A 66985-nucleotide genomic window follows, 5' to 3' on the forward strand; every position below is an offset into this window, starting at 1 on the left:
CCTGTATCAATATGAACAGGCGTAGCAATTTACAGTCTCTTGACCAGACAATTATTGAATAGATAAAACGTTTCATCCCTGACTGAAAATGATAATTAACTAACCAACCGAGATTACAGACAGCTTCGGGTGCGTCAAATAATCGAGTGGCTGAGTTTCCATAATAATCCATGACATGGACAGAGTATATAACATATAACTGAAGCACATTCACATTAGCATGGAAATATACAAACTTTGAACTGCGTCCTGTGCAAAATACAGTAACTCGACATACCCACCGTTTAGAACAATTTGAAATAACACTAAAAGGTCGGCTATCAAGTAGAATACCTGCTTCACCTTCAAGTGGTTCAGTCTGCCTGTCCCTGATATATATGAAGAAGGCCATGGGTGATGCACATCACCTGCTATCAGCAATGGACAACGTTCGTGTTTCATTTGCAACATATACATATCTATTATAAATAATATGAACAAAGCTAGATACAGACTAGTCAATGTATATGGGATGAAGATTCATCTACATGTAGCTGTGTACAGGTGATGGGATTATTGTTTCGTTGTATGAACCTTTTTTTCGTTTATAAACTAACGTGCTCTTCATACTTCATCCCTCATGCTTCCCTTTCCCAGTACCCTAAAATCCCATTTTTACCCTTATAAATGATAAAAAGAATATGTGGGTCTTATCTGAAATGTAAGATGTTATGTACATTTTTGCACTTGTGTCCTGTGTTGGAACGATAATATGTAACTTTCTTTATTTTAATAGACCCGGGCATATGTGCAGTCAACGAAGACGAGGTACTTCCATCGCACACACAAGTGTGTTTTCACGACACGGGTGTGAATACGCCAGTCAGCAAGTCGAAGTGCAGCCAAAGTGGCAGCGTCATCAACATCACTGCTGTTTATGTTGGTGTTGACAAGGACATTTCCTGTGTTAATAAGCCAGGGCGAATTTCCCATACGGACGCATATTGCTGTCCCCCAGACACAGCAAAAGACGTTTCACTCAAAGCTGATTGTGTACAAGGTTTAAAAACAATCAACGACAAGAGCATGAAAACAAGAGAATGTACAATTAAAGAACCGTGGGTTCTTCATGTGCGAAAATCCACTGGAGCTCCCACCAAACTGTTCTCGAGTTACGTAATAGTTGAATACAGTTGTGCACAGATTCCGTCTCCTGGTGCGACGAGTACAACCAACAAAAAGGATGCGTCTGTTTGTATAGATGTATGCAGTTCAAAGACTGTTAGAGGACCTATAGTTGTCATCATTCACGCCCGAGATGAAGCACACTCTGGCACATGTACATGTAGTATTATGTCGAGGAACTGCGTCACAATGAAACTGTTAACCAGCTTCCAATGTAATAGTTGTGTCAATGGCAGTCTGGAGGAGGGACACTGCTGCTATACGGACAGTGAGAAATCAGAGTGTACACAGAATATGACCATCACAATTAATACTGATTTCATGGGGAAAGGACAACTCCTAAACTTTAGTGGTAAGTTGATCACTCCAATTTACAGTCTAGACCCCGTGTGGACTCTGGGGTAGAATTGGTCCCCAGCAACGGATCGAGTACTTTACTGTAACAGGCTCGGTATCTTGGGTGATGGTGTGTAATAGTTCCAAACAGCGTGGATTGTTCCTCAACGTATCAGTCACTGGAATGTCTGGTCCTGCCTCGATTATTTACAGGCCGTCGTCATATAGCTTTAATGTAGTGCTGAGCTCGGCGCCAGACAACAAATAAACAAAAAACACGTAGGTTTCAGTGAGTGTGTAGGGTTCATGCTGTTTTTTAAGCAATAGTCCAGACACATTACGGCCGATTTCACACAGTGTACCCGTATGGGGATTCAAACCATATACTTAAGTGTCACGAACGAGCGCTTTAACCACTTGGCTATCACACTACCTTTGGTTTGAATGGTCAGATAAAATATTGAACAAATTGTTAATATATTTTGAATGTTTACCAGTTTCAAACTATGGACAACATTGTCTCCGGCTAAATTTTGAGGTAGAAATTAAAAGGTCTCTAACGGGATCGGGTGGTCAGTGTCACTGACTTGGTTGATGCAGGTCATTTGCGTGGGTCGATGCTCATGATATTAATTACTGGATTGCCTGGTCCAGATTCGATTATTTACAGACCGCCGGCATATAGTTGGAATATTACTGAGTGTAACGTTAAACAACAAACAAACAAACAAATTAAATTTTCAAAAACACATAAATTATGTGCTTGTTGACAGGCAGGTAGTAGATGGTATCGGGAAATGGCCTTGAGTTGCTGTTTGTTGTGTATTTTCATGTCGAGGCAACTGATGCTGTTACAGGCCACGGTGGAGCCAAAACGGATGAGGGCAGTGCAGAGTTAGTGGTCAGCTGTAATCAAAGATCACCAACCAATCCAACCAATCCAACCAATCCAACTAATATTGATGGTAAACTCCTTCACGTATGACAAAAGAGACACAGACAGGGGAGGGGGAGAGAGAGTAAGAGAGAGAGGGGGACAGGGAAGAGAGAGAAAGGAGAGAGAGATTGAGAGAGAGAGGAAGGAGAGAGAGAGAGCGGGAGAGAAAAGGAAGGAGAGAGAGAAAGAGAGAAGATTGAGAGCGGGAGGAGAGAGATTGAGAGAAAGATGGGAGAGAGATTGAGAGAAAGATGGGAGAGAGAGAGAGAGAGAAAGGAGAGAGAGAGGAAGGAGAGAGAGAGAGAGAAAGAGAGAAGATTGAGAGAGGGAGGAGAGAGATTGAGAGATAGATGGGAGAGAGAGGAAGGAGAGAGAGAGCGGGGGAGAAAGGGTGGAGAGAGGAGAGAGGGGGAGAGAGATTGAGAGAAAGATGGAGGGGAGAGAGAAAGGGAGAGATTAGAAAGGAACACCGAGGAAGAAAGTTTCATCAGCGACATTATAGTCCCCGAGTTAATAAAATCACATGCGTTTCTCACAGAATACTCTTAAAAATATGTTGATAAAAAATATACATATACTAGAATGTTTTATATATGTTTGAATATATTTCATGCACGAAACTCAAATTGGGAGTTTAGACATTACAATCGAGTTACCTTGAAACTTCCCCAGACAAAGACAGCAGTCACGTCCGCACGGCAACAGTTGCAGCAACAGTAACATCGGTGACGCTCCTCATCGTGGTCATAACCCTGGTTGTTGTAGTAGCAGTTAGAAGGTAAATACAAACGACCACGCGTTTCAATAAATTGACAAGTATTTATTCAAAATGCATTGTATTGGTCTCCATTGCCATGTACCAAAACTACGGACAATTATTGAGTACCAACAGTGTTCAACATAAAGCAAATTATAGACTGATTTTCTTATTAACCTTTTGTTCTAAATATGTAATACCGAATAATGGAAGTATTATTCCAAATACACACATGATTCCATCCCTTCATTACTACATCAGGGGCAGTCGGGTAGCCTAGTGGTTAAAGCGTCCGCTCGTCACGCCGAAGACCCGGGTTCGAATCCCGACATGGGTACAATGTGTGAAGCCCATTTATTGTGTCCCCCGCCGTGATATTGCTGGAATACTGCTGCTAAAAGCGGCGTTAAACCATACTCACTCACTCACTCACTCACTCACTCACTCATTACTTCATCTATACAGAAGAAATTATGTCATGAATCATACTATGTCAATTGACACGTGTTTAGGAGAAGGAGAACAGCGAGAAAACCTCCTATCTACATGACGGGAGAAGAGTCAGGGCAGAGACAAAGTGGGGAAACAGGACCTTCTGGCTCCAGTCCTAGCAGAGGTCAGAGTTTGCATGGAATGGCATCGGCATCAGTTCACCATCCGAACGAGGGTGTTGCTGGGGGCATGGATGATCAGGCAGCCGGCGTGAGAGCTGAAGCTGCTGATGCGACTCCAAACCAAGATGCTGTTGACGAGGGCATGTATGACAGTGCTAGAGGCCCTAGCCAAGGGCCAGGAGGAGGAGGAGGAGGAGGAGGAGGGGGAGGGGGAGGGGTGTACGGGAAGCTGACCCGGGAGTCTGGAGAAGAGGATGTGTATGACCATGCAAATAGCGGTAAGGTCAGGAAGGTGCAACAGGTGACGGGCATCTACGGGAGACTCAGCCACCATGCGGATGACGATGTGTATGACCAAGCCAGAAGATTAGAAGTAACGCCGTCTGTGGCGGATGGTAACACATACGGGCGTTTGGAGGATGTCGCTGAGGAGGATGTCTACAACCACACTAACTCCACGAAATCTAAAGTGGGAGCACAAGACAACGAGGACTATTCGACGCTTAAGCAAGATGTGTAAGTGGCGGAAAAACGCTTTATTTATTTTTTTCAGATTGCTATATATTTCTCCATGCGCCAGGTTGGGGTTCGCCCATTTGATACCGTAGCTCCTCCTTTCACAGAACAGATAGTTTGTCGTTAAGTAGTAGCCGATAAAAAAATCTCATTGTTAGCCTAGTGGTTAAAGCGTTCGCTCGTCACGCTGAAGATCCGGGTTCGATTCCCCACATGGGTACAATGTGTGAAGCCCATTTCTGGTATCCCTTGCTGTGATATTGCTGGAATATTGGTAAACGCGGCTTAAACAACACTCACGCACTCCAAATTGAAACACAAGGCTTAACCCACAAATCGGTTCGTACAAAACTAAATTGTGAAATCAGGAAATGACAACACAAGATCACTATTTAATCAACACATTACATTGAAACACAGGTTAAGGTGCACCGTCACAAAAGGCAGTACAATAGGTCAAATAAGTGGCGACAGAAATAAGTAACAGACCCTATAACTAATGTCAGTGCAGTAACGAATGCATCTACCCGTGGCAAGGGTGTTAACTGATTACAAAAGAACAGTTTCCACCCTTGCCGAACTAGGCTGGAATTTCTGGGCTTGGTCGTAGCGCCAGTGGCTTTTGCGAGTTATGTCCCTTCTATGTCTCTCCTATAGACCAACCAGATTCCACCTCTCATATCACTTGCAATTACTTCAAACAAAATGGCAGCGCCCAGCCAAGACCATCTGATCGATAATCAAGATCTATATTGTAATATAACGAACCTTACCTCCTGAAGTGCATCAGATCACTTGAGCACCATGTGGTGTTATGCCCCTTGTATATGTCAAGACGTGTGTTGATGCGCTCCGTCAAAAAATCATCTTAATGTCGTATTATGACCGAAATTGACAGAATTGAAGCTGAAGTAAGTGATTGACATAATACCAGAGACCGAAGCAAGAAAATAAATGGCGGCGATCGAGGTCTATAGAGCAAGAATTGGACTTTTCACTCAACCAAAAGGTTTGAGCTATGCTGTGAAACGCATAAGAAAATGTTGATCTGTATTCATATTTACCAAAAGAGCATGTTTGTGAACTTGTTTACATCAGTGACGTCACGTCATTCAAAATTGAATGGTCAGCTTGGCCACCTCAACCTTCAGGTGCTCCAGACGCGTGCCTATCAGATGGTAATCCGCTGCCCGCTGAAGTAATAACACATAGAATCCTGTGTGCAAACCACATCGAAATGAATCCCGGACAAATTACCTCAGCAGAAGTCAACGATACCATTTTGAAGGAAATCAAATGCGTGAAATGTGACCTCGGAAGACAGATAACCACACTCTCAAATGAGGTTCGAGATTTGAGTACCAGATTTAATAACATTGAATCCAAGATGACCAATCTTCAGAGTGACATGGAAACTGTACAACACAATCAGAGTATAATGTCCGAGGACGTTGGTTTGATCTCCGGCAAGAGAGAAACTAGCACAGTTCGACGGCGAGATCGACATGCTAGATGCATTTAGCTGGCGTGAAAACGTTATCCTCCATAACGTGACAGAGGAAACAGGGGAGACGCACACTGATTGCAAGGTCAAGGTACTAGATATCTTGAACAGCCATGTTCAGACCAAGACATGGCCGGAATTCCAGCCAAGTTCGGCAAGAGTGAAAACTGAACTTTTATAGTCAGTTAACTCCCTTGTCTCGGGAAGATGTGACGAATTTTAAGAATCTGTCACTGTCGAATGTCTTGAATGAGGAATGTGTCCATGGATCCGGAGCAGTGTCGGAGGGTAATTCAGTGTTTTCCGATAGGGATCCAGTCAGCAGTTGGCAAGTAGACACGACCCAAGTCAGGACGTAGATAGCCTCGATTCGGCCCCGTGTCGCTCTCATATAGGTACAGTGAGCCCTTTAGAAACTGTCACAAAACCTCTCGAACGATCAAGACTGTTTTGTTTGTTCACAACAACGAAGGGAGGCAACTTATAGTAACACTTCCGGGAAAGATTTGCCACTACAGCAATGGCTATTTTACTAGCGCAACTGTCATCACCGACAATCACCGGCTGACAATCACCGGAAATAAACCCGCAACATTCTCTACTTAAGAAATAACGAATCGTGGTCGTTGTTTATCGTACAATAAAACACTGCAGGGAGAATAAACCATAAGGGGCGAGTGGTATATTTTCCCTGCAGTGTTTTATTGTACGATAAACAACGACCCCGATTCGTTTAGTTCTTATATGACGTATCAACATTACGTACATCCCCTTTTAATAAGGATGTTAATAAAAAGTACACCTTTGAAAATATTTACCCGTTTTTGAATAATGATTACTCCCTGAATAGATTCCGCCCGGGGCAATGTCGGGCAAGTCCATTTTATTGACAGGTGGGTATTTCCCGTTATATCGTCACAATTCTGACGTCGATAACCTGAGCCTTTTCTCCCAATACCGATTGTCATATCTCCCTCGCTTTTGGGCGTGCTCGTTCGGCCATCTGAATTGCCCAGCTACATCTACAGGGAACAACTCACTAGACTCCCCTCTAAAAAATAACGTTGTCCAATATACGACGTCATCAATTTGCGAGCGCATGTTCGACTCTCCTGAAATGACGTCATGATACAACAATGTTTTATTTGGAAATAAACCATTGTTCTTTGCGATTTATCGCGTAGCTATCTTATATTGCCACATAATATCATACATAAGATGTATATATACCTGTCCATATTTCTTTTACAAACTTTGTAAACTCTGTAGTATATATTTAGTCACGTTGTACAAAGACGTCGAAATATATGTGGTCAAATATAACACTCTGTATATACATATGTGATGGCTGTATTTATGTTAGACACATACATGTAGCTGTGTGTCTGTATGTATATTGTAGCTGCAAGTGTGTGTCTGATGTAAATACTAGTATGTCATGGCTGTCGTTTTAATATCTGATGTTTATGTAGCTGTTTCAGCCCACCTACATTGTTGTACATTTTTTATTTGATGTACATCTATTATAAAATTAGGTTTTCAATGTTTAAATATTCATTCACCATGCAATAAACCATTTATAAGCGTTTATGTGCTCTATCGTCAGAGTAATATCGATTATGTAGTTTGGCAATCGCAAATATCGTGCTCACCTTGCCTTTGATACGCAAGGATACGCTCACCTTGCAACGAACGCCTTTTGTCGTCACTGTTTGATGGTGATTCATAAACACATGCTCATGAATGGTCGGAATCATACAATGTAGTTTGCTTTAAGTAGAGATTCCTTATGCTTATGGAAATGTTTTTTGTTGCTTTTATGTACATTTTTGTTGTTGTTGGCTTTTTAGACATGTTTATGTAACCTGGAATACATTTATGTTTTGTTATGACTTACTTTCAGTAAACCCATTGTCAAAAGCAGGTTTCTTGATTTGTTTGTTTCATTTGTTTACAAATACAATGATTGAATGAGTAACGCCAGGTTGAACACCATACAAGGACTCTACAAAACAACGTATGAGCGATTACTTTATTCACAGAAAACATGGAAATGTAGTTGAAGGCAATAGTTATAATTTAACATTTACATTATTTAATGTCAAAGTTCGTGTAGATCAGAAAAAACACACTATATAAATGTATACTATATATGTCTATAACGGCGAGGGGCGGTCGGGTAGTCTGGTGGTTAAAGCGTTCGCTCGTCACGCTGAAGACCCGGGTTCGATTCCCGACATGGGTACAGTGGGTGGAGCCCACTTCTGGTGTCCCCTGCCATGATATTGCTGGAATATTGCTAAAAGCGGTGTAAAATCAAACTCACTCACGCACGCACGCACGCACGCACGCACGCACGCACGCACGCACTCACTCACTCACTCACCCACTCACCCACTCACCCACCTCACTCACTCACTCACTATAACGGCGAACGTGGAACTTCATGTTTCCTATCCGAATAATAATATCCTAAAACCTAACTTAATATGACTAGTATGATAATCCTTCCTCTGATTATTCCTTCCAGTGATTGATGTCACGAGCATCGATCCACGCAACTAGGATACGATGACATGCATCAACCAAGTCATCGATTCTGACAACCCGATTCCGCTAGTCGCCTCTTACGACAAGCACAGTCGCCTTTTACGGCAAGCATGGGTTGCTGAAGACCTATTCTAAATCGGATCTTCACGGGTATCTTGATATCAGTTCGCTGGTTTTACTTACAGTGAGTGAGTATGGTTTTACGCCGCTTTTAGCAATATTCCAGCAATATCACGGCGGGGGACACCAGAAATGGGCTTCACACATTGTACCCATGTCGGGAATCGAACCCGGGTCTTCGGCGTGACGAGCGAACGCTTTAACTACTAGGCTACCCGCCCGCCAGCCCGCCAGCCCGCCAGCCCGCCAGCCCGCCCCGTTTTACTTATGGAGTATTACTACATTATATACATAAACGAAACGGAACATCCACTGTGTATATTTGTTTGTTAAAAAATGTATAGTATACAGTTATTAAATAATGTTAGTCGTATGTATGGTACTTTAGCCAGAAGCTTTAAATTAATTGATTTCACTTGTCGACGACACAAGGGAGACAACTCGGTAATAACACGATGTTTCAAATATCACATATGGACATCAGCTGTTCTTGAAAGAACACGTAAATGTATGTATTTTATATCTGTAAGTATGGCGAACGCTTTAACCACTCGGCTACCCGACCGCCCCTTAACCCGTTTAGAGAACACTTGGTGTCATCATTGACTTTCAGTGATTCATTCATATAATCTTCACCGCTATTTTGCTAATTTTCGCGCAATGAAATCTGTTCAGGCGAAAAATCGAAGTAGTTATCCTATGGCGTTTACATTATATATTTATTCAACTAGAGCGTTTATTCAGGTGTATACGGTATGGATGTAGCTACTTGGGTGGTGATGAGTGCGTGCAGCCTGCCAGTTCACACACTATATGTTATCTAAGGTCTGGCTAAATCAGGAAAGGTGTAATATCCGTTGTTCAAACATGTAGTGAACTCAAGTTTTCATAAAATATTGTATTCTCTGTTACATGACTCGATCTATATGGAAAACTATCATTGTAGTCTAAATATTGTTGCATTTCCAATCCAGTCTTGACGCATCGCAGATGTGAAAGTCTATTACTAAATATAGGTTTGTGAAGATATTCGTCGAAGGCCAGGGCGCCAGGGCGCCAGAGAATGTTAGCCACTGGGTGCCAGAGAATGTTAGCCACTGGGCGGCAGAGATTGTTAGCCACTGGGTGCCAGAGAATGTTAGCCACTGGGCGGCAGAGATTGTTAGCCACTGGGCGGCAGAGATTGTTAGCCACTGGGCGGCAGAGAGTGTTAGCCACTGGGTGCCAGAGATTGTTAGCCACTGGGTGCCAGAGATTGTTAGCCACTGGGCGGCAGAGATTGTTAGCCACTGGGTGCCAGAGAATGTTAGCCACTGGGAGGCAGAGATTGTTAGCCACTGGGCGGCAGAGATTGTTAGCCACTGGGCGGCAGAGAATGTTAGCCACTGGGTGCCAGAGAATGTTAGCCACTGGGTGCCAGAGAATGTTAGCCACTGGGTGCCAGAGAATGTTAGCCACTGGGTGGCAGAGAGTGTTAGCCACTGGGCGGCAGAGATTGTTAGCCACTGGGCGGCAGAGAATGTTAGCCACTGGGTGGCAGAGAGTGTTACCCACTTGGCGCCAGAGAATGTTAGCCACTGGGCGGCAGAGAATGTTAGCCACTGGGTGGCAGAGAATGTTAGCCACTGGGTGCCAGAGAATGTTAGCCACTGGGCGGCAGAGAATGTTAGCCACTGGGTGCCAGAGAATGTTAGCCACTGGGTGGCAGAGAGTGTTAGCCACTGGGTGGCAGAGAGTGTTAGCCACTGGGTGGCAGAGAATGTTAGCCACTGGGCGGCAGAGAATGTTAGCCGCTGGGTGGCAGAGAGTGTTAGCCACTGAGCGGCAGAGAATGTTAGCCACTGGGTGGCAGAGATTGTTAGCCACTGGGCGCCAGAGAATGTTAGCCACTGGGTGGCAGAGATTGTTAGCCACTGGGCGGCAGAGAATGTTAGCCACTGGGCGCCAGAGAATGTTAGCCACTGGGTGCCAGAGAATGTTAGCCACTGGGTGGCAGAGAGTGTTAGCCACTGGGTGGCAGAGAATGTTAGCCACTGGGCGGCAGAGAATGTTAGCCACTGGGTGGCAGAGAGTGTTAGCCACTGAGCGGCAGAGAATGTTAGCCACTGGGCGGCAGAGAATGTTAGCCACTGGGCGGCAGAGAATGTTAGCCACTGGGCGGCAGGGAATGTTAGCCACTGGGTGGCAGAGAATGTTAGCCACTGGGCGGCAGGGAATGTTAGCCACTTGGCGCCAGAGAATGTTAGCCACTGGGCGGCAGAGAATGTTAGCCACTGGGTGGCAGAGAGTGTTAGCCACTGGGTGGCAGAGAATGTTAGCCACTGGGTGCCAGAGAATGTTAGCCACTGGGCGGCAGAGAGTGTTAGCCACTGGGCGGCAGAGAATGTTAGCCAATGGGCGCCAGAGAATGTTAGCCACTGGGTGCCAGAGAATGTTAGCCACTGGGTGCCAGAGAATGTTAGCCCCTGGGTGGCAGAGAGTGTTAGCCACTGGGCGGCAGAGAATGTTAGCCACTGTGCGGCAGAGAGTGTTAGTCACTGGGCGGCAGAGAATGTTAGCCACTGGGTGCCAGAGAATGTTAGCCACTGGGTGCCAGAGAATGTTAGCCACTGGGCGGCAGAGAGTGTTAGCCACTGGGTGCCAGAGAATGTTAGCCACTGGGTGCCAGAGAATGTTAGTCACTGGGCGGCAGAGATTGTTAGCCACTGGGCGGCAGAGAATGTTAGCCACTGGGTGGCAGAGAGTGTTACCCACTTGGCGCCAGAGAATGTTAGCCACTGGGCGGCAGAGAATGTTAGCCACTGGGTGGCAGGGAATGTTAGCCACTGGGCGGCAGGGAATGTTAGCCACTTGGCGGCAGAGAATGTTAGCCACTGGGCGGCAGAGAATGTTAGCCACTATGCGGCAGAGAATGTTAGCCACTGGGCGGCAGGGAATGTTAGCCACTGGGTGGCAGAGAATGTTAGCCACTGGGCGCCAGAGAATGTTAGCCACTTGGCGGCAGGGAATGTTAGCCACTGGGCGCCAGAGAATGTTAGCCACTGGGTGGCAGAGAATGTTAGCCACTGGGCGGCAGAGAGTGTTAGCCACTGGGTGGCAGAGAATGTTAGCCACTGGGCGGAAGAGAATGTTAGCCACTGGGTGGCAGAGAATGTTAGCCACTGGGCGGCAGAGAATGTTAGCCACTGGGCGGGGGAGAATGTTAGCCACTGGGCGCCAGAGAATGTTAGCCACTGGGCGGAAGAGAATGTTAGCCACTGGGTGGCAGAGAATGTTAGCCACTGGGTGGCAGAGAATGTTAGCCACTGGGTGGCAGAGAATGTTAGCCACTGGGCGGGGGAGAATGTTAGCCACTGGGCGGCAGAGAATGTTAGCCAATGGGTGGCAGAGAATGTTAGCCACTGGGCGGCAGAGAATGTTAGCTACTGGACGGCAGAGAATGTTAGCCACTGGGCTCCAGAGAATGTTAGCCACTGGGTGCCAGAGAATGTTAGCCACTGGGCGCCAGAGAATGTTAGCCACTGGGCGCCAGAGAATGTTAGCTACTGGACGGCAGAGAATGTTAGCCACTGGGCTCCAGAGAATGTTAGCCACTGGGTGCCAGAGAATGTTAGCCACTGGGCGCCAGAGAATGTTAGCTACTGGACGGCAGAGAATGTTAGCCAATGGGCGGGGGAGAATGTTAGCCACTGGACGGCAGAGAATGTTAGCCACTGGGCGGCAGAGAATGTTAGCCACTGGGCGGCAGAGAATGTTAGCCACTGGGCAGCAGGGAATGTTAGCCACTGGGCGGGGGAGAATGTTAGCCACTGGACGGCAGAGAATGTTAGCCACTGGGTGGCAGAGAATGTTAGCCTCTGGGCGGCAGAGAATGTTAGCCACTGGGCGCCAGAGAATGTTAGCCACTGGGCGGCAGAGAATGTTAGCCACTGGGCGGCAGAGAATGTTAGCTACTGGACGGCAGAGAATGTTAGCCACTGGGCGGCAGAGAATGTCAGCCACTGGGCGGCAGGGAATGTTAGCCACTGGGCGGCAGAGAATGTTAGCCACTGGGCGGCAGAGAATGTTAGCCACTGGGTGCCAGAGAATGTTAGCCACTGGGCGGCAGAGAATGTTAGCCACTGAGCGGCAGAGAATGTTAGCCACTGGGCGGCAGAGAATGTTAGCCACTGAGCGGCAGAGAATGTTAGCCACTGGGCGGCAGAGAATGTTAGCCACTGGGTGGCAGAGAATGTTAGCCACTGGGTGGCAGAGAATGTTAGCCACTGGGTGGCAGAGAATGTTAGCCACTGGGCGGCAGAGAGTGTTAGCCACTGGGTGCCAGAGAATGTTAGCCACTGGGTGCCAGAGAATGTTAGCCACTGGGCGGCAGAGAATGTTAGCCACTGGGCGGCAGAGAATGTTAGCCACTGGGTGGCAGAGAATGTTAGCCACTGGGAGCCAGAGAATGTTAGCCACTGGGCGGCAGAGAATGTTAGCCACTGGGTGGCAGAGAATGTTAGCCACTGGGCGCCAGAGAATGTTAGCCACTGGGTGCCAGAGAATGTTAGCCACTGGGCGGCAGAGAATGTTAGCCACTGGGTGGCAGAGAATGTTAGCCACTGGGTGGCAGAGAATGTTAGCCACTGGGTTGCAGAGAGTGTTAGCCACTGGGTTGCAGAGAGTGTTAGCCACTGGGCGCCAGAGAATGTTAGCCACTGGGTGGCAGAGAGTGTTAGTCACTGGGCGGCAGAGAATGTTAGCCAATGGGCGGCAGAGTATGTTAGCCACTGGGCGACAGGGAATGTTAGCCACTGGGCGCCAGAGAATGTTAGCCACTGGGCGCCAGAGAATGTTAGCCACTGGGCGGCAGAGAATGTTAGCCAATGGGCGGCAGGGAATGTTAGCCACTGGGCGCCAGAGAATGTTAGCCACTGGGCGCCAGAGAATGTTAGCCACTGGGCGGCAGAGAATGTTAGCCAATGGGCGGCAGGGAATGTTAGCCACTGGGCGGCAGAGAATGTTCGCCAATGGGCGGCAGGGAATGTTAGCCACTGGGCGGCAGAGAATGTTAGCCACTGGGTGCCAGAGAATGTTAGCCACTGGGCGCCAGAGAATGTTAGCCACTGGGCGCCAGAGAATGTTAGCCACTGGGCGGCAGAGAATGTTAGCCACTGGGCGGTAGAGAATGTTAGCTACTGGACGGCAGAGAATGTTAGCCACTGGGCGGCAGAGAATGTTAGCCACTGGGCGGCAGAGAATGTTAGCCACTGGGCGGCAGAGAATGTTAGCTACTGGACGGCAGAGAATGTTAGCCACTGGGCGCCAGAGAATGTTAGCCACTGGGCGGCAGAGAATGTTAGCCAATGGGCGGCAGGGAATGTTAGCCACTTGGCGGCAGGGAATGTTAGCCACTGGGCGGCAGGGAATGTTAGCCACTGGGCGGCAGGGAATGTTAGCCACTGGGCGCCAGAGAATGTTAGCCACTGGGCGGCAGGGAATGTTAGCCACTGGGCGGCAGACGGTTAGCATTAGGTAAACATTATGTAAATTGGTACCAATCAAGTTTGGTGAATTTCCGTCAATTAGCTGTGAGTTTCAGTTTCAGATCTGGTTTACTTCGTGAGGTAGGTTACATCTGGAATTCTTCAGGCGTGGAGTTCTCTACCCCTGCAGTGCTGGGGGCATGGACATCATGTCAGGTTGATCTACGGAGATGCAAGTTATCACTCTGTGGTGTCCTGGAGTCTCGAACAGCCATCCTAGCCTACACATACTATCCAGTGCAGTTTGCCCTGTCAAGTACTTCCTACCTTCGATGGCTATTACCACGGTGACACTACTGTACATCCGAGACTCACATAAACCCGTCGCCTGTAGGTTGCGGTAGACGCCACCCTGTGAAGTATTGTGTTGTCGATAAATCTTTTATGTTCGTTTGAGTTAGACGAATTAGAACATAACAAGTCGTAAGCCGTTTAGTCAAGAAACATGCTCAGACTGGTGATGTAGACATTTGGGATTCCATTTATGCACACGAAGATGTTTCATACATCAAAATATGCCTGTGTTTGTTTGAAGGAAACATGTTCTTCACCGACTTTGCTGCAGGCTTCAATGCAGGGTTGGAGCACACAAAGACTATTCTGCTACCAGTGCAAATAAAGAATGTTTATTATAACATGTTAATGTCATTGTGTGTATATACTTCACATAAATAAAGTATAAGTTTACTTTTCTACAGTCTTATATACATTAAGTACAAGATTACTTTTCTATTTTTCTTGGATCACTCCATTCTAATACTTAGGTAACATAGGGTAGACCAGTCAGTGCCTTCCGCCATGACCTACATTGTTTTAAGGTGTGTGACAAATGGGACGCGAAACTAATGGAAGACCGATTACACTGGCCCAGACTGACCCAAGCGGGATTCTCTCTACTGGTCAGTTCTCCATGCGATACTCACAGCGTTGTGTGTCTCCCAGATTTTTCATCATGTCCAAATGTCGCATTCTTGCGTTGTCGACTTTTAATGCGAGATCGCGAGATTGCCAGAATGTCCCTTACAGTATTCCATACCTTACGGAGCTATTTCGACGTCGACTTGACCTCGGTTATTTCAAAGAGTTCACCCACATTATCTGTCTGCAGACTTGATGACTCAAGCCTTTTTCTTCAACGCTAAATCCTGAGCTAATTTCAGTTGTAATCTCTTCCTAAAGCATGTCGCCTTACTGCTGTGTCCGCCACAATTCATTGTTTATGTCCGTCAGCTCATCTCAGCGTTATGATTTTAAATTGTTTACAAATATAGAGGATATTAATACATAACGCCGAGTGGTTAAAGCATTCGTTCGTCACGCCGAAGGTCTAGGCTCGATTCCCCACATGGGTACAATTTGTGAAGCCTATATCTGGTGTCCCCTGCCACTGCATTGCTGTAATATTGAATCAGGCTCGCTGACTTGGTTGATGCATGTTTCCCAATTGCGTGAATCGATGCTCATGATGTCAATCACTGGATTGTCTGGTCCAGTCTCGATTATTTACAGACCGCCGTCATATAGCTGGAATATTGCTGAGTGCGGCGTTAAGCAACAAACAAACAAACAAACCATACGCTGTGGGGATAAGGCTTACATAGAATGTGTCTGTTTGCAATTGCTCGCCACCCTGTAAATATATAACTTCAACGCTTGAGAATAACAGTATCGATTATCCGCGAAACAGATTTCATTGGACGTAAAAGACAAAATCGTGGTGACAGTTATGCGATTTGATCACTGAAAATCAGTGATGACACCAGGTGTTCGCGAAAGGGTAAGCATGTTCTGTTCCACCGGTAACACCAGCCACTCACAGAATTTTGCATAAAAAATAAATGTTTCTTTGTTGCCTGACGCCGCACAGTACTCCTGCCATGCGACGCCAGCCTCTGAGCAAACCAGACAATCAAATAATCAACGAACCAGAAAATTCAGTGACACGAGAGTACCATAAATGATTTTGCTGAAAGCTAATAGAAACGGTTTGAAAATACGTGTGCTGTGACAAGAGCAGCGAGTTTGCTGCTTCTAAGTAAAGAAAAACGTTAAGAAAAATATTCTTTTTCCGACACAGTGGGGCGCAGTTTTAAACAAATGGTAACAGTTCACAGATCAGCAAAAGTATATACCAGTTAACCCCATTGGCAATGTCTTTACACAAGCCAGGGATGCTTGTGTTTGTTTGTTAGCAAACGCCGCACATCAGTAATCCTGCATACGGACAATCGAGTCCCGACCAGACAATTCCAGCGAAGGAACAGGAATTCCAGTGACACGACAGCGCATTTACTAATTCTAATTCTGTTTTTGGGGCTGTAACGGAAAACGATAGAACACGGAAACGTGATCTCTCTAAATCTCATACCGAGAGATAGGCGTGTGATATCCTTGACTTTGAAACTTTATAACGGTAAGCGTGTCTAATCTTCGCTCACCGCAGTACAAACATGTTGTCTCGTTCGTTATCAAATACACCAATTTGTACCTGCCATGCGAGTAACGCGAGTAGTACAGACCCTCTCTGCATCCAAGACTATTACAATAGCTTACTGAGGGTTTACAGAGACCAAGAGTTGACAGATGGGTTGGCATGTCACGTGGCTTGGCTTGGCGTTGTGCACCGCTGTGTGACATGCTGTCGATAAAAACTGTTATATTTGAATTCCCTCATCTGTTTTACGTACATACAGGTATTAATCATGGACATTAAAAGCAAGGCCTTCGTATACGTCTGTGTGACAGTTTGGTGTGGATTATCGGTGATATACATGAACACAGATTCGTTCAAGCAGCCATTGTAAGTATATCTTTGTCCATGATAAGGGCGGTGGGTAAAGCGTTCGATCGTCGCACCGAAGGCGGGTTCGATCCCACACATGGGTACACTGTATGAAACGTTTTTGGTGTAACCCCCCGGATGTTGCTTGAATATTGCTGAAAGCGGCGTAAAACTATATTCATTCACTAATGGCGTATTCAGCAAATAATCTTATTTTCTTAACATATGCGTATTAGTTTACATGAATATGCACTTGTTGTCCTAAAAAATATTTACAAGTATATCTAAAGCAAGAACAGGAAGCTAATGTACATCATTTATGTAACGACCAAACAGTGGCAGCATTGTAATGACACAATCAGCGGAGTAAAACATATACCCCCCCCCCCCCTCTCTCTCTCTCTCTCTCTCTCTCTCTCTCTCCCCCTCTCTCTCTCCCACCCCCTCTCCTCTCGTTCCCCTCTTTCTCTCTCTCCCCTCTCTCTCTCTCTCCTCTCTCTCTCCCTCTCTCTCCACTCTTTCTCTCTCCCTCTCTCTCTTTCTCCCATCCCCTCTCCTCTCGTTCCCCTCTTTCTCTCTCTCATCCTCTCTCCTCTCTCTCCACTCTTTCTCTCATCCTCTCTCCTCTCTCTCTCTCTTTCTCCCATCCCCTCTCCTCTCGTTCCCCTCTTTCTCTCTCTCCCATCCCCTCTCCTCTCGTTCCCCTCTTTCTCTCTCTCATCCTCACTCCTCTCTCTCCACTCTCTCTCTCTCCCTCTATCTCCCCTCTTTCTCTCTCTCCCATCCCCTCTCCTCTCGTTCCCCTCTTTCTCTCTCTCATCCTCACTCCTCTCTCTCCACTCTCTCCCTCTCTCTCTCCCATCCCCTCTCCTCTATCTCCCCTCTTTCTCTCTCTCCACTCTCTCTCTCTCCCTCTCTCTCTCCCATCCCCTCTCCTCTCGTTCCCATCTTTCTCTCTCCCCCTCTCTCCCTCTCTCTCCCCTCTTTCTCTCTCCACTTTCTCTCTCTCCCTCTCTCTCTCCCATCCCCTCTCCTCTCGTTCCCATCTCTCTCTCTCCCTCTCTCTCCCCTCTTTCTCTCTCCCTCTCACTCTTTCTCCCATCCCCTCTCCTCTATCTCCCCTTTTTCTCTCTCCCTCTCTCCCCTCTTTCTCTCTCATCCTCTCTCCTCTCTCTCCACTCCTTCTCTCTCCCTCTCTCTCTTTCTCCCATCCCCTCTCCTCTCGTTCCCATCTCTCTCTCTCTCCCTCTCTCTCTCCCATCCCCTCTCCTCTCGTTCCCATCTCTCTCTCTCTCCCTCTCTCTCCCCTCTTTCTCCCTCCCTCTCACTCTTTCTCCCATCCCCTCTCCTCTATCTCCCCTTTTTCTCTCTCCCTCTCTCCCCTCTTTCTCTCTCATCCTCTCTCCTCTCTCTCCACTCCTTCTCTCTCCCTCTCTCTCTTTCTCCCATCCCCTCTCCTCTCGTTCCCCTCTTTCTCTCTCCCTCTCTCTCTTTCTCCCCTCTTTCTCTCATCCTCTCACCCTCTCTCTCCACTCCTTCTCTCTCCCTCTCTCTCTTTCTCCCATCCCCTCTCTTCTCGTTCCCCTCTTTCTGTCTCCCTCTCTCTCTTCCTCCAATCCCCTCTCCTCTATCTCCCCTCTTTCTCTCTCCCTCTCTCTCTTTCTCCCTCTCTTCCCTCTCATCCTCTCACCCTCTCTCTCCACTCCTTCTCTCTCCCTCTCTCTCTTTCTCCCATCCCCTTTCTCCTCGTTCCCCTCTTTCTCTCTCCCTCTCTCTCTTCCTCCAATCCCCTCTCCTCTATCTCCACTCTTTCTCTCTCATCCTCTCTCCCTCTCTCTCCACTCCTTCTCTCTCCCTCTCTCTCTTTCTCCCATCCCCTCTCCTCTCGTTCCCCTCTTTCTCTCTCCCTCTCTATCTTTCTCCCATCCCCTCTCTCCTCTCTCCTCACTCTCTCCCTCTGTTCTCTCTCCTCACTCTCCCCCTCTGTTCTCTCTCCTCACTCTCTCCTCTCTCCCTCCCTCTTCTCTCTCTACTCACTCTCCCTCTCTCCTCACTCTTCTCTCTCTATACTCACTCTCTCCCTCTCTTCTCTCTCTTCTCACTCTCCCTCTCTTCTCGCTCTCCTCACTCTCTCCCTCTCTTCTCTCTCTCCTCACTCTCTCCTCTCTCTACTCACTATCTCCCTCTCTTCTCTCTCTCCTCACTCTCTCCCTCTCTTCTCTCTCCTCCTTCGCCCCTCTCTTCTCTCTCTCCTCCTTCGCCCCTCTCTCCTCTCTCCTCACTCTCTCCCTCTGTTCTCCCTCCTCACTCTCTCCCCTCTTCTCACTCTCCCTCTGTTCTCTCTCCTCACTCTCTCCCTCTCTTCTCTCTCTACTCACTCTCTCCCTCTCTTCTCTCTCTCCTCACTCTCTCCCTCTCTTCTCTCTCCTCCTTCGCCCCTCTCTTCTCTCTCTCCTCCTTCGCCCCTCTCCTCTCTCCTCACTCTCTCCCTCTGTTCTCTCTCCTCACTCTCTCCCTCTGTTCCCTCTCTTCACTCTCCCTCTCTTCTCTCTCTTCTCACTCTCCCTCTCTTCTCTCTCTCCTCACTCTCTCCCTCTCTTCTCTCTCCTCCTTCGCCCCTCTCTTCTCTCTCTCCTCCTTCGCCCCTCTCTCCTCACTCTCTCCCTCTGTTCTCTCTCCTCACTCTCTCCCTCTGTTCCCTCTCTTCACTCTCCCTCTCTTCTCTCTCTTCTCACTCTCCCTCTCTTCTCTCTCTCAACACTCTCTCCCTCTCTTCTCTCTCCTCCTTCGCCCCTCTCTTCTCTCTCTCCTCCTTCGCCCCTCTCTCCTCTCTCCTCACTCTCTCCCTCTGTTCTCTCTCCTCACTCTCTCCCTCTCTTCTCTCTCTACTCACTTTCCCTCTCTTCTCTCTCCTCACTCTCTCCCTCTCTTCTCTCACCTCACTCACTCCCTCTCTCTCTCAGCCTATATAGTGATCTCAGTCTAATCATTGTCCAATTGTAACGGCAATTGCAGCGCTATGCTTGTCATAGGTGTCAGTTAATCTGTGAGTGTAGCGGCAGTCGTAGCGATACGATCGCTTTGTGGAGCGGGACCTGGCAGGAATATTTCTCTCCTGCATGTCAAAGCTAGGCTTACAGATATCAGAGGTGCAGATAATTTGATTAACAATTATGAGTTCACGTTACGATAGAGTTAGCCACGAGACTTCTAAACTATCACAGTTCTTTGTGGATCCATGTCTAAAATGGCGATCCTCGATCTCCAGTACTTCTTGTGATAAGAAACTTGATGGTCTCCTGATTCGACTTTTAAAACGTCCAGGCCGTTATGGCTGTATAAAAACTCCTGAACACACTTGTGTCGAATTCCCGGCTTTGTCGAAGTGATAAATCGGCACCGATGAATCTTTCACTGCTTATCGTTATTTGACCTCTGATAAATGGAATGTATCGAATTTTCGGTTGTCTCGAATCTATTTCGACTAATGCAACAACAAAATTCCCCGATTCGTGGAACTGCAAGCTCAACATGAACTGTCATATACTGTAATATACTGGAATTCACATGACGTACATGCAGTTCATGATTTCGAGAATCTGCTTCTGGATGTGACAAGTCGAACTTGTAGCAGAGATTTCATATGATTATGAACCTGTGAAGATCCGAGCAACCCTTTCAAGAACAGCTGATGTCCATATGTGATATTTCAAACATCGTGTTATTAACGAGTTGTCTTCCCTTGTGTCGTCGACTTGTGAAATCAATTAATTTAAAGCTTCTGGCTAAAGTACCATACATACGACTAACATTATTTTTATAAGTGTATATATTTTTTAACAAACATATGCACACAGTAGATGTTCCGTTTCGTTTATGTATATAATGTAGTAATACTCTATAAGTAAAACCAGATACTCGTGAAGATCCGGGTTAGAATAGGTCTTCAGCAACCCATGCTTACCGTAAAAGGCGACTATGCTTGTCGTTAGAGGCGAGTAACAGAATCGGGTGGGGAGGCTCGCTGACTTGGTTGATGCATGTCATCGTATTCCAATTGCGTGAACCGATGCTCATGCATGATCTCTGGATTATTTGGTACAGACTCGATTATTTACAGACCGCCGTCATAAAGATTGAATATAACAACGAAAACAACGAACAAACAAACAAACAAATCTTATTAGTATGGAAATAGTTTTGCCATTAATATTTACTTGTATTTTGATTTAATTTTAGCGTGAAGATCTCCCAGTCTCGTTTATTCACATTTTTACATCGATGGCCAAACACTACAAACAGCGATGCAACAAGTGGACCTTTATATTTGAAAGAAGAGATTTTACGAAAAGGGGCAAAATACAATGTTTCCACCTTTGCTGATGCAAATACATCATACATCTATTTAAAACAAAATGCAACCTGTCATCAAGGTGACCTCATCCTAGTCCAAATAGATCTGTATGATGCACAAGGCACAATAAAGAAAACTGGAGGTGATTTTTTGAGAGTGTGGATGGAAGACCCCAAGAATGCAACTTCCGTTTCCGGTCAGGTTTCCGATCACAACAACGGAAGTTACTCTGCTGCCATCATCGCTGTGTGGGCAGGGCACGGCACGATAAGAGCGTTCATTGCTACAAGGCGGGAGGAGATTGTTTACTATTATAAAATATACGAACAGTATACCAGTCTCTGGCCCGCATATGCTGATTTCCGAAAGAAGGGGTCGAATCTTACAGGACAAAGCACTTGTTCAATAACAGTGCCAGGTGATGAAACAGCAGGAAATTGGTGCAATTTTACCCTGGAGAACAATGGCTTCCCTTGGTACTGCTTGAAACCCCCAAACAAACAACTGGCATGTCACATGTGGACTTATTCATTCTCTGGTCTCAGTTTCATATTCAAGCTAAACAGCAGTGAAGACAGTGTTACACGCTGGTATGTATATTCCCCCGCGAAGATCCGGTTTAGAATTGATCTTCAGCAACCCATGCTTGTCGTAAGAGGCGACTAACGGGATCAGGTGATCAGGCTCGCTGGGTTGATGCATGTCATCGTATTCTAATTGCGTACAGCAATGTTCTTGATCTTAAACACTGGATTGTCTGGTCAAGACTCGATTATATACAGGCAACCATCATCTAGCTGGAACATTACTGAGTACGGCGTTCCACAGCAAATAAACAAAGAAATTGTATGTATGTTGCGAAGTAGACTTGCTCCAAGGTTGTACTGAATGGTGAGTCCATTGGTGTATAGTAATTCCATCTATAATTAGGCAAATAGGCAAATCTAGATAAGTGGACACTATGACCATTCTCTTACAGGGATAATTTGTTCTTATTATTTATATAATCAATAAATTATGATTTAAACTTATAAGTATTGCCAGAGAGACTTGTGCAAGTTTAAGCGGGACGTGAATCGTAAAAAAATAGTTCAGGTGGGAATTTTAAGCACTATTTCAGTATTCTAACCATAACTTCAGCAGGTAGGGGTCACGAATAGGCTTACTACAGTGTACCTATTGAATCGAACCGGGATCTTTGCGTGACGAGCTCATCTTCCCGAGGCAAGTGAGTTAACTGACTATAAATTTTAAAAGTCCAGTTTCCACCCTTGCCGAACTAGGCTGGTATTATGGAGTTACATTTTGGCTGGAATAACGAGTCTATGCATAGTCCAATCTAAATCGCGCACTGAAATCGAAATCCGGTCCGTAGAGTGTCATGCAGATTTCGGTCGACTGCAGGATTTGCAAAGCATGTGCACCGCTTACTCGTTGTTAACAGATATTTTCTAAACCTTTTCATGCTTTTTATCAAGGTGCTCACGTGATTTGATGCACTTCGCGATGTAAGACTCGTTTTATCACAATATAGATCTTGATTATCAATCAGATCGTCTTGACTGGGCGCCACCGTTTTGTTTGAAGCAAATGCAAGTGATACGAGAAGTTGAATCTGATTGGTCAATAGGAGAGGCATAGAAAGGACATAACTCGTAATAGCCACTGGCGGCGCTACGATCGAGCCCAGGAATTCCAGCCTAGTTCGGCAAGGGTGGAAACTGGACTTTAAAGTCAGTTAACTCTCTTGCCTCGGGAGGATGTGACGAGCTAGGCTGTACTAGCACCCCTAACGAGGGTAGTCACACGGCAGTCATGTTGAAAGCGAGAACTTCGGTAGAGGTCGTCTCATTGTCCTAATGGTGAAACCGATGATATTTTTTCTGATAGGGTTCCAACATACGGGCCTCCAACGGTGTATCTTCCCGAGGCAAGGGCGTTAACTGACTATAAAAGTCCATTTTCCACCTTTGCCGAACTAGGCTGAAATTTCGTTAGTCCATTTTGGCTGGATTAACGAGTCTATGCATAGTGCAATCAAAATCGCGTAATGAACTAGATTTCGGTCGACTGCAGGATGTGCAAAGGATGCGAACCGTAAACAGGGTGTCGACAGATATTTTGCTAATCATTTCAACGTTTAAATCAAGGTGCTCAAGTGATCTGGTGCACTTCGTGGGATGAGACCCGTTTTATTAAAATATATATCTTTATTATCGATCATATCGTCTTGACTGGACGCCGTTATTATGTTAAAAGCATAGGCAAGTAATTTGAGAGATGGAATCTGATTGGTCAATTGGAGGGACATAGAAGGGACATAATTCATAATAGCCACTGTTGGCGCTACAATCGAGCCTGGAAAATCTAGCGTAGTTCGGCAAGGGTGGAAACTGGACTTTTAGAGTCAATAAACACCCTAGCGTCGGTAAGATGAAAACGATTCAAAAATCATGTTTTTCAGTTTAGTGATTGACTCATATGATTACAAAATATGTATTTCCATAACTTGATAATTAAGGAAGCTGCAGCCGTTTATGTCACACGTGTCTAACGTTGGGTGGGATGCCCACAAGAAGCAAAACTATTTTCGAATTATTTGTTCCTACTCATTGGTTAAAAAGTGTCTAATAGACTAAACACAGGAGTGTAAAAATACATTGAATGCCCAAAGATGAATTGAAGCAGCCAGTGGGATTGATAACATTTCAGTCCACGCTCAATGGCTAAAGAGAGTTTCTGTGTATTGTGTCAAAAAAGCTGAATATCCTGATGAAAGGCCATTTGATTTACGTAAGAACAACAAACAAACGAGCAAACCTAATATATCTTGATTAACCATTTAATACATCTCCAAAAACTTACCAAGACGCAAAGACACACACAAATACCAAATTTGACCGCATTTACCGTACAGAGTTCCGCCCTTTCCTTAGTATAATGTTGTAGACATCCTAGATACTTTTTTCTTGTTTTTATTCACACCCCAATATAACTGAAATAATGTGGCGGCGTCAAACCCAAATCACTCGTTCATTCGCTTGTTCGTCAGAATTTGACCGCCACAACCGCTGACGATGTTTTTAATGCTTACTGTGCAAAAATCATTGAAATAAACGCTTTTGTCATTAAACTTAGTAAATACCTCCACTGGATGAAGCTCTGCTTTCAAAAATTGTTTTGGTAACGGGCCATGGTTGTATCGTTGTCAGTTTCTGAGGTATGGTTACCTCATCTAGTTTTTAAAAAACCGTGATTCTCCAAACAAATCCGACAAGGCTCATCCTTGAGACCATCGTGAAATGTTGTTGTATCAATCATTGCCAGTTACTTTTGCAACCACTGCTTGAGTAAGCGTGTTGGATTTAACGCTGCCTTGAACAGTTTTCCAGTTATATCACGGCCTGTCAGCTTAATGTGGGAGGAAAGTGACGCAGGTCTTAGGCATTGATCACTTTGGTAAAACCCACGAGCATGGGTATGGTGCTGACAATAATCGGGGAGAATCGGGATTTGAACCCACGATCATAAGTTTATGTCGTGCCGAAGGGGGAGGCAACTCTGCACCACGAATTGCGGCCCCTTAGAAAACTTGGCATGCGGCCACCACTGCTTGAAAACTCGCGAGAGTTGGTAGCTACAACACCCTTACAGGTGGCAAAACAAGATGCAGACACTGAAAAACAAAGATGCAGACACTGAAAAACAAGGATGCAGACACTGTACCTACATATGAATGTTTCTCACGCAGTAGTTACTATCCCCTCCCACGAAGTGGGGAGGGTGATATAGGAACGAAGTTCGTCCCTCCGTCAGTCCGCTTCTCAATGTAGACAGATTTTCTCAAAAACTATTCATGTTAGAGAAATGAAATTTTACACACTGATGTTGGTGTCGTGCATTCATTTTTACAGAGTTACAGCCCTTGATCCATGTTATTTTAATTGGTGCATAGTGTGTACAATTGGGACAAGGTTTTTTTCTCAGAAACTACTGAAGTTGCACGAATGAAAGTTTGCGTGTTTATCTAAGAGATACTTGTCAAGACTGAGGTCGGAAATTGGTCCCGTCAATTGTTTGTTTACAGAGCCACGGACCTTAATCCATGTTATTTTACTTGGTGCATAGTGTCAGCATTGGGGACAAGTTTTCGCAGAAACTGTCGAAGTTAGCTAATCTAAGAGATGCTTATCAAGACTTGCTTCCAGAGAAGGGGCCTTTTGTGTGTATTAATTTCACTTTTATTCATTTTTTTCGGGTGACACGAAGCGGCCCAAGTGCCTATCTCTTCTGAAGGCTTTTAGGACTTTGTTTTTAATAGTTTTTATTCACTACTATATGGACAAACAAAATTCTAATTGTGCCCCATGGCGGGCGATAGTGGTGACGCTGTTTTCTTGTTTTGGGTGATATGTGGAATATATGTAATTGATAACAACAACGGTCATTCCAGTATTGACTCATTCCATGAGTTACACATTGTTCTTGAACGGGAGAATGACAACAGACCCTGTAGTGCATACACTTTCCTCATGAATAAAATAGAAGCATGGAAGTATCTGCTTTGAAGTGCGACTGCACTAACGGTATTTCCCCAAACCGGAAGTAACGTCATCAGACCGGAAATGCATATATTCTTTTTTTGTATTAAGCTAGGTCGAGACATTGCACTTTCCGAATTAAAGCTGATCTTGATTGACATTGTGTTTCCACAGATCTAAATTAATGTCAATAGGTTGGAAGTTGTTTTGTAAGAGACAGAATTTCGTTTTTACCCCTGAATTTCAGATGGTCGGCCTCTCATCGATCACTGTGAAACGAAGGTCGGATAATTGCATAGTTTTCAGATCATTTTATAAGCCTTTCACAATCAGAAGACTCAGTTGCGGAGGTTATTATTTCATGTGTGGAATTATAATAAATGTAGATTGAATCATTTATTTTAAAACTTTTTACTTTATAAAGGTCTTCCAAAGATCCGCAACCAGATATCCTAAAGCGGTTTGTAGACGTATCCATAGCAACCGGTAAGTTTGTTTGTTTGTTTGTTTGTTGTTGAACGCCGCACTCAGCAATATTCCAGCTATATGACGGCGGTCTGTTAATTATCGAGTCTGGACCAGACAAGTCAGTGATTGACTTCATGAGCATCGATCCACCCAATTGGAATACGATGACATGCATCAACCAAGTCAGCGAGCCTGACCAACCGATCCTGTTAGTCGCCTCTTACGACAAGCATAGTCGCTTTTTACGGCAAGAATGGGTTGCTGAAGACCTATTCTAACCCGGATCTTCACGGGTCGTTAAGTAATGTCTCCACTCAAGTCTTTTCTAGCTTAGCATCTTGAAATTTCAACATAGCATCTGGAAATTTCAAGATAATAAGTTGAAATGTTAAGATTATCACATTTCAACTTAGTATGTGTCCGGAAATCTCAACAAAAAACAAATGGACCTAACAAACAGAGGCCTTTCAGCATGTTTCAGGGACATTTGTTTTTGTTGGGTTTTTTTTCCTTTTGACAAAGCTGCCACTAACAACAGAACTATTAACACTGATTACCATAATGGTTTCTCTCAACTTTCAGCTGACACAGCCTCCACATTGCCCTTAAATCAAGTGGCGTGTAACAAGCTCCCGCCATATATAACGTGGCAACGGAAGTCTCCCAATGGTTTCTTCCACCAGGACAAGTGGCATTCGTTACTGTGCCATGACACGCTGCCTCGCACCATTGATGCCTACAGACAATGCTTGAAAGGAAGAACGCTCTGGCTTCATGGGGATTCGACAAGTGATCAATTCAAAAAAAGTCTTCACTCCATCTTGCGCTTCCAGTCACATGCAAATGGACATATGCCTGTCACTGACACAGACTGGGTATATGAGTTTTCCGTTTCTTTTCAAGCTCACGAATTTCCGTTCTATCATGGCAAGTCGCACTATCCAAGATCATCAAACCAAGCACAGCACATCATGCTGGACCGTCTCCCGAACGCAACCAAGGATATAGTTGTCCTATATATGTACGTTCATTTCACGCTTGTCCACCCGGATGTGTTCAGGCGACATGTTCGAAAACTTGTTCCTTCTGCAAAGAACCTTTTGGCGCGAGCTCCTAATGTTACACTTGCAGTTCGTGGGCCACACGCATTTTTCAGATCGAGCAAAGGTTTGCTATCCTACTGGGGACTTCATTATGCTGATATTTGGCATCAGGAATTCGCTTCGCTACGTGACAAAATCGTGTATCTAGATTTCTGGGATTTGACCATAGCAAAGACGCATTACGATTTTCACCCACTCATGAAAACGGTGCATGAAATGGTTCACCATATGATGTCTTTGTTGTGTCATAGAAAGTAACACGTACTATTTTATTCTAAAATATTCAATTTTATCTTGGAGATCTAGTGTATTAATGTAATACCTAATGATTCTGTTGTATGTTTACGTAACATATAGCGGCAACCAAATATACCGCCGAGCAAGAGAAAGTATGTACTTGAAAACTGGATGCCCCCCAAATTTCAAACATCGAAACGTTACTAGGGTGAAAACAGTCGCGGAAACACTGCAAGCCCGAGGTCCAACACACAACTGTGATACCCATGTCAAATACATCTTTATGGATTAACAATTTCTTCTGTGCTTCATTTTTAACCACCATCAAACGTGTGTGTATGCTTTCTTTAGCCCGGCAGTTTGTGTGAGTGAGTGGGTGTGGGAGTTGGACACCGCTTTGGACAATAGTTCAGTCATATTGCGTCAGTTCAGTGTTGGGTAGTGTGGGAGGTGAGGTGAAATGGGGCTTACCGTCGCGTCCAAGATTATTGCCCGTATATAGTGTTTGTGTGTGGCTGCTGGTAGTAGTCCGGTTCAGCCGATTTTATAGTGCTAACCCTCTGAGATACCATGCCGCAGTTTAACATGAATACCCCACTCAGACACACACTGACTCCAAGCCGACCAGTCTTTGTTTTTGCCGTGCCAAGCGCCATCAACAAGTACACTTTCTGAACGTCTTTTGGTATGACGCGGTAGGGGATCGAACCCTGGACCTTCCACTCTCCGGGTGGACGCTCTACCACTAGACCACGGAGGCAGTGAATAGTGTTGGAGTGATGCCGGTCTTAGGCAATACTCACGTCGTTTATACTGGGATAATATTCAGATCATATACACAAAATTTCAGCTTCACAAACAAATGTCCTTTGAGATAAAACTAGATGGAGAAAAGTGAAGGTCTATTGTCATAGCTGGGTCACAATTCAATCAATCAATACTTTATTCATATTATGCATATTTACATTAGTTATACATGTATTTGGTAGATATTTACTTCTAATAGCATCAAAAGTAGCACATAAAGGACAGTTTCTCATGCAATTTCTCGATTTTGTTGCCACCTACTTTCATTATTTCTCAACCGTAAAACTCTCCCTCTAAACTACACTAAAATATTGCGAAACGTTAATTCGCTAATTGCATAGATTCCTAGAGATACTTTTCTGGTTCCAACAAACTCTAATATTCTCTATTAAGCTTATATTATTAATAGTTGATATCCAATTTTAATGAAACACATTAATAGCACAATCCTCCAACGTACTTATTAAACTTTTTTTTTTATCTCCAACTGCTTGTGACAGCCAAAAAACATATAAAACCATGACAAAAAGGTAGATATCTTATATTTGAAGCCCAATTTTTATACCAAACATTATCCAAATAATGTAACATGCTTCCATATAAGGCAAACCAAATAATGCCACGACAGTGAAGCCCCTGGACATATAGTCATCTGTTAGGGCCATTTTGTTTTCTTATTTTTTTCCTGAACTTTCAAGAAATTTCCTGAAATTTCCTAAGTTGAAATTTAAAATATAAAGAACAAATTGCCCTAAAAGGCTTCCGTACTTCAGTCTTCTAACATGTTAGTGATTGAGTGGAGAGTGAAACTATTGAGTGTGAGTGAGTTGGGTTTAACACCGCTTTTAACAGTATTCCAGTTATATCACGGCGTGTCAGCTTAATGTGGGAGGAAAGCCCGAAGTGATGCAGGTCACAGACGTTTACCACTTCGGTGAAACCCACGAGCACGGGTATGGTGCTGACAAACCTAGAAACATAATCGGGGAGAACCGGGATTCGAACCCACGATCATAGGTTTCTGGCGTGCCCAAGGGACGCAACTATGCACAGCGAATCGCTGCGCCTTAGACGACTGGGCCACCCGTGACCCCGAGAGTGAAACTAAGCGAGTCCATGTTACAACTTATTTCCGACAGTGAGTTTGTCGCTAAGGGTTTGACCAGATACATTTGAAAGCTAAATACTCCATTCAGACGTCAAAGTTAAAATGTTCAAATGACTAATCAAAATGATGTCATTGTGGTTCTAAATGGCTTCATGGTATCCCGACATTACCGTGATTCGGCACAGCAACTCGTTATTGGTCAGTTTGTGTGATATACGATCCTGGTAAGTGTAAATAAAGAGAGGTCTCTAATTCTGTACCGGAACCGTATATTACACATCTGACAAATAACGAGTTCCTGTCAGCAGTGTCGGTGAAAAGATGATACACAAGGACAATGAAAACCTTCACCCGTCATCCCTGAACTCTCTTATAAAAAAAATGTATCTGTCGGGGCGGGGATGATAGCGTAAACAGGTTCAGCGCGAAAATATATTTTGGTTGAAAAGTCTGTGATAATCCGTACCCAATCTCCCCAAAAAGCTGTATCCGCCCGCCCCTGCAATGTCATTACATTTTGAAAGAAAATGACTGAATTATGGCCATAATATATTTTTTTCAGCTTTCGTTTGTCTATTTATTGTTTAACGCTGCACTCAGCAATATTCCAGCTTCATGACTGTGGTCTGTAAATAATCGTGCTGGACCAGACAATCCAGTGATTGACATCATGAGCATGGATCCACCTAAAGGGGATACGCTGACATGCATCAACCAAGTCAGCGAGCCTGACCACCCGATTCCGCTGGTCTCCTCTTAAGACAAGAATAGTCGCCTTTTACAGCAAGCATGGGTGTTTTGAAGGCCAATTCTAAAACCCGGATCTTCAGCTTTCCGTATGGCTAAAGTGCATATGTCAAATCAAGGTCAAAATTTAGAATATCACCAAAAAAATGAAATACTCATGTTGAACTCAACAACTAGCTACATATGAACCTAAGCTCATTACATTTTGAACCAAAATGGCTGAGTAATGCCAAAAAAATAGATTTTACAATATGACTGACTCATTGGCCATACTAAACCACTTGAACAAATTGGGGGGGGGGTCATCATCGGTAGGACCAAACATGCGAGTTTGTGGTTCACTGGTCCGGTGGTTTCTGAGGGAAATATGTTTAGGACGGTAGACAGACAAACAGGCCATGACATTAGCTTACTTGACTTTCAGTCAGTTGAGCTAAAACCAGGGGTTGCATGGAGGTCAAATGGTGGTAGCTGAATCAAATGTCATGAACAAATGCTCATGATATCTACTTAAGCTTATGGATACCTGTGGCCATATTGGTAATGCTGAGAGACTAATCAATGAGCTACAAGAAGGTAGGGATTATTCATCTATAGGGCTGGGACGGGTAACTCGGTACTCAGGTCGGGTGGGTACTGAGATGGGTTCGGGTACCCGAAGGACTACCTGGACCAGGTACCTAACCAGGCAGTAAAGTTGGACTCATCCAGCCCTATCCTGTTACACAATGGCAGCCTGTAAATGATCCAATCTGGCAAGCTGAGAATTCAAAGCACGAAGCACGCAATTGGGATACAATGACATGTATCAACCAAGTCAGCGAGCCTGACCATCAGATCCCGCTTCTTACGACAAGCATAGTTGCCTATGTGGTTACACTACAAGTCACTGATGTTCGCATTTCTTTCTGACTTGGCACCCTATCCCTCCGACTTAAATAAAGATAAAACTTCAGGGTATGCATGGCCTGATTGTTTTATATGTGCATGTCATAGTTTTTGCCAGCGCTGCGGTAAAACAGTTCTCAATCGGAGATTATGTACCCAACTCTTGAGGCCTACAGTGGGTGCCCGGACAGGGTCGGGTAATAAAGGGGTGGGTACCCGGGGCAACGTCGGGTAATAAAGGTTTGGGTACCCGGGCAGGGTCGGGTAATAAAGGGGTGGGTACCTGAATACTAAATTTGGACTCGTCCCAACCCTACAATCAAGACAAATATTTAACAAATTGACACACAAGTACAAGTGAGAGAGAGGTTTTTGGTGCTTTTATCAATATTCCAGCAATATCACAGTCAGAGACAACAGGGCTCCACATATTGTACACGTGTGGGGAATCAAACCCAGGATAAAATGCGATCACCTTATCCACTAGGCTACCCCAGTACCATCAGTGATCCTGAAACATTTCTTTCAGTACTCTGCGATATCACTTATTGTTATATTGGTCAACATCATATAATCTGTGAGACCCACCAGGAGAAAAGGGACCTTATGGGTGCTTGGATACAATTATGCTGTGACCTCTTATGACGTTTGACATCCACTTACTTCAGTGAAGATCGCCATGTGTGATGTCATGTATCTCAGTATTAAATATGAATTGAAGCTTGTGAATTATACTTTTGTTTTCCGAAGATGCTGTTGTGTTAACATATAATGAAAAGTCAAAATGTGATTTTTCACCCATAATGTCCCTTATCTCATGGTTGGTCACATATGCTAAGGGATGTTAGCAAGACTTGACTTTCTCAGAATGTAACTTGACCCATCTCACCAGTTGTTCCTCTCAATGACTGATGCATCCTAACATTGTCCGAGAATATTTGCCACAAATCACCACCCATGGATACATATTAAGGGTTCAAGTGACAGCTTTTTCACAAAATGAATTATAATGCAATTTAAACAATATTGTATTGAACAAATTATTCATTTGTGGCTTTAGTTGTTTCTTGTGTTAGTTGGGTGAGTGAGTGAGCTGGGTTTAATGCTGCTATGAGCAGTATTCCAGTCATATCATGGCATGTCAGCTTGATGTGGGAGTAACGCCTGAAATGATGCAGTCTTACACGTTAACCGCTTCGGTGAATCCTACAAGCACCTGTATGCTGCAGACACGAACCCAGAAACACTGAGGGCGAACCAGGATTCGACCACATGATCATAGGTTTCTGGTGTGCCCAAGGGAAGCAACTCTGAACAAATAATTGTGGCGGCGTAGATGGATGGGCTACACGTGCCCCTTGTCGTTTCCTGGCTGCTGATGCTGGTGGTTGATGCAGCTGAATATAGCAGTGCCATCAATATAGTCACAGTGGTCATTGGTTGTGGTTGTTTTGATTGAGCAGAATCTACACAGTGGTGTTATGTGGCACAAACTGACCATGCAGCATGGGAAACAAATAAAAGCTTTTCCCACCTTTTCTGCAGTGAAGCAAGACATCAGGTAAGGGTAAGTTGGTTCTGGGTTTGAGGAAACCCTGTTCTGTATCACTTCCGAGGCTATAAAAGTCCAGTTTCCACCCTTGCCGAACTGGGCTAGAATTATGTAGGGTTTTGGGGGGCTGGACTAACGAGTCCAATAAAAGTCGCGTTACGAAATCGACATCCTCGTAAACTGCTGTGCAGATTTCGTTTGATTGCAGGATTTGCAAAACATGTGTAGCACCAACTCGGGGGTCAACAAATATTTTCCAAATCTTTTCATGTTTTTAATCAAGGTGCTCACATGATTTGATACACTTCACGAAGAAAGATATGTTTTATCACAATATATATTTCGATTATCAATCAGATCGTCTCTACGTGGCGCCGCAATTTGGTTTGAAGCAAATACAAATGATATGAGAGGTGGAATCTGATTGGTCAATAGGAGGGACATAGAAGGGACTAAACTCGTAATAACCACTGGTATCGCTAGTCCAGAACTTCCAGTCTAGTTCGGTAAGGGTAGAAACTGGACTCTTACAGTCAGTTAACTCCCTTGCCTCGGGAAGATGGCTCTGTGTTTGTTTCAGAAATCATTGATGATTTTTTACAATCATTTAAGATATGAATTATGTTCTTAGTCATAAACGTTTCACACATGTCAGAGATAGACACTATTGGTCATATCCAACTAGTCCGCAGTTCATTCAGACTAGCGATTATGTACAATAAATAGATTTCGGTTAAAACAACTAGTATGTCTAGTATTGTTACTGGTCTAGGATTAACAGACTAGTGGCCGTGTCTATCCCCACTAGACTAAAACGTATAGGTAGTCTAGTTGTGTTCTGATCTACTAAAACCCTTAACTCCTTGTATACTGTACCATTTGGAGTGAGTGATTGAGTTTGGCTGCTTTGCAAGTATCTCAGCACTATTGCAGCATGACAGCTCACTGTGGAAGAGAACACCACAGGCACAAGTGTGGTGCTTACAAACCAAGGATCATAATCAGGATTCAAACTTGATCAGCAGATCCAGGCTAAACTAAGGGATGCAACTCTGCTGAGTGAATCCTGGTGGCTTTAGTTTACTTCAAGGCTACCCATGCCAACAGTAATCTATAAATTCATTAACTACAAATGTAACATATCATAACCACCAGTACATCAACATAAACAAAAACATAACTCGATGATTTCTACAAACCAAGAGAAGAGAAATCTGTTGTCGCCAATTTCAACTTATCATCAATGATATGCTACATCATTATAACAGTAACATGCAAAGCATCAGGTACCCGTACTTCATATTAACAAACAGTTGTGTTATACTCTCCATAATGCACTACAAACACTATCCGCTAAACACCCACACATCTTTATCACAGTGATGCATGGCCTATTCATTATTTCTACAGCATGGATTTGACAGGTCGGTGGTTACAGGGATGGTTACCTGTGTCTTTCAGACATCAGCATACTCACCGAGGTCTACAGCAAACATTCATAAAACAGACTTAAAACTTTTCAATTCAGGCTATCGTATTCATAACTAAAATGATACAATGAAATGTATAAATGTATTTTCATTAACCTGACAGATCTGTCTCTCATGTATTCGAAATGTTAAAAGTAACAACAATAAAAGTCACTTTTCAAATTATAATTGATCAAGTGCATTGTACGTATCAGTACTCTCTGGCCATTGATAACCTCAGAAGAACAAAGTCTTCTTACAAGAAAATATATAGCATGGTAAGCTATAGTATAGCATTAGTTACGTTATAATGGATCGTAATGGTGAATTCTTACTAACCTATTAAATATTTCATGCACAAAATGTTTCTTGTTCTCTGTTCAACTTTTATGACATATCAATTAGGATTGATCGACGCTTATATTCTTGACTATAAGCAAGGTACCTGTCGTTAGCACCTAAAGGGCAGGCAACTCTATATTATCACGGTATCACTATTTTGTAGTGTGATACGTCTGGAGAATGTGGTTTACATCACTTCCTGTTTTGGATTATACATAATCAGTATGCATATGACCTAGGTTAGGTCAAGGGACTTCATTTAATCAAATGGGTTCTTTTCTAACCAATTTCTAAAGGAGGTAGGGGTAATTCCACTTCAAAAACATTCCAGAAACTTATCATGAAATAGTAAACACGTACACTTACGAGTAGCCGTGACATATCACAATGAGTCCTATTTTCAATCAAGCGTTGAAATATCATGCTTAGATTTGTAGAAGTAAGCAGTTGACACAGGGTGTGGATTATGAGATTTATCGATACCGCGGTGATATAGTGACTGTGATAATTATGAGTTGTACTAAACATAACCTTCAATATTTGTTTTTAGGGGATAAACTCACTGTATCTTCAATGTATCGTGATACATATGATACACTACATTACAAGTTATTTTGGTGTAAAATTAGGTGACTAATAACAGATGTTTAAAATTGTTTAAAATGCTAAACAAACCTGTTCAACAGCCAGCTTACACTGATTCTCTAGTATTTCCTGGTTGGCTATAACTAACATAACAGTCAGACTGCCTTCTCACCTATATGTTTTTGCCCCACAATATCCCATCTTTGATCTCTGAAATTCCAAATTCAAAAGCAAATAATTCAGGGTTGTCATTCACCTGCAAAAAATAAAGTATATCAACCTATGTAATATAAGTACTGTATCAGGATCACACCCATCGTATCAGAATACATATTAACTACGACCTATGCTTATCATTGCACCTCATACTGTCATGGGCACTTAGATTAAATTCCTTGATAAATTCCTGCAGTAATGTAACTACAAAAACAGTAGCCCCTATGTACAAACTTCTTAGTAAGTTTCATACAAATCATAAACCTCACTAAGATAACTTATTGTAGATCTCTTCTCATTAAAAGCATTCAAATCTAAACACATATTAACATGTATTAAAAGCTCTCTTTATCACACATATACACCTTTCACACAAACTAGGCTTAACGTTTTTAATTATGTGTATCCGTTTTTGTAAAACAATCCTTAACTAAAACCAACAATCATCATAAACTGTGAATGCCTTCTTTCCCAGCATTCTCTGTGAATGTCCGAGTTTTCCCACGTTCCTGTGTGAGCGCCCTGTCGTGGTTCCAGTACTCCTCGGTCTGCATCTCGGTCAGCCTGGACACTGTCCGGTCAAACGCAAACAGTTCCTCTTCCCCTGTGAAGATGCTGGACTTGGCCTTGTCCGAAGTCTGGGAGGAAAACAGAAAGAAGTCATTCAGGCCAAAGTAGCAGAGCAGTGTACGGCTGAGACAGCTCGCATGACTTACATACACAGGGGTACTAGGCTATATCACTGTCCTCAGACTTCAGGATCAACAGTGTGTGACGGCTGAGACAGCTCGCATGACTTACATACACAGTGGTACTATGCTATATCACTGTCCTCAGACTTCAGGATCAACAGTGTGTGACGGCTGAGACAGCTCGCATGACTTACATACACAGTGGTACTATGCTATATCACTGTCCTCAGACTTCAGGATCAACAGTGTGTGACGGCTGAGACAGCTCGCATGACTTACATACACAGTGGTACTACGCTATATCACTGTCCTCAGACTTCAGGATCAACAGTCTGTGATGGCTACAATGACGCATTGACACATGATGCTCAAAGAGTATTTGGCCCTGCTCTGCACTGGAACATTCACCATTTCCACAGGGTGAAGGTCAAGGCACCCTGGTATCCTGTAGCAAGGCATCCTGAGGTCCTTGAGATTTGCTGCTTAAGAATTTTAATCTAAGGACCCTGCACTCTCAAACATTCAATATTAGGTAAAACTCAAGGCACCCTAGGGTCCCAGAGGTTTGCTGATAAAGAATTTGAATCAAGGACCCCTCAGTCTCAAACACTGAGCATTAGGCACAACTCAAGACATCCTGGGGTGCAGAGGTTTCCTGATAAAGAATTTGAATCAAGGACCCCTCAATCTCAAACACTGAGCATTGGGCACAACTGAAGACATCCTGGGGTCCTAGAGGTTTCCTGCTAAAGAACTTGAATCTAAGTACCCCTTAATCTGTCAATCTAAAATATACCCCGCCAGTATGTGCAGGTGCTACTCACTGCCTGGATGCCGAGATCGTCCATGAGAGCCATGTTTGCCAGCTCATCCCGCTGACTGAGAGTCCCAGCGGAGAACAGGTGCCTGGCCTCAGCTTCAGCAGAACAAACCACCTTCACCTGTAGACATACACAGCACACTGTTTGATTGGCATTCTAGAAGTTGGCAAACACCTCTCTTACTACTGCAGACACATCACATAGCAACTCTTCAAACTCAATTTGAAACTATTTACAACATACTACTCAAATGAAGTGAAAGATTAATGATAATAATATGAAAGAAGGTGTGTTCCTCAATTTCTATTGAGTAGTACATAATTCTATTCATTATGACTTAATAAGCTTAACAGAACAAACAATGGTTGCCTGCACCCCTTGAAATGATCAGGAAACAGGAAAAGGAAGTTCTATTGAGGGAGACAATTTGTACCCATTAGTTGATTACACTGCACAGCGTGAGGTTTCAAATGTTTCATGTCAAACCCACGGGCTATCTAGCTCCACAATAAAAAACTCAGAACATGTATTTCGATTCTACGAAGACACAATACATGGCCATTTAAGCCCCTGTTTCTCAAAATCAGCTGTTTCAATAAACAGGGATCATTGTGATTTGAAACCTCAGTTTGACTGATAAAGTCATAGTAGTATTAAGGAAGAGAAATTATGAGGAACACAGCGTAAGAACAACAAAGAAATAAGATAACAAAGGCGGAAACTTAACAAGGGAAGCCAACAGATAACTGGCGGGGATAGGTGATTAGCAATGGACAAATGGAAGCCAACACTTAACAGTAAATTGGTGCTGATAGTTGATTGCGGTAGACAAATGGAAGCCAGGACTTAAATTACCACTGATTGGTAATAGGCAATGGACATATATGTTTTCTCTGCCTCATAGCATATATTCACCTGACGAAGGAGTAAGTTTTTTACTCCGAAATGTTGTGTTCCTCGTAATAAAGAAGTTGACATCCATGAATCCTCTTCCTTGTGTGTATCACTTCTAGAAGCCTTTCAAAGACCTGGACGTATTAACCTTTCAGTAATGGTTCCAGTGTGCAGTCTGTCACATACCTTATTATCATAGAAAGTGTCTATGAGCGTGATGAACCTCCTGCCCTCAGTCTTGTTCTGCAGGGTCATTGTGGGGATGTCTCGGATGATGACGATGTCAAACTCCTGGCTGATGCGGAGGTAGTCTACAGCCCCTAGTGCCTGGCAACACAGCAACAACCAAACATTTCAAATGGAAAAAAAGCCTTGCTCATCATGCTTATGCACTGAAAAGAGTGAGTGAGTTGGGTTTAACGCCGCTTTTAACAGTATTCCAATTATATTGCGGCGTGTCAGCTTAATGTGGGAGGAAAGCCCGAAGCAAAGCAGGTCTGAGATATTTACCACTTTGGTGAAACCCCCAAGCACGAGTATGGTGCTGACAAACCTAGAAACATAATTAGGGCGAACCAGGATCCGAACCCACAATCATAGGTTTCTGGCGTGCCCAAGGGATGCAACTCTGCACAACGAATCATGGTACCTTAGACGACTGGGCCACCCGTGCCCCGCTTAGATGACTGGGCCACCAGTGCCCCCCTTAGACGACTGGGCCACCAGTGCCCCCACACTGAAAGGAATTGTTATCTTTCCCTCAAGTAAATGATGTACAGTAAATCTGGAAAGTTTTACAAGCAGGAACGTACTGCAAAAACTGTGAGTGACAGAGTCGCAACAGTTTCATGACGCAGTTATCTTTGCAGACCAACAACAAACAAAAGACATGAGGCGGCATATCTTTTTTTTATTCACTTCCACACATTGACAAACCAGCCAGCACTGATTAAAGAAACAATTCCTCGCATCCTGTGTTTCCCTAATTACACATTGTCACTTAGTATCATTAGTCTAATTAGTCTAAGTTCACTGACGTGCTACATCTCATCAAATTGTTGACATAACACCAAGCAATCCAGATATACACCTGTCTATTCTGCTAGATAAACACGCCACACCCCACTCCAACCTTCCTAGTCAACAACAAAACATGCATCTATACTTTAAAAATCACTGACAGACACTGAGTACCGTGTGTGAAATACCCATAATGTCGGAAAGCGCATGTTAATTCTCCAATAGTAAGTAATTAAGTAACACTGAGTTACCATTTCATAATGCCGTTTCCTACATATCAAATATAACACCTGTAATAGTACCTTTCATATTTAATAATGTTAACGAGTGGCGCAAAACTTTCCAGATGCACTTACGGCTATTGTTAGCCGCTTGCAGTAATTTCACGGCGCAAAACTTTCCAGATTTACAGCATAAATTTTAGTAGGCATTTAGTGATTTTGTCAGGGGTATTTTCACTGACCAACATCTTCATTGCCCCAAATAACAAGGTCTTAGTCAGGTGAGTTGGGTTAAATGCCCCTGTGAGCAGTATTTCAGTTATATGAATGTGTGTCATGAAGAAGAAAAGTCTTAGTGTTTACAATTTGGGCTTAAAAATATAAATGAATTTGTTCTCAGGTAATGACTTTTGAAAATATATTTTGAGCAGGCAGTTGTTTAATTTTGGGGGGCTTTTTACCAAATAAACAGTTGTGTACCATCGACCTGGTTAAGGCCTCCCTACATAAACAATCACTTCTTTTGCCTCCATGACCATAACACAAGATGTGCAGTAAAGCGATGCGCATGTAAAGGGAAGTAACTGCGTGTTATATTGGATCGCATTGTTATAAAGTATTAGGATTTTATCATTTTTTTAAAAAATGGAATAAAAATGAAACATGCATATGATGATGTGCCTGAGAACCAAGGCTACTATTTTTTTTAGCTTTAGTGAAACCCATGTATCAGGGGTACATTTATGTACTAACTCATACGACACAGACCCCTCCAGCATTACTGAGTTATAATGTCTGCTGAAGTTGCAGGTAGCTAGAGAGTACGTACAGTCTTGCATAAATGGCTGAATGATGCGTAACTCATACGACACAGACCCCTCCAGCATTACTGAGTTATAATGTCTGCTGAAGGTGCAGGTAGCTAGAGAGTACGTACAGTCTGGCATAAATGGCTGAATGATGAGTCCAGAACTCGACCACACGTCACCGGCAGCTTCAGGTCCCGGCCCAGGATTCTCAGAGTTCGAGGACGTATAACTGAAATCAGCATAAACACATTTATTACCTACGTGGGCAAACATATCGGGGTTCATAAAATCATATATGCCCTTGGGTCATATCACGTCACAAGACAACAGTTTATTATTTCCGTCATCCGGACACTCATATAATATCCTCTATGTTCTCTGCTTAATCAATTTGTCTTTAAACTGAATTTATTTAAGAAAACCTGCTGTTTACTAAATTTCATGTTAGAGAGGGACTGTGCTCCAAAAAACCTGCTGTTGACTAAATTTCATGTTAGAGAGGGACTGTGCTCCAAAAAACCTGCTGTTTACTAAATTTCATGTTAGAGAGGAACTGTGCTCCAAAAAACCTGCTGTTGACTCAATCATATGTTAGAAAGGGACTGTGCTAAAAAAAAACATGCTGTTGACTCAATTTCATGTTAGAGAGGGACTGTGCTCAATGGTCAGGTGCCTATTTCAATACTTGATGTTACTCAGTGTCCTGTGGGAAACTGAGACATCGTCTCTGCGTAACTAAGGTGCTCATTTACCATTAGGCTCATATACAGTCTCAGCGTCAGTCATCAGGCAATCATAGTGGGATTTTAATGCTTTGACCCAAGCTTGCCAAGTCCCCCTATAAACAAGCATACCATACTCAATAACTTTCTCATAGTATAGCAACACAGCCCACTAAAATAATAGCCGTTCTGCTACATTACTTGATGGTAGTGAGTGATACGAGTTTGGTTTATTGCTACTTCGAACAGTATTCCAGTCATATCACAGAGTGTCAGCTTGATTTGGAACGAAAGCCCTGAGGCATAGACATTTACCACATTGGTTGCTGAATTGAAGGGCTTTTGAAGAATGTTTTATTGCAAATTCAAGGCCTTTACAAGCCTGCGTGAGCCATGTCAAGGTTAGACTGTCAAACACAGCAATAGGATGTTGTGACATGATCAGTCAGAACAATGTTGTAGTAGAGGGGAGACAACTCACTGGCATTCTGGCTCTTGCGTAGATCTTCAAACACTCTGTCAACTTCAAACTGGCTATCACACATTGACTTTCTAAAATATTAAAACAAAACCTTTGAAACAATCAAAAATACTTTAGAAATAACAATCACAATGTTTTCCACAGTTTTTCATAATACTACAACAAGATCACACTGGGAGGTACCACGTAAGACACCAATCGTACCTAGTTAACAACAGTGCTATCCAACCACTACCCACCACCATGTTAAGTAACACTAGAAGCTTACATGAAATACGTCCTTCCTTCAGCCGGAAGCGTCATCATACGATAGTCAACACCAGAGTCCAGACACACCACGCTGCTGTAGTTCTGAAACAGTATCTCAGGATCACAGATGTTCCAGCACATACTTCACATAGACACAAAATCATTTCTCCTCCCCCGATGGTGTCAACATGGTCCATGGTCACTGCCCCACAGATTTGGGTACACTACATTTAGGGCTGGGATGGGTCACTCGGGTACTCGGGTTGAGTGGGTCCTGGGTAGGACCCGGGTACCCACAAGACTACCTGGACCCATGGTAAGTCATGTGATATATTGTTTAATGACAAAAACTCACTATAGCTCAGTAGTTACACTACAAGTTGCTAATGTTCGCATTTCTTTCTGACGATGCACACATTCCTTTTGACTTGTATATGTTTGAGTAATGATATAGCTTCAGTCTACTTCAGTTTACGCATGATCTGATCGTTTGATCCACATATCTAAATAGATTTAGCCAGGGCTGCGGTAAAACAATTACTAATAAGACATTTTGTTCCAAACTCTTGAGACTTGCAGTGGGTACCCAGATAGGGTCGGGTAATAGGGGGGCTCTCAGATTACATTGCACAAATGATAATGATTCTCGCTTGACTATGTATGCAACGAGTGCCTAAGCCTTGTGTCCATCAGCTCTGTCTGTGCCAAAAATGTTTTGAAATTACTAGCCTGAATACGGATCTTAGCATTACTTTCAATATATTGTAGCATTAGTATGTGGACTTTTATTAGCTGAGCTTACAAGACTGAACAGACTTTAACATAACTCGGGCTTCAGACAAGTGGCTGAAGACACAGATTGTACAGCTTCAGTGTCAGACGGTAGGGTTGTGGAGTAGGGTACATTTGACATCCATGAGTGACTGACCTCATTTCATTAGCTTACTTGAACGCTGTGTCTCTACTTGTGTCTCTACTGGGCAATTTTGGGAATTCAAACTCTGCATAGTGAGTTTCAGTTCTTTACCACGCTCAGTAACCCATGTTCCCCATTCCAAGGTAAAGATGACGATATACATGATCTAAGGCATAGTTTTATCATGTTTATTGAACAAAAGTATGCGTGTGCTCTTAAGAATTGCTAGTGCAGTGGTAGTATTAATATCCAGCAGTCAGGGGGGCCTCTTGTGGATGTGGATTTACAATTCCTACAACAGAACCCGTCTTTTCGCATGCTTGGGTAAAGTCACTGAATCATGCGTAAAAGGACTTTGAGTGAGTGAGTGAGCACGGTTTTACATCGATTTTAGCAATATTCCAACAATATCACGGCGGGGGACACCAGAAATGGGCTTCACACAGTTTACCCATGTCAGGAATCGAACCCAGGTCGACGGCGTGTCGAGCGAACGCTTTAACCACTAGGCCACCCGACCACCCCAAAAGGACTTTGATGTCACCACACCATAAGCACTTGATTAATTCCCAGCCTTCCTTTCCGCCAGGATACTTGTAGGGATACAATTTGCTTTCAAGTGTACCACTCAAATAAATGTTAGATATGCCCTTTAAATTTCAGTTTTCAAACAAGACAAACTAATATTGATCCATTTTCAAACTTGAATATCATTCATTAGGAATCAGATTAATTAGAAGAGTTGAGCAAATGATAGTGATACCTTCAATATCCCTATGAAAGGCACAAAGTTTGCACGCTGTAGGCCGTTCTTGTAGAGATCTGAACAAAAAGAAAACAAATCCATGAATACAATATCGAACTTGTTAACTTAAAAAAAAAAGGCAGGAGCTATGCACCCAATATAAAGATTTATTCATATTTGATTTAGGTACTACCAGCTGATTACACAGTAGCTCCGACGGAATTCAGAGGCAGAATAGGTCTCCCGGGTCATGCTTATCATATACTTATCACATACTTATCATATACTTATCTTATACTTATCACATACTTATCATATACTTATCTTATACTTATCACATTGACATACTTATCATATACTTATCATTAGAGCTTCCTACTGGCAAGCCAGGATAAGTTGAGTTGTGACCTGACAATCAACCCATTATGATTATGTATGAGGTTCACCCACTGGCACATACCATTGTGAAGAAAAGGGTAGTGGGTGGTCCACAACAAGTAGTACGATAGATATGTGCATCTTGGCTAACCACAAGTTCTAGTGGCGAGTTCAATAGCACATAATAGTTGGTGCTCATGTGAGGTACCCGATGACTTTGAAAACGGTGACCGCATAGATAACAACAATTATGTATTTTTTAGGGTAAAAATATGATTTATACTTATCCTGACTTATTCTTATTGCTTATCTCTACTAATTTCCAAAAGGTAGTGGAAACTTCCTGAACTGTGTTTCCGGAGAACAGAGAAAACATATCACCCAAACACACCCCTGGACTGCACATGCACACCGGAAGCACGTGACCAAGACCGGTTACTCATGAGCTTTGCTCATGTTATCAACCCTTGGTGTGCCCAGTCCGGGCCTGATTGTTTACAGGTCTCTGTGACATACTTACAAATAGACAGCTTTCAAATCACGGATTTCTTCAAGTGGAGCAAAGTCCCCTTATAAACACTGATAAGTCACATATACATATTTCACAAAAGAATACATAAATACCATTTGGATGTCTGTTTGAAGTTGCTACAACAACAACGCCATTTTCAAACAGTTCTGTGAACAGTCGTTTCAGAATCATGGCATCAGCAATGTCCGTCACTTGGAACTCATCAAAACACAACAGCCAGGTGTCTTCACTGATCTCATCGGCCACAGGAGCTATAGGGTCGAAGGCATGGGACCTCTTTACGTTCCTGTGTTTCGGCTGGCTGTGTTTCAGCTCATGGATTCCTGGAAACAACATAATTACATGTCCATATCAGTCGGCGCCAAATACCCTGGAGACGACAAGCCTGAACTAGGCTCTTAGCACTTTTCAGGAGTGAGTATGGTTTTACTGTGCTTTTGGAAGTATTCCAGCAATATCATGGCAGGGGACACCAGAAACAGGCTCCACACATTGTAACCATTTCGGGAATTGAACCCAGGCCTTTGGAGAGATGAGTGAATGCCCTAACCACTAAGCTACCCCACTGACCCAAGGTTCATAGCCAACAGTAGATGAGCCAAATATTTTACATACCAGCACTACGTAGTTTAAATGAATAAAAGGCTAACATGTAAGTTACATGGGCAGATATAACGACGACACAACACAGGAGTGGAGGCCTCGCTATAGAGTTATAAACTATGTAGACAAGGAACTTACGTCTGTGTACATCCAGCATGAACTTGTGGAAGTGGACGCGTTGTTTCCTCCTCACTGAGCACGTATGGTAGAACATGTCCATCAGCATTGTCTTCCCGCATCCTGCACACCATGAGTGAGTGAGTGAGTGAGTGAGTGAGTGAGTGAGTGAGTGAGTGAGTGAGTGAGTGAGTGAGTGAGTGAGTGAGTGAAGTGTTTGTTTTTGTTTCTTCGTTTGTCTGTAAATAATCAAGTCTGGGCCAGACAATCAAGTGATTGACATCATGAGCAACTGGGATACAATGACATGCATCAACCAAGTCAGTGAGCCTGACCACCCGATTCCGTTAGTCGCCTCTTACGACAAGCATAGTCGCCTATGAGTGAGCGAGCGAGTAAGTTGTGTTATACACCGCTTTTAGCAATGATCCAACAACATCATGTAGGGGACACCAGAAATGGGTTTCAGACATTGTACTCATGTGGGGAATCAAACTTGGGTCTTTGAGAGTGAATGAGTATTGTTTTATGCCGCTTTTAGCAATAATCATGGCTAGGAACACCAGAAATGGGCATCACACATCATACCCATGTGGAGAATCAAACCTGAGCCTTTGACGTGACCTGCAAACACTTAAACCACTAGACTACCCTACCGTCCTGTCATTTTGTATATCATGGGTGGCAGCGTTAGAAATTGGCACTAGTCCTGTAGTCCTTTCCAAACTGACCAATAGTAAAGGTATCCTAAGGACTAGTAGAAAATGGCCCATTTTAAGGGTTTTGCTATATGTTATCATTATAAGGACTAGTGGACAAAAAACTGTTAGTTTCTAACCCTGGGTGGAACGACTGATCACACTTTCAAAGCAATTGTCTATGGCTCGAAAACAATTATCTATATGACATATAAATATCAATAGATCGACATGTCTTAGACATAGGAGTAACTGAACTCACCAACACTTCCATACAGGTAGAGGCCCTTTGGAGCTGACACTTGCTGCTGGGTACCAAATCCTAGACTCTGAAACAGCAGGAGAAGTCTTCGATTCATCTTTGGCATCAGGAGATTGAGGTTTGCATACATTCTACATGGTGCTGACAATCGTAACTTTGGGAACTGATTGATTTCTCAGCGGGGTTAATGAGCTGGCTACATGGAAAATAATTGCCCGCTCCTTAACTAGTTGGACATAAATCTGAACTTGCTGCTTTCGTTAATTTTTTCTGCTGTAAAATTGTCAATAGGACTCCTTGTGAATGAACAATCTCATTAAAATCAGACCTTAGTTCTCGCTACCGCTAAACAAAGATCTGAGGACATCCCATTAGGGGTCACGTCAGAACGACCTTTCACCAGCTCAATCAGAGCATCGCTTACCAGATTATGAAAGTGACAGTCGGAGTGTGATTTCTGATCATGCAGTCTCGAAAACTTTAACTCCGAACGATAGTTATGGGTTAAAGGACTGTATCCATACACTCTAGACCATCTATCAGCCATTCCAGAATGTTCTTTTGTTCAGGTTTCAAATTTGTAATCGAGAATTTGTCAAAATATGTTTCGAAGCGTAGTCGCCAATTTGAAATTAGTGCCGTAAAGCACGAGAAAGCTGCCTTCTGATTGGTCATTCCATTGGGCGGTCAAAGTTCGCGCAAGGTCGGTCTGACGTGACCCGTAATGGGATGTCCTCAGATCTTTGTTTAAGCGGTAGCGAGAACTAAGATCTGATTTTAATGAGATTATGTGAATGAAATACTTCAAACCACAGGTAGGTAGATTGGTAGTTACTCAATATTTCAATAGCAACAGTTTGTGAAACATTCTTGTTTTAACAGGCAAAAGAACATTTTTCTAGCATTTGCAAAAGTACGTAACCTGGTAACAGCATAGAAGCAAAATGCAAACACGGTACAAGTTCAGAATTCAATGTCAGTAAGTAAACAAAATAGCAATACCAAGTACACATCCTGGACAAATCTGTCAAAATACATAAAAGCCACTACTTTAAAGATGGCTAGGTTAAACTTAAATAATTATGACAAAACTTGACAGACACAATACTCGCCATACATTTTTCGCTGGAAGTACTCATTCCTACCTGCAACCAGGAGGCATTCTGTGCCTGAGGTTTGTAGTTCTTGAGCTGCAGATGCAGGTCCTCTAGGGACGACACCACCTCTCTCTGATACTCATCCCTCCTCAGCTCCCCAGTCTCAATCTTTGACAGATATGCCGCCAGAGGGCCATTGTAACCTTGGAAACTTACTTCCTCCGTCAAGCTGTCAGTTGCCAAGTTGTCACCATTTTCTGCAATAATTTAACATCTATAAATGGATTATCCTGAGATTTAGTATTTAATGCAGATTTATTCTTAAATAGTCATGTCAAGTAATTTGTAACACAAATTGAAGAATAGCGTTTGCTTGAATTCAGGTAATATTTATCGCTGAAGATCTCACCAGCTTTTTCAAATGATTTCCAAATGTAACTATATGAGTTGAGGTGAAATGGAGATTGACATTGTGTTCAAGACTATTGCTCTCATATAGCGACGTGCATGCATGTGCATACGTGCATGGCTGCTTGTACTTAACTAGTCCGGACTAATGTTGATTTTATAGTGCTAGCACACTGAGATACCATGCCGCAGTTTAACATGAATAACCCTTCAGACACAGTATACTGACACCCAGTCAAACAGTCCTTGTTTTAGCCCCATAATACTGAGCGCCAGGCAAGGTAACAAGAAGTACCACATCTTTTGGTATGACATGGCTGGGGATCAAACCCCAGACATTCCATCTCCGGGCAGATGCTCTACCAATAGACCATGAAGGCGGTCTAACCATACAAAGCAGTGTGTACATTAAGTTTGAAAGTCAAGGGGTTCTGGCCAGACCCTACAATGTTAAACATGTTGAAAGACATAAAGCTTAGGGGTCCTTATACCCTGTAAACATGTCATTCTGCTATAGCGATAAACCGGAGCACCTGTAGAATACAGCACAACAACTTCTCGTGTGGATAAATGCCATAGGTCGCACGTCACTATCACAAGCAACCAGTTCTAGTGAAAAATTTGTTGGACACGAACTTGCGAGCTTCGGATTCTTACCCCGACAGCTAACAGACTGAGTTATGTCCGCTCTGTTAAACTAAGTGCAAATTTACCTAGCCATTTCTAAGACGTTATGCAACTGAACAGAAAGGGTCCAATAGGTGAGACACTTATGAAGGTTACAGGTAGGCATGATGTCTCGTGACTGTAGTCTACGGACACTTACGAGTGATCCTAATACCATTTGGCACACTCGTCCCATTCCGTAATCTGCAAGATACTGTGTGGTGAGGATTAAGCCGAATGGTGTGAACTGAAAACGGCTTCAGGCGTCAAGCATTGAATACCCGGGAATGTATGAATAGTTTTTAATAATTCATCATTTGATTTTGTGACAGAAAAGTTGGGGAGGTAACAATGTAAGGTCAATGTGGATCATAGTAAGGGACGAGGAAGCCATAAGCTTGGCTAGTGATGTAACAAGAGTAAGTAGGCATTTGTATCAGTACTGAACAAATCTAGCAGGTTAAAGTGGCTTGTGTGGATGTTCCAGGACAGTTTCCAGTAGCCAAAATATTCAACACAAAACCATTTCTCAACTTTTTTTTTTAGTTAAAATATAGCTTCTGTCAACTTCAGAGTATGCATGATCAGATCATATTATGAGTGTATCTGAGTAGGTTTTACCCAGGCTCCAATAAAACAATTCTCAATTGGACATTTTGTAGCCAACTTGAGACCTACAGAAGGTACCCGGGTAGGGTCTGGTGATAGGGGATCGGGTAGCCTGGTTGTATATTTGGGCTTGTCTCAGCCCAACTACAAACCTAATTGATTTATTGAGTGTGAGTGAGTGAGAAATTGTACCCATGTGGGGAATCCAACCCGGGTTTTCGGTGTGACAAGCGAACGCTTTAACAACTATGCCACCCCACCACCCAATTGATTTATTGCAAAAGATGTCCGACCATGTGTTCGGACCAGCAACATTTGGATATCTGCAGCATGTATATAAATAACCTAACAAACTGTGTTGCTGTGCATCATCATGATCATGGTGCAAAATAATGAAAATTAATGGATCAGAAAAAAAAATGTATGTACATTAGTTCCCATTTATAATCAAAGTTGAAACAAAATATAAAATATGTTGAAAAAAAAGTGCTTTCATAAACAGGGCCTTGCTCTAAATTGCACCGTTGCAGGCTACATTTAGTAAACAAATTTTGAAAACTCTCAACATTGCTGGGCTTATTCAATGACAATGCATGTAGAGGTGATAGATCTCTGAGAGGTTCTTATGCACACTCAATGGCCCCAGCTACTGTGTTGCTTGGATGACGTTACCATGGTTACAGGGCATTGTTATACCTCTATTAAGAATCTTGAAATTCAATTGGTTAATCCATACCACGTGATGAAAGAATACATTTCAAAGTAGACCCTGAAATCATGTGACTGACACTGACCTCGAATTTTGACTTGTCTCCTGATAGATATTAACTCGTCCGCTAGAAAACAAGATGGCACCTGGTACGAACATTTCACAGTTTACAGCTACTGAGTGAAACAGAGGACAGTTAAAAGACCTCATAAACCTTAAAGAGAATTTCGGTATGTTATAATAAAACGAAAGATTACTCTTGACAAGCATGGACCCTCTAACCCGACCCTGCAGCATCGATCAGGTCAGATCGATGCAGGGGTCTGGTCCTCGGGTCCTTGTTTACTCATATTGAGCTTGTCAAGAGTAGTTCTATTGTTTCACTGGTGTGTTTTGCAACAATATTTCACAAATTAAGTCATAGAGTATTGTGATGTGTTTGTAAACTTGTGCTGAATTCTAAAGGTAGGCCGGGCAGTCGGGTAGCCTAGTGGATAAGTGTTCGCTCGTCACACCGAAGACCTGCTTTCTATTCCCGACATGGGTACAATGTGTGAAGCCCATTTCTGGTGTCCCCCGCCATGATATTGCTAGAATATTGCTAAAAGCAGCGTAAAACCATACTCACTCACTCACTAAAGGTAGGCCACTAAACCTTAACTTGCTCAAGGACTACAGCAACCCCCTAATTTCTGTCAACATTATTCAGTTTTGAATATAGGAATTAACATACAATATTATAATCTTGTGCAATGGCAACGGCCAAATAGAACTCGTTCGTCCTAGCTGTGGTTGAAAATCGCTTCAATGACGTCTGATCACACTGATTGATGACACTGACTGACGATGATTGATGAACATTTATAGCAATCATGAAAATGAAGCCACTGCATCACTGTACTAACCATGCTAACATAATGATATTCCATGATTAGTCTTAGGTTAACAGTAAATATGAGTAGCTTAACTGTAAAACCTTTACTTCAACATGTTCAATGAATATGATCGAGCATGGCATAAAAATGATTCTGTCAAATCAACAGCTTCTGTGACATGTAAACATGGTAAATGATGGCTGAACAATTTTCATGAATACTGAACTATTCTCTGTCACGTGTACAGCTTTGATCACTTTTTTAACCGCTTGCTAAGCACAGCTGTTTCATAAGCATTAATGCACTCGTTCGCGATCATATTATAGGCCTAGTTGTGATTACACAACTAACAGACTAACGATGTTCATCATATGGGCCTATCTCTTTTTTCCGTACCGTGACATATGATGTCTAAAATTCAAACTGAAAATTGTCACTGAAATAGAAAACGGAGAATGACCTGAAACATTGAATTTTGCCCTTGGTATTACAGTACTAGGCTCAATCACGGTCAAATTCATGGATGAACATTTGAGGGATATATAATAGGCTTTCATAACCGTAAAGTTAGTGACATGATCATTTAGAATAAAATACCTGATAGGTTAGGAGCTGTGCTGTAGCACGAAAACAGGATTTTGCGAGATATTTTCCTGAACTGAAATTGCAAAAGAGACAAGCTCCGCATGTTTCAGCTCACCATACCCCACGACAGACTGTCAGTTATCTAGTCTAATCGGGAATCAAGAGTAATCTGTCCTTGGGTAAAGACAAATCGGAGTTACTCTATGAGACCTTATATATCTTGGCGTCTTATTCACAGTGGGAACTGCTGACCTTCCGATATACACCCGAGATGTGCCGAACGCAAAACAGGGGAAGTAACCACGGAGTACTCCAAATTAACCAATTTGATACGAGGTGGTCAAAGATAGCGGTCCTCAGTTCGAATCTTAAACTTGCCACATTAATACTTGTATGTTTCAAAAAAAGAATTAGAAGGCAATTTTGAAGAACGGGTGTGAAAATGACAATTAAATTCTTCAACAAAACAGATATGAACATGAATTATATTTCATTTATTCCTTTTTCAATATTTTAAATAATATCTCACATGTGCATAAAACACGGGTCTGCTGGCTCAAATGGAATTATGATTACACTAATACACAAACATAATGACTCAGTTTCTCACATGGCATTTATTACAATAGACGAAGTAAGTAAAGGGGCACCGCGGAGTATAAATACTCTGTGGTACATTTGGCGTAGACACATAATGACAACCAGATTATCTCTCCTCTCTTATCCACGGGGGGTACGGGTGGCACATTCGTCTTAGGCGCCGCGATTCGCTGTGCAGAGTTGCGTCCCTTGGGCACGCCAGAAACTATGATTGTGGGTTCGAATCCCGGTTGGCCCCGGTTAAGTTTCTAGGTTTGTCAGCACCAAACCTGTTCGTGGGTTTCACCGAAGTGGTAAACGTATTCGGGTTATCCTCCCACATTAAGCTGGCACGCCGTGATATAACTGGAATAATGTTAAAAGCGGTGTTAAACCCAACTCACTCACTTTATCCACGGCGGGAGCGGTAGGGTAGCCTTTCACTCGTCACGCTGAAGACCCAGGTTCTATTCCCAACATGGGTACAATGTGTAAAGTCCATTTCTGGTGTCCTCCGCCATGATATTGCTGGAATATTGCTAAAGGCGACGTTAAATCCACACACACACACACACACACACACACACACACACACACACACATACACACACACACACACACCCTCCCCAATCTCATCCGCAACACTCCCATGTCAATGTATTGATATATAACTTCTTATCTGCGCAGTGAAATGGCATGCTTCATGTCAGTATAGTTTTGCCACCCATGCAGTGTACGGCAAGAAAATGTTTGGACATTTTTAACATCATGGCCAAACAATACATAGTAGCACACAACTGGCAAGTGATATGTGTGAATGTGTGATCGGGTCGGGGAACACTCTCCAACTGATTACCTCAACAAATCAATTAAAATAGTGTGATTTCAAAGTTATATAATCTGTTATTCGCAAACTGAAACTACCTGGGAATTAAGGTAAATGGATGACTTTGGTATTACCATAATTCAAATATTATGTCAGGTATTATATATCACCGCGTGTTGAGGTAGGCCGTATGGTTGAGGTCGTAGGCCTTTACCACTTTAGTAAAAGGCTATGGTGCTGACAGACCACAGATTGGGGGATTCGAACCTGAGACCAGCGTCTCCCTTAATTCTATGGGACACACGGAGATTTGTCATATCAGGTCTGAAAGGTCATAGCACTGGTTCTTGCTCGGAAACAATATGTCGACGTTTATATTACTGTCTTGTTGTTTATAACTTGATTCAAGATGTAGGAGAACGCTGCCTTGTGTTGTACGTAAGGATAAGAATTTACGGATGAACAACTTCTTTATTACAATTACGAGCAACCTTTCGGTGTAGGTTCTAACACCGTTATGAAGCAAGTGATATACAGAGTGTGGTTGGCATGTATATACATGTATACAAGTAGGAGGCAATGTTTATACGGTAGAGTAGATATTGTTATGCTGGAGTAGAGAAGCCTGTTATGTACACACAAGGGTAGTGATGACGATCATCGGTGAAGTCATTGACATAAACAAAGGATGAAGCCAGTTATATAAACAACGGTATTATGGCTGATTAGGGTCTTTGATGAGTTGATGGTACGCCGAGGGTATGTAATAGCCTTGGTCACGGTTGAATGACGGCTGGAGTCTTTTGATGTTGATGGCTTCTTGCAGTTTCCTGATCTTGAAGTCTTTGAGGTTGGTGGTGAGGGTTGTGACTCTCTCCCACTGAATGCTGTGGCTTGGGTTGTCACGAGTGAGGCCTGATAGAGCTGATTTAGAGTCATCTTTGGAGACTGAGCTTTGATGTTCTTTAATTCGGGTTTTGAGGGGCCGAGATGTTTCTCCTATGTAAGCTTGTCCACAATTGCACGGAATGTGGTACACTGCTCCTGATGGTTCTAGCTTGTGGCTAGATGGTGGTTTCCCTGTGGCTTTAATTGTGTTCTGAATGGTATGACTTCTCTTGAAAACTACATCAATGTTGGAAGAAGTTGTTCACCCATAAATTATTATCCTTACTTAGTACTCCAACTTCTAAATGCCTATCAAAGAAGTTATGCTTTGTGGTGTGTTGGGGGCAACTGAGGTGGCCCAGTACACCAGAAGTGTATTTCACACTTTGTTCATTGTATGCGGGGAATCGAACACGGGCCTTTGGCGTGACGAGCGGACGTTTTTACAATGCACTAAGCTACCCCTCTCTCCTTAAACAGATATAAGTTTGAAAGTCATTATGTTAATACAATGTATATTAAATACCGAATTCTCAATAAATGTCCGGATTATTTTCCCTTCCTCGGAAATATACCAGTGTGAAATAGTAACTGGTCGCACGAAGGGTGATTAGGAAAAGTTCATACACTGGTCACATTTAAAGATACCGGCAACGAATTAATACCTGTTCAATGCAACCCAAATGCAACTTCTCCCCGGAAGGGGCATGCACTGCATACGCCAGTACGAGTGTGCCAGTGTCGTATGACGCTCTTTGAATTCTTTGTATAAGGAGTATATACTCGGTTGTACCTAACAAGTTGTGACATGTAGACATCAAGGGCTGGAGCTGCAGGAATATTACTCGACATAAAGGGAAAGTTGAACTACTGGAAAATAGAAGTCATCCCTCTTGTCAAACAGTCTTGTGTCGAGTGTTTCGTCACTCCGAATCTTTTGCATAGATCTAAATATAACTGATGAGACAGTCTCAGTGGTCTCCTCTATTTCTAGTTCAGGTGGGTTAATCAGTGGAAGGGAATTGGCTTTTGGATGGTTATTGAACGGTATCAGACCTTCGATATATTCCTGAAGAGTAAGTTAAACTTCTTGGCCAAATTACCTTGTTTTTGAATTTGCCAATCGGAGCAGAAATTCTGATTCATTTGCATAAAGAAGCAGATCAGCCATCTTCCCGAGGCAAGAGAGTTAACTGACTTTAAAAGTCCAGTTTCCACCCTTGCCGAACTAGGCTGGAATAACTGGGCTCGATCGTAGCGCCACCAGTGGCTATTACCAATTATGTCCCTTCTAAGCCTCTCCTAAGGACCAATCAGATTCCACCTCTCGTATCACTTGCGTTTGCTTCACACAAAATGGTTGCGCCCGGTCAGGACGATCTGATCGATAATCAATATCTACATTGTGATAAAACGGGTCTTACATCGCGAAATGCATCAAATCACGTGAGCACCTTGATTAAAAACATGAGAAGATTTTGAAAATATCTGCTGACAACCAGTTGGCGGTGCACATGCTTTGCAAATCCTGCAATCGATCGAAATCTGCACGACAGTTTACGAACCGGATTTCAATTTCGATAGCGATTTCGATTGGACTATGCATAGACTCGTTAGTCCAGCCAAAATGTAACTCCATAATACCAGCCTAGTTCGGCAAGGGTGGAAACTGGACTTTTATAGTCAGTTAACTCTCTTGCCTCGGGAAGATGCAGATCAGCAAGAAGGGGAGCACAGTTGGTGCCTATGGGGAAACTTCTTGCCTAAATGTCTTACCCCCAAATTTACATAGATGTTACCAATGAGGACGTCTTTCCAGTAAACCTCAGATAACACATTGGCTTTCGTTTTTGACAAATTCACCTGAACTCTGATGACAGATACGTAACTGTTTCTATGATCACCACTTTTGTAACAAAAGACCCACGGATCAATGAAGAAAGTTTTTCCGGTATGTCATGTGGAATAGTTGTGTACAAATTTGAAAAATCAATTATTAAAACAGAATTGGACTTTTTTCTGCCTCACCCAAAAAAACCACAACAAATCAAAACAAACAACAACAAACAAACAAACAAACAAACAACCAACCAAACAAACAAAATAAATAAATAAATAAATAAATAAATAAATAAATAAATAAATAAATAAATAAATAAATAAATAAATAAATAAATAAATAAATAAATAAATAAGTAAATAAATAAAATAAATAACTGAATTAAAAACAATAACAAAATAAATAAAATAAAATAAAATAAAATAAAATAAAATAAAATAAAATAAAATAAAATAAAATAAAATAAAAACATCTAGATCTAAATAAATATAGAATTTGCATAATCAAGTTTGGAATTTGATGAGCCCTTTGACGAGCGGGCTAGCGGTCCCGCTCTGATTTTCCTCTTGTCACATGTTCGTGTCCTCCTCACTTGGTTTCATGGAGTCTAGGGGTGGGGTGGGGCGACCCTGCTCCAAAGTACATGCCCATGTATGACACAAATGACACAAAATCGCCAGCTGTCCACTTCTTGATTTTCTTTTTAAGATAACTCTTTTCAAATAAATAAATAAATGTCACGATCCACTCCTTTGACCTTGTGATAAACATAGGAAATGCACAGTGTATGTAATAAAAAGAACCGCCCTGCGAGAGCAAGATTGTCAGTTTCGAACTCATGATTCATATATGTAGAATAATAACACTCGCGCGCATCAAGGAAATAGGAGAGTTATATCCCTTGCACAGTTACTATTTTTGTCATTTTACCCAAGAAGCAGTGATGTCATCAGATAATGCGTAGCAGGCGAAAATGACGACCCCTCAGACTGCGACTGCTCGAATTAGTTCAAAGAAACAAACCCTTGAGGATGCTTATTCTCCTCCAGCAAACTTTTTAGAAATCGATGTTTGTACTCCTCAAACACACGGAATAGGCAAAAAGCGGTATACCGACTATGAAATGCGTTTACGGGTAAGCAAACGAGTCGACTCATTGCCATTGTGATCATGCAATGACGGAAGTATGCAATAGAAAAATTGCTTGAAATATTGACGTTATTTTCTTCCCTAGTTGCGTTTGATGTTGGTGACAGCTTACTGATTCACTGAGTAATTGTATAAGTGTCTGTTAGTCAATATCTGCCCTTGGAAATACATCTAAATCTATTTTCATCGATAATACATGTGAATGCAGTTCTGCTCCACCCCCTTTTCTTGCCTTATCGAATGGCAAGGGATAACTCTGTTATTGTTGCGGGTGTGTTGATTCAAACTACAAGTGGCAGTCTCGACAGAGTGCTAATGTTATACTTTTGATTTGTGTCAGAACATCACGGGTGCTGTTATGTTTTCGTTATTCAGTTGTGTTGATATGACTTGACAATGATTATATTCATGATCATGATAGACTTAATTCAGGATGTAGATTATATGGCCCTTATAATAGTACATATACAGGTGTAACGGTTCAATGACTTGATACTCCCTAAACCATGTTAACAATTAACTTTTAGAATTTCTCAGATTTGGTATCATGAACTTGCCCTTTTTATCAATTGATCAGTCTTCTGTATATGAAACGTCTTTTGACATCTCCAAGAATTTTCTTTACGTTCACAGTGGTAGAAACTAACAGCTTTTGTCCACTAGTCCTTATAATTATAACATATAGCAAACCCCTTAAAAATGGCAAATTTCTACTCCTCCTAATGATACCTTAACTATTGGGCAGTTTGGCAAGGACTATAGGAGTAGTGCCAGTTTCTAACGCTGCGTTCATGTAGTAATCTTATTGGCAGTGCTTTAATCTAGGCTAGATGATACAAAGATACAATGTAATTGGAGCAAGGATGTGTTATCTATGAAACAATGTATTTGTCGATAACTTACTGAACTAAATACAGTTGATATGCATGATAAGTGTCACTGTATGGAATTAGGTTAGTGCTCTCACTCAGTCTCAAATTTTGTTTTTTGAGTTTTTAACCAATTCACAATGACAAGTGTGGGTCTTTGTCTGGTAATCTGCCTAGTAGTCAGCTGGTAAGTAAGCCCATATGGTGAAAAATTTAACCATGTAAACTGAAAAGGAATTTCTGGATAATCCTATCAGGTGCCTGAAGGGTTGAACTTGAAATGAATACCCAGCCAAGTACTTCCTGTTCTTACCATGGTTATTCCTTCATAGTTTAATACAAACATAGATATATATATGGCTGGCCCAGTTATACATGACTTTATTGGTTATCAGATTTATCAGAAATTATATTAAAAGGTCAATATACCTCAAAGTTGTGGCATTAAACTCTCGGAAATGAAAACAAAATATGACAAGCAAGCGCCGTCTCCAGAAACAACACTATGCGTGATTGGTTCATTTGTCGAAATAACAGTGAGTTACACGATCAGGTTTCCCCAGGGTTAGAAAGTCAAATTTTAAGTAAAGCTCATGTTAATTTATCTTTTTGCTGACATTGTGACTCGTCTGCATTGAAATACCAACACATCAAACTTTGTCAATTTTCACGTGAATGTATCGTGAATATTTTCGCAAGTTGACTGGCTAATAGTTCGCTTGCGGCCCCGATCAGCAATCTAATTTGCAAACACCAGTATTAGTAAACCAAAGAGATTCATAAACATCTAGGTCATAATGGTCAACGAGGAACATGCCATTCATAAATTGTAGTAAAACGTAATAGCACTTCCAAATATAGCATACATTTCTTGAAAATGAAATGCTAACATTTAGTTAAGGAATCATAAGGACTAATAGAAAATTGCCCTTTTAAGGGTTTTGCCATTTTTTTTTATAGCACGGGTTAATATAAAAACTGAAGTTAATAATTAAGCTATGTCTTTATTGACTGACAATATGATCAATCGTGATTTTAAATTTAAAAATGTAAATAGATACAAATTTTATGCTACATCTAGACTAGTCATTATTTTGTCTTTTTAAGAAAAAGAAATTTAATTGGGACAAATTTAAATTATTACATGTATTATTCTCTCACATTGTTTGTCTGTTGCATAAATGAAGGCCCAGAAAGCATGTTCTATGAGTATGGATAATTAAAAATGACATTTGTGGTACTAATTGGAAATTGATATGGATACTTGCCATATTAAAATTCTCCCTGATACTTAAGGCTCAATGTCCGTGACACCCGCTGACAATCTACCACATGTATGCTGTTATATACAAGGTTTAGAACAACCAAGAGAGGAAAGACTATCACACAGTTATTAAAAACCATGTCGGTAACAATTACATGGGTAACAATGGCAACCATACAGTATAAACAAGGGTAACTGGTATTTTTCATTAATCATGTAATCCCATGAAGATCCAGGTTAGAGTTGGTTCAACAACCCATGCTTGTCATGAGAGATAGCGAACAGCAACAACCAAACAATAATCATATTAATCATGTTAATGATGTTCCATCATTATCTCATTATCATGATCATAATTCAAAATTAATATGTGTTTATCTTGATCTTGACCTTGTTACATGTGTCAATGTCAATTGTTTTGAGAAACCATTGTTAGGTTTGTTGAACACTGCACTCAGCAACATTCCTGCTGTATGACAGTGGCCTGTGTCCGGAATACCCACAGGGATGTTCAGCATTTAGAATAGCGTTCATGGCAGCACGAACCTATATATATGCCTGGTGTGATTCTCACATAAACAGAATAAAAAACTTTGGTTCATTTTGATTTTTATTGTCTTGCAATGTCTCCCTCAGGAGATCTGATCTAAGGTGGATATTCACCTTCAAGACTGCAGCAATGCTAAATAAGAAATCCCAAATTGGAATAAAAATTGTTCTGTTAGTTGTTATCATGATTATAATTTTGCTGCATTATTGACTTGTATTTCATTATAAAAGGATACTGGAGGAAGATTTTTCCACTATTGCATTGAACACCAAGTTAAGAAACCTGTGAATTTTAGAAAATAGGAACATGAATATATCCTGTTTGAACAAAATAACCATTCTTTTCCCAGGATCTCACTTGGCAGCAGCGCCATATTATTGTATCTATCATCTCTGTCATGCTTGTCATACTTATGGGTCATGTCAAGTAGGGCTGTTAAGATTCACTAGTGTATTCATGTGAATAGAACCGTATCCCTTCATGAATTAAATTTGTTATTCGTGTTCACTAGAATTGACTATTTACCCACAAAAAATTAAAAGAGTGTTTTTTCTGGAACTCGTCTTGATATTAATAAATATCTTCACTTTTAAGCTATTAAAAAGGTTATAATTAATGTGTTTGGTGTATAATGAGCATAATGTATCCAAGTACATGGCTATATATGGGTTTCTTCTCAATAAAATGGTCAATTTAGCTGTTATTCGACCACCTCAGTGGTGTAGTGGATATGGCTTCTCAATGGAGAGCGGAGGGTCGGTGGTTCGTTCCCTTGCAGTATCATACCATATAGTGAGCTTGCACTATATAAACAGCATAAGTCCATACTAGATTGAGCAGCAAACACTCATGCATGCACGTCACTATATAGGTTTAATGATCTCAAACCAGGACATTTAACCCTTTCATCTCAACAGACACAGATTACCATGATCATGATGAAACAGAGCTGATAACTGTATATAATAGCAGGACCTCTGCTATTTCAGGTATAGCAATCAGCCCTAGCCTGCTAGTCTGGACCAGTTTTGTTTATGTTAAAGGTATCCTTAGGGCTGTTAGAATTTCACACATCGTGGGGGGTATTACTAGGTTATCACTATTCAGGGTAGTTGATGATTTTGGTTAATTTCCATCCCTTTTTTGTTGTTTGAGATATTGTGGTGATGGTGGTTCGTGGAATGTTCGGGGCGGTCGGGTAGCACAGTGGTTAAAGTGATCGCTCATTACGCCAAAGGCCCGGGCTTCGATTCCCTAAATGGGAATTATGTCTGAAGCCCATTCCTGGAGTCCCCTGCTGAGATATTGCTGGAATATTGCTAAAAGCTGTGTCAAACCATACTCACTCACTCGTGGTATGTTCATGCTATCAACCACTGGTGTGCCAAGCCTTACCTTGATTATATACAGGCTGCAGGAATATTGCTGACAGTTGCGAAAACCCCAGTAATTTACAGTAATGCCACTTTCAATGCGGTTTTGTCATTGGAGAACGTGACATGTTTTGGTGGATGTTATTATTCATTCTTCACTGTAACAGCTGACATCATCCGTCAGTGAATACAAGAAACTTTTATAGATAACAACTTCATTTTTGTGTATGACGATTCATGGCTATTGCTTTCCCCTTCATTAACAATAACAGCGTTAGAAATTGGCACTAGTCCTGTAGTCCTTACCAAACTGCCCAATAGTAAAGGTATCCTTTGGACGAGTAGAAATTGGCCAATTTTAAGGGTTCTGTTATATGTTATCATTATAAGGACTAGTGGACAAAAGCTGTTAGTTTCTAACCCTGAATAAGATGTTGTTATGCATAAAGTTTCACATGTCTTCATGTTAACCATTTCGCAATGTCAATCAGATACTTGATCAATAAAGATGTTGACGTGGATGTTGAACCTCTGTGTTGATGCCGCACATGATAAGGTTAAGGCCAAGTACTGGAGTTTTCCTAACGAGCAGGTGTAGTGCTGGTTTCCTTCACTGTATTCCATGGCGAAACTGATATGCTAATACCAGTTATCAGGGTCATAACTCCTACTGCTTGATGACGAGAGCACCACGTCCATTAGTTTACGCCATTATGTAAGTTGTCCATCAACTGGTGTCAAGTGCCCCAAGGGACAGCTTTAACATGTAAGAATGAGATATGTTCATAAAATATGCTTGGATGACTTGTATCATTGAACTTATTAGGGAATTTTCCAATAGCATTACAATCAGATCTCAGTGCTCGCGACTGCTACTCAAAGATCTGAGAACATCACATTACAGGGCACGTTAGCGTTAGCAAGTACTAAGATCTGATTTTGATGTGATTTGGAATTTTCTCAAAGTTAATATAGACCTTATTTTACCATATATTGTTACCTTGGTTACTGAAGGTAATTGCAAGTGGAAAGAAATGTTCTGCCAAACCTAATTATGCAATGTCAACACAGTGTTTGAAATTTGCAGAGACCAGGACCCAGAAGACTTAATTTGAGTAATAATTTCACTGTTTTTTTAAAATTTAAACCCAGAACATGAAAACTTTAATCCAATGTAGAATTTTCACCAATGTTTAAATAACACTGCACCTTATTTAAAATAGGAAGAGCCAACACCTTGTTTACCTAGTACCAACGAGTGAGAGCACTTTTCTTACACGATTTGTAAGAAACATGATGCATGGTAAGGACAGCCTCAGTTGTTCACAAAGTCAACTGCTAGGTAAATCTTGAATTTACACCCTCTATTGCCATGATTACCTTTAATCAGGGTTAGAAACTAACAGTTTTCGTCCACTAGTCCTTATAATGATAACATATAGCAAACCCCTTAAAAATGGCAAATTTCTACTAGTCCTTATGATACCTTTACCATTGGGCAGTTTGGCAAGGACTATAGGACTAGTGCCAATTTCTAACGCTGCTTTTATTTTCATGTTTCATGGTGTTTGACAATTATTTTTATTCTAATAATTTATCACAAAGGTTGATTATTGAGGTAGCTCTAATACAATGGTTGATTAATACGTTCTTAGCCTCACATAGAAGGAATTGCGTAATAGTGAAATATTTTGTTGAGGACATTACATGATACCCTATAGGTATATCCACAAAAACTTGAGTCAACTGAGCAGATTATTTTACTTGACACAAATCAGTAAATAAAGCAGGTTTCTGTGACCTTTGGAAAATGGACAAACTTGAGGAACGTGTAGTGATCACGTACTTGCAGATTGTTCCTTGGACTCGGGCTAGAAGTGGGGAAGGGGTGAAGCCAGGTTTCATCCATAGCCACAAATCATGAGGCTCAGAACTTATCAATCAGCCCTCGTATATAGAACTGGCTCTGGCTCTGGCTCCTGGCAAATGGAACTGGTGGTGACAAGATATGAGCTTGTTAAAGGATTCCTCAAATGCTGATCATGACTTAAAGGTTGAAATTTTGCTTGGCCGAGACCATAGAGAGAAGTAAGATTCAGGAAGCACTATAAGCATGATATTATTAGGTGGTGTCTTTAGTTGTTGTATATGGTGTCATATTATAAAAGCCGAAAAATATTGGGAGAGGCATCAGCTTAATAAATCATTATATGTGGTGAGATTTCCTTGTGGAGGTTAACCATGGTAGATGGCAACTCTACAGAAGATCTTTTTACCAACTTTTTGAAAAAATGTTCTCACCCATACCATGGTTACAGTTACATTCCAATTGATATTAATTTGCTTCCTTTTCAGACAAATTTACCAGTATTTAAGTTAAAAGAATCCAGTGTTCGGCGTCGGTACAGTGATTTTGAGTGGCTGAGAAATGAGCTGGAGCGTGATAGTAAGGTAAGTTCAGGCCTGAGAACATTCTACCTTAGCTTGCTGCAGGGCACAATACATGACCTTAAATCAGAAAGATGGGACAGACAGACATTTTGTTTAGACAGTGTGGTTGGTAGGATTGGCTTGTCCTTGAAAATGTTGGATGTTGCTCTTTTCACTCACTGTGACAGTGTAGTCGTGTACTGTAGTTTATCTATATCATCGCATCAGAAGGTCTGGGTTCTGTCACCACAAACGGCTGCAATTTATAAAGCCCGTGTGTCCCCCATCTCAATTTGGCTGGAATATTCCTAACAGTTGTGTGAACTATATTCACACACACTTCCTTTGTAAAATACTTTTTTTTAATGGCGATCCATGAACTCAAGAACCAAAGAGGGTCACAATCAGGCCAGTCGTCTTAGGTGCCACAATTTGATGTGCAGAGTTGTCTCCCTTGGGCATATTAGAAACCTACCATCATGGGTTGGATTCCCAGGTACTTTCTTTGTCAAACCATAACCATGCAGGTCGGTTACACCTTTAGTCTACATCCACGCTGACATGTCATATGACCACATGTCTTGAGACATGTTGAGATGCAATACCTGATGCATCATTTCTTGAAATGTGGGGAGCGTTGAGTTTACGTACTCCATACAACCATGGGGCACATTATTGAACTTGATTTTAATTTTTTAAAGCTTTATCTCTGTGATCAGGGTTTTACATGACGCCCAATGCCTGTGTTTTTGACGCAATAATTTTCTGAAATTCTCTCAAGAATTTCTTGTACAAGTCATAAACTGATGCGATAAATTTGCTAAGCATGTCTAAATTCAGATCAAGTATTTAAAATATTTTAAAAATATACTGACTGCTACTCTGCTGATTGTTTAATATAGAACAAATTTTCAAACTTACTGAATTAAATGAGACTGTAATAGTTTTCATAAAATAGAAACTTATAGATCACTGTCGCAATCTGTAACTGGCAGGGCTACACACCAGCCAACCACCTGGGAGTATTGTATTTCTTTCTAGTGTAGGACTCCTTGACATCCCCCATGTGTGGGGAGTCATGATGATGCCCATTCCTACAAGGCTTGTAAACGCTAGTGTTGTTACCTGTGTGGGTTCTCTTTGCAGATTGTGGTTCCCCCTCTTCCAGGCAAGGCACTGAAGAGGCAGCTACCGTTCCGTGGTGATGATGGTATATTTGAAGAGGACTTCATTGAAGAAAGACGGAAAGGACTCGAGATATTTGTCAACAAGTAATGTGCTTCATATTTCTATGCGACTTATTTCTTAAAATCATTCAATACAACCACTGGTTTATTTGAGCTCAAGCTTTCAAATACGTTTGTCTTGTTTCTATATTGTTTAACGCCACACCCAGCAATATTCCAGCTATATGATGGCGGTCTGTAAATAATCAAGTCTTGACCAGTCAATCAAGTGATTGACGTCATGAGCATCGATCCAAATATGATGACATGCATCAACCAAGTCAGCGAGCCTGACCACCCGATCCTTTAAGTCGCCTCTTACGATTAGCATAGTCACCTTTTACAGCAAGCATTGGTTGTTGAAGACCTTTTCTTCCCCGGATCTTCACGGGTTGTGAAGTGATGTGTAATGCTCTTCACATTTCTTGATGTGATTCTGTAACTCCCCAGAATGTTCCCAAGGGATTGGCTTGTGCACCTGGGGTAGAGTACACCATTGCTAGTCATAGTGAATATATTGGGAACCAGGGTTAGAATTGGTCCCTAGCCACCTATGCTAGTCGTAAGAGGTGACCTTATGAATCGGGTGGTCAGACTTGGTGAGTTGGCTGATGGCATGTGAGTGTACCCCAAAGGCATGGAACGCTGCTCATGAAATAACTGGATTGTCTGGTCCAGACTCCATTATTTACAGTCACCATCATATAGCTGGCATTTTAAACAACAAACACAAACTACATTTACAGGGTTGGAAATGAAGTTTTAGTGTCACTGTCTGCAAAATATTTTTGGGGTAGCCTTGTGGTTGAGCCGGTGTCTCTGTGGACTCGCACTATAAAACCAGCATAAGTCTTGACTTTCCAAGCAGACGCACTATAAAACCAGCATAAGTCTTGACTTTCCAAGCAGACTAACACAGACACAGTGTGCCTGCTTGGCACTATGCATGTACAATAATCTGGAACAATGTTTTAGCCTCATTTCACCTCACCTGACATGTGACTTTTCGGTTACTATTGCAGAGTGGCCGGGCACCCGCTAGCTCAGAATGAGAAGTGCCTACACATGTTTCTTCAAGAGCCAGTCATAGATAAGAACTATATCCCAGGCAAGATCCGACCAACATAGATAGAGTCTGCTGGCTCCTGCATATTTGGTGTGTCACATCCATCAGACTTTGCACGACTTAACAATGTGCGCCGGAAGCGAGGACAACATCTGGATTGACGAGGGCGCATGTTTCTGATTTACAAATGTCAAGACCAAATCATCATGGAATAGTTCATCTTTCCTTATCATTTGCTTGGTCAAAAAATGTAGCTTTCGATATTTGTCAACCTGGATTTGATGGAAATGTACTACAGTTAGTGACGTGTCCTGGCATTATTGTTTTTTATTAAAATTAATGGAGAGTAATACGTTTGTGCGACTTGAAAGTCTATGAAACGAAAGGTGTGACTGTTTTCAATATTTTTGTACATCAAAGTTTTGCCTCCCCTATAAGAAATCTTGTTAAGTGATTCATAGCAAAGATGAATGTGAATTTTGTTAATCACATTGACAAACATTTGAATTTATTTATTAAGAAATGGCAAGTCCTTATTGTTTTCGTGTTGGTTATCAATAGTTATGATAGAAGATATTAAAGATATTTCCTTTGGCTGTATGTACAGGTGAAACAGGCACAAGTAGCTTTGAAAATACCATCCCATATTTAGCTATTTTTTCTCAGGTATTTATTTAACCCTCAACTGAGTACATATATTAAAATTGTGTAAATAAGGAACGTGAATAATTTCTCTGGTTTGGTTTCGGACATCAAATACAGATTAAGTTGGTGTTGATTTGGTTAAGTGCTCAAATAGGATGGAATTGTATCAGATTTAAACCATTACATCGTGTACATGGTACTCACAATTCCATGTTTTAAGGGTGATTTCACCGTCAGAAGTTGTAAGTAATAAACATTTTATTGTAATATTCAGACATCTAGTTACACATTAAACATTTCATTGGTGGTGTGTATCATGTTTATACCATTTATATGGAGTAGGTGTAGTTTTTGTTTTGTCTTATAAATTTTCAAGTTAAAAGATTGGTTGTGATAATCAGTTCCAAAGATACACCAGTCTAACATGCCACAATTTGGGGGGAACTATAGGTGTTACTATCATACAAAAACATATAAGCATAGACTATTTAGAAGGGAGAAACATTTCTTCACAAAATAAAGAATCTTTAAAAATATAAATATGCAAAACTAAGGGGCTGTTATGCCTGTTTAAAATATTGTAACTGTAGGTTAAGTGTACAGTGTATAGTTAATTTAGAAGTGAGCTATTACTAAAATATCAACAATATTTTACTAAACATTTTTCTGTAGCTTTATTACCAGGATAAGATTATTGTATATATGAAAGAAGTCTGTATAAGTGTGGTTATTTAACATTACACACTGAGATACATGACTTACTTATTAGGTTGAAATGTGAAGTGAGATTGTAAAAAATATTATAATAATTATTTGTTTAGATTTTTTAAATCTGAAAATTAAATAGTACAGGAATCTTCATTGTTTAAAATCACTAATTTTCCAAGTATTTTCATTGTTGCCAAATCTCATCAAGTCAGTGTCTGTAATCTCTAACATTCTTGAGTCACACCTGCACAAGCCTTTACAATATTTTAGGTTTTAAATTTAGAATCAGCCATCAAAAGTGGATTAAGATATATTCTGAAAGTGGAATGTATTGAACAAAATGATTGTTGCATACACAATGGAACTGTTTCATCTTAACCTTGTGCTCCATAAACATTGGACAACTAAAGCTGAAATTTGTCAAGGGTCTAATATGATGTCTGAAAACCAAATAATTATGTTGGTGCATGATAATAAGTGCCAACAGTGTTGAAATGCCACCATTAAACGTTACAAGCAATTGGTGATCTGCATAACTTAAAACGAAGCAGGCGTGTCTCAGTGTAACAACCCTCAATGGGATTCCACCTGTGTATGATATCCTAAAACCAATACCCCGGACAAGGACTGTATGCCTTCCAGGATTTCTCTCCGAGGGTATTATTGACTTTTATTACTCAACTTTCCAATAAATGAAGCAAGTGTTTGTGCTTAACATTCACCTGGTCAACTTTTAGTTAATCAAAAGGGGGTGACTTTAAGATTACTCCTTCATGTACTGGACAAATGTAGATATATGTGTAATGTATGCTGGTAACCATGGATACCAACCCAGTTGACATCTTGATGGTGATTGGTCGTTGTACATAACTATGATAGGCTACCAGCAAGTTAATGTAATTGTAAATGTATATGTATTCATTGTTTTACCCTAACATGGCTTTGTCTCATCACTATCAAATATCATTTGATAACGTAATAACATGGCAAAATTGTTATGATTTAAGGGATGCAACAAAAGGGAATTACCATATATTTTAAAGGGGCACCTGTTACTGAGAAATCTAATGTTTACAAATTCTAAATGTAATTCAAGAATGAGGAAATCTTTCTTTTCCTTTTTAACAAATTTCAGCTTGTTTTCTTTGGAATTAGTTGAACTTGATATTGCTATTTGGACCCCATTCAGCATATTCAGTTTTGATTTTTGAAACTGATGAGACAAAGCCCTGAAATGCTTT

General features: G+C 41.9%; 4 protein-coding genes across 4 annotated transcripts in view; 3 read left to right on the forward strand and 1 right to left on the reverse strand.

The window, feature by feature from the left end:
• The window catches only part of LOC124141504, a 12846-nt gene extending 8518 nt beyond the window's left edge, over positions 1 to 4328 (forward strand). Inside the window, exons 4-7 of the mRNA XM_046509540.2 lie at positions 776 to 1516; positions 2358 to 2465; positions 3110 to 3215; positions 3707 to 4328. Coding sequence (XP_046365496.2) covers positions 776 to 1516; positions 2358 to 2465; positions 3110 to 3215; positions 3707 to 4328 — 1577 coding nt within the window. The remainder of the gene's footprint in view (positions 1 to 775; positions 1517 to 2357; positions 2466 to 3109; positions 3216 to 3706) is intronic.
• A 12198-nt stretch (positions 4329 to 16526) lies between these two features.
• LOC124141480 (NXPE family member 3-like) lies at positions 16527 to 27800 on the forward strand. Its single transcript, XM_046509512.2, has 4 exons — positions 16527 to 16823; positions 21045 to 21749; positions 26125 to 26186; positions 26751 to 27800. Exons 1-4 carry the CDS (start codon positions 16726 to 16728, stop codon positions 27527 to 27529), a joined length of 1644 nt encoding a protein of 547 aa, XP_046365468.2. The 5' UTR covers positions 16527 to 16725; the 3' UTR covers positions 27530 to 27800.
• A 2345-nt stretch (positions 27801 to 30145) lies between these two features.
• On the reverse strand, positions 30146 to 50505 carry LOC124141424 (AFG1-like ATPase). The gene is made up of 12 exons (XM_046509432.2): positions 50344 to 50505; positions 46528 to 46736; positions 45383 to 45449; positions 44444 to 44545; positions 43795 to 44025; positions 42811 to 42869; positions 41151 to 41233; positions 40883 to 40953; positions 39808 to 39908; positions 37816 to 37956; positions 36739 to 36855; positions 30146 to 35860 (listed from the first exon to the last, which is right to left on the reverse strand). The coding sequence occupies exons 1-12, from the start codon at positions 50432 to 50434 to the stop codon at positions 35669 to 35671; spliced, it is 1464 nt and encodes a 487-aa protein (XP_046365388.1). The 5' UTR covers positions 50435 to 50505; the 3' UTR covers positions 30146 to 35668.
• Positions 50506 to 55399: 4894 nt separating this feature from the next.
• The window catches only part of LOC124141423 (sorting nexin-12-like), an 11883-nt gene continuing 297 nt past the window's right edge, over positions 55400 to 66985 (forward strand). Inside the window, exons 1-4 of the mRNA XM_046509431.2 lie at positions 55400 to 55599; positions 62025 to 62120; positions 63246 to 63370; positions 64348 to 66985. The exon at positions 64348 to 66985 is cut by the window's right edge and continues 297 nt beyond it. Of these exons, the coding sequence (XP_046365387.1) occupies positions 55438 to 55599; positions 62025 to 62120; positions 63246 to 63370; positions 64348 to 64453 (489 nt within the window). The 5' untranslated portion in view covers positions 55400 to 55437 and the 3' untranslated portion in view covers positions 64454 to 66985. The remainder of the gene's footprint in view (positions 55600 to 62024; positions 62121 to 63245; positions 63371 to 64347) is intronic.

This window comes from Haliotis rufescens, unplaced genomic scaffold, assembly GCF_023055435.1.
Source record: "Haliotis rufescens isolate VD_foot unplaced genomic scaffold, xgHalRufe1.0.p SCAF_26, whole genome shotgun sequence".
Taxonomy (NCBI): domain Eukaryota; kingdom Metazoa; phylum Mollusca; class Gastropoda; order Lepetellida; family Haliotidae; genus Haliotis; species Haliotis rufescens.

Excerpts from the sequence above, each read along its gene's own strand:
- LOC124141424 (XM_046509432.2), bottom strand. The coding sequence starts at position 50,434 with ATGCGGAGCTTGTCTCTTTTGCAATTTCAGTTCAGGAAAATATCTCGC. Across the intron at positions 37,957-39,807 it reads TCAGCCATTTATGCCAGACT|GCACTAGGGGCTGTAGACTA; the intron begins GTACGTACTCTC and ends CTGTGTTGCCAG. Across the intron at positions 35,861-36,738 it reads ACGATCTCGGCATCCAGGCA|ACTTCGGACAAGGCCAAGTC; the intron begins GTGAGTAGCACC and ends TTTTCCTCCCAG.
- LOC124141480 (XM_046509512.2), top strand. The coding sequence starts at position 16,726 with ATGGACATTAAAAGCAAGGCCTTCGTATACGTCTGTGTGACAGTTTGG. Across the intron at positions 16,824-21,044 it reads GATTCGTTCAAGCAGCCATT|CGTGAAGATCTCCCAGTCTC; the intron begins GTAAGTATATCT and ends ATTTAATTTTAG. Across the intron at positions 26,187-26,750 it reads AGACGTATCCATAGCAACCG|CTGACACAGCCTCCACATTG; the intron begins GTAAGTTTGTTT and ends CTCAACTTTCAG.